Genomic DNA, 72,089 nt, shown 5'->3' with positions numbered 1-72,089 from the left:
CATATTGATTTTCACATGATGTCATTGGGTGGGCAACAAGGCTCGGGACAGGCTAGAACAAAAGCCGCCCTTAGACTAAATTGAATGCTTCCCTGTGTAAATCACACACAGAAGTTGTGAAAATGTCCAGCGTGACGCTAATGTCAGCGCTGTAAGGAAAATCATCTGTAATTGTCCTCGTTAGAGATCTTTCAGGACAGCCTCAGCAAATAAAAGTCACCCCTGACTGAGGAGGCCGCCTTCGTGGAGGAATTCATTTGAGCCATAAGGACCAGGTCATAAAGAGTGCCGTGTCTGCACAACACTGGGGAGTAGAACGAGTTCTTATCAGGCATCAGCATTGTGATTTTTTATTAAAGAACAATGCCTTGGCTTGCAAAAATTTCAGCTGCTTATCTCACGTTTTATCCTTCTGTTTCCTTTTTTCTCCCCTGAACAGTAAAAGTCCTGCAGCACCGTCAGACTGAAGGATGATTAATCATTTAACAGAAACACATTTTTTCTAACTTAGCAGCTAGCTGTTGACAGTAGGTGTTAAAGGCATTCCAGATAACACAGTATTAAGCAAAGATTCTTCTTCTGTTTAGCATTTTTTTTTTCCGACTCATAGTTCTCAAACTATGCTTGTATAGCCACTTGTAGTACTTTGTACTTTAGTACTGTCACTCTCCTGACATATCAACAGCAATTTGAACAGCAACCGGCTCAACATGATGATGAGTTTGCTGCTTGCCAGTTGCACCTACCATATTTTCACGACTATAAGATGCACTTAAACGTCTTTTTTCCCCCTCAAAATGTGCAGTGCGCCCTATGGTGCGGTGCGACTTTTGAGACCACCCCATTGAGGAGATGATGAAAGAGTGGCTGAATGTAAGGAGACCAGGTGTTTTTTTTTTCCACTCATCACCATCGCTGTTAATATGTAACTCCATGCGTGCCCATCTCACAGCTGATGTGAAAAACATGGGGAAACAAATTAACGCTGTCCTCGCTGTTCAACCGCTCGACATCGGTGTGAACCGGACCCAGCAGGTGCAGCAGAAGCAGCGAGTTTACATGCAAAGTCAATGGTTGACGCGCGTATAGGCGCAGCAAAAGGTCCTGCAGCGCGTTTTGAGCAGCAGGAGCGTTTAAGCATCTGCCAACGCGCTGCTGCTGCTCGAGATGGAAAAATTGAAGTTTTGCTGCTGGACGCGCCGCATCAACCAATCAGAGAAGCTGATCCGGGAGCTGACAGCGAGACAGACACAGCGCTCTGATGACATATGATATTAACGCAAATGGAAAAGGCTGGATGGATGAGGAGATGATGAAAGCGTGGCTGAGGCAGGTGTATGTGAGGAGACCAGGTGGTTCATCACCATCGCTGCGTGCCCATCTCACAGCCGATGTGAAAAAAAGGTGAATCAAATGGACGCTGTGCTCACCGTTATCCCGGGGGTCTGACAAAGGAACTTCAACCGCTCGACATCGGTGTGAAGCGGCCGTTCAAAGTAAGGCTGCGAGCGGCGTGGGAGCGATGGATGACAGACGGAGACCACAGTTTCAGGATAAGTGGAAGGCAGCGCCGGGCAAGTTACGCCACCGTTTGCGGATGGATTGTAGATGGACTAACGTGTCTGCTGGCTCTGTTGTTCAAGCTTTTGCAAAAGCCGGAATTATTTCTGAGGAGCTGCGCTGCACGGAAATGACTGACAGCGAAGAAGGGGAAATTGGCATGTCTGATTTAGCGCAGCTGTTTTATTCAGAAACAGAGGATGATGACTTTGATGGGTTTGATTAATACTTTGTAATAAATGCATGAATAAAGCACAATCATACTCAGTTTTGCTCCCGCTCTATTTTTCTACCTGAAAACTTAATTCAACAGCAGCCTCTGGGCGGGTCTCCTCCTCTTCACCGCGGTGGCTGGCAGGTGTTTTTCCATCTAAATAATCTAAATCTTGCAGCTATATTTGCTGTGATCAGTGGGAATTAAGTAGTTTTATTATGTTTTTAAGTGAGAAAGTCCACCTGAAAACTTAATAATTGCAGTCAGTTCATCCAGATTATCTATTTCTGTCGGAGGCGCTCAGACCCCCACATACCAGCGGTGCGCTGACAGCAGAAATCTCTTCATCAGCAGCCTCTAGGCTGGGCAGGGTTCACGCGGTGGATGGCAGGTGTTTTTCATCTAAATAATTTAAACTGCAGGCACCCATAAAAGCGAACATATTCCGTCGGCAGGTTTCAGGATTTTAAGTTAATTTAGGAGTGATCACAGCGCTGTGTCATCTGCGATGTGTCTGTCTCACGGCCAGCTGCCAGGTTTGATTAATACTTTGTAATAAATACATGAATAAAGCACAGTCATACTCAGTTTTGCCCCCGCTGTATTTTTAAATACACAGTAGAGGTATTTAAAGGTAGTAGAGGACATGTACCTGTATATAAAAAACGCGCCCTATAGTCCGGTGCGCCTTATGTGTGTGTTAAATACAGAAATGGGACACATAACTGAGACTGCGCCTTTTAGTACGGTGCGCCTTATGGTCGTGAAAATACGGTATATATACGGATATACGGGATATAGCTGGATATACGGAGAGAGTCGCTGTGCTTTATTTACTTTGGAAAGCTGACCAAAGCTAATGACATTGACACCCGTTGGCTCAACAAATAGATGGTACTTCCGCTTTTCAGCGAAACTTACATCTGACCAGGACCCAAAATTAACCCACTTCGCTGAAGAATCGGCAGAACAACAAAGGTGAGGCTGTGTTCTGGTGCAAGAAAGGAGCAGTGGGAGATCATTGTAAGAACCTCGTCAAAGACTGTCTGAGAACAGGGAAGAAGCAGCCAGCCAAGCCTGACCAAGTGCTGCTCGCAGAAATCCGTTGGGCAGGGAGAGCTAATACTGGGGAGAGGTTGAAGAAGGCTAGCCTCGTGAGACCATCCTGATCTCGCGAGCTTTCAAGGTTTCACTCGCTAATCAGTCTGGAGACTCTCCGTTGAAGAAAATTTGGAGCCGTTCACCAAACGAACGTCCAATCAGCGTTGGCTTTGAGGCGGGTTGAGGTGTGATGCAACGAGAAGCGCGACAGTTCAGTCTAAAGAACATGGCGGCTTAAGCCGATGAAACTAGCGTTAGTGTGGCTATCGAGCAAGTTTTATCGGAATTACAGAGTATTTCTTCACTGAAAGAAGAGCAAAACACTGCTCTGGAGGCTTTTCTCAGAGGAAAAGATGTTTTTGCTCTTCTCCCGACTGGTTTCGGCAAGAGTAGCCTGGCTTGTGGTTGTGTTTTCGTCGTCGCTCTGTTAGTACGTCATATGCTTCATTGATCTGATTGGTTTATTTGGCCCGTCTATCACCAACATAGGCCAATCAGCTAACCAGTATTTTTTTGCCCCTTCCCAAAATTACTTCAACAGAAGGTTTCCAGATAGATATGCGGAGCAAATCCATCTGGCAGAGTCAGGTTAGAAGAAGGCTGGGTTTAGCTCTGGAGACCAACAGCTGGAGATATGTCTGTCATGATCTTGGCACTGATGGCTGGATTTGGCTCCTTTCTCCCATCTGTTTAGCTCTGCCCTACCCATTGCCACTCATCAGATCCACCTGTTCCTGCTTTCTATTTAAGCTGCCTGTTCATATCCTTCGGTGGCAGCTCATTCAAGCCTAGTGTAAGAGTTTTCTAGCCCTACTGTGAGTTTCTGCGGACTCCTGTCTTTGTGGTTTGTGTTTTTGTGTTTGTCACCCTTCCTCCGCCAGGAGGCGCCTGGTTCTGGTCCACCTCCTCACACACCTGCGGAAGGTTACCTCCTTAACGGAGTGCTCTTAAGCTGCTGACTGCCACTACCTCAACGCCAGAGTGTTTGCCAGTTTTGGGTACTCTAGCCAAGCTGAGTTTTGCTGAGTCAAACTGAGTTTTTGTCAACCTTGTCTTAACCTTGTTATTTTGTCTTTGCCTCTCGGCAGGAAGTCATCCTGCAAACTGGATGTTCTGGACCTTCTCTCCCTGGAAGGATAATCTGAGCTTCAAACTGAGTTGAGGATTCAAACTGGAGGTTAAGATCTACTTTCCTCCAAGAGGTCGCTTGAGCTTTACACTGAGCAAGGGATTCATTTCGACAACAACCCGTTCAAGTACCGCAGGAAATCTAAGTGGCAGTCAGTTTCTCCGTTCACCTACAAACAACTGCATTCTGGGTAAACCCTGTCCGCCCTCCATCGAATGAGACAAACACTGGAACACCCCACTCTGACTGGAGTCAAAGAGTCAACCACTTTTCTGGAAATATGAGTCTGCAATCTATTTCTCCTCTTCAAGTTCGAGAATCAAGTTTCCCACTGAGCCTGAACTAACCGCAGTGTCTTCCCCTCACTTTCCAGTTCCGGTTGAGCAGTGTTCAGAGCAACACTGGATTCTTCACAATCTCCTCAATAAACCTGTTAAAACTTTCCCCTGGTCTCTCTCTGTATTGTTTTTCTGAAACTAAAGTTAATTCATACTCGGGCATTAACGACTTATTTTTCCACGTCAACTAGCTGACAGTAAAAGGCGCAGTCAATTCTGTGCTCATTCTATGATGATGTCACATTAAGTTGGGGCGTGTGCTTTTGGGGTGTGGCCGAAAATTACTTGCAATAAGTAATACTTACGCAAGAAAATCCAAAAGACATGCAGCAGATCATAAGGGTGAGAAGATTAAACTCAAAAACATTCCCATCCCATATGTTGCTAAAGTCTCAGAAAAACTCAAGAGGATTTTCTCCGAACACAGAATCCCAGTGCATTTCATACCAAACAAGACCCTTAAACAGAGACTAGTGCATCCTAAAGACAAAACCCCCAGACCAAATATATGAGGAATGCTGTGATCTTTATATTGCAGAAACCAAACAACCTCTCCACAGATGCATGACTCGAAACAGACGGGCTACCTTCTGCGGACAAGACTCAGCTGCCCACCTACACCTTAAGGACAAAGGACATTTGTTTGATGACCAGAATGTTCACATTTTGGACAAAGAAGACAGGTGGTTTAAAAGAGGCGTGAAGGAAGTTGTTATGTTAAGAGAAAAAAAACAACCTTAATCAGAGGGGATGGACACAGGTTCCAGCTCTCAAAAATATACAACGCAGCAATAGTTAATTATTTCCGCTATCTTCTCAACCCCCATCGCTATGCAAGGGAACCAAAACACCCTCCCTGGTCAGCCAGGCCAACAATGACCTTAATGACACCCTTTTCAGAGGCATAGGCCAGTATTGGGTATTGCAGGCCAACAACAACTTTATTACGTTACTTCGGGGTGGACCTGTTTTTTCCGTTCAATTTGCATGTTTTCTAAGCCGTAACAGGGCTTTGTTGAGCTACTCTATAAAGCTTGGAATTCAACTCTAACGCGTACATTTTGAATCGAGAAAGCTTTTAGGATGGGAAGCAAAACATTTTTGTCTTGGAAAAGAAAGTCCAGTGGTTTGTTTTCTAAGTTTTCTTAGCTTTTTTGGAATTAATTATAATATAACTTGCTGTCAGTCTTGGTTATATCAGGTAGATATAATCCAGCTTTTACTGTCAACTGTGTGTGGGCCCTACTAAGCCCATAGAGTAAGCTAATGCTGCACGCACACCACCATGCAAGCCCACACCTGCCAAGGGGGAAAACTATCGAGTTGTCCAGACGTGACTCAACTCAGCCTAATTAAGTAGAGTTTTTGGTGAATGCCCTAATTCACACAATACCTCTAGACCAGGGGTTACCAACCATTTTAAGGCTGAGGGCTACCTCATGGCTATCGAATCATAGGAAGGGCTACCAATACTGACCTATGAATCAGAATCAGAATTAGAATTCTTTATTTGTCATTGCTCCACAGGGGTGCAACGAAATTTCTCAAAAAAGAAAAAAAAAACAGTTCAGGCAATTAGTGCAAATTTAAAAGAAAAATAAATACGAAAACGTTTTTTAAAAAAGGGATACTGCGGGCTCTCCTGAGGTAGCGGGTACAGGTTATTGCACGTGAGGTAGCATATTGCATTTAGTGTTACTGTCATTATTGATAGTTACAGTTGTTACAGTGTACGTGAGGCGTTCAGGGCAACAACAGCTCTAGGGGTCAGCGTTCACCTAAACTTCATCCAAATTAAACACATTTTTATTGTAAAATTTTAATTCTAATTTAATTTTTAAACTCTTTCTAGCTGCCTCCTCTGTGTATTTCTTTATGAATAGGGTTACAGGAACCAGGCTTTCTATTTTCCTATTATAGCAGTGTTTTGGTTGAATAGTTAACTTTTGATCCCAGATGAGTTTTTGAGTTTCAAAACAAAGTAAAACAAATGAAATTGGCTTGTTTTTTGTTTTTCTATTTTTTTTTTTCTTTGTTATATTTGGAAATCAGGAAACTGTTTTCTAATTTTGTATTTCCCATTACAAAACCTAAATCAAATTGCCAGCATTTATACAGACACTCCCTTAATCTTGGTGTTTTTTTCTCTCACAACTGCCCAGCAGTGTTACTCATTTTTAAGCCAGAGGTGGACGGTTCATTTCAGGCAGTGGCTCCGAGGCTTTGCCTCCTTCTTTAGGCTGTATGAAGTCGGTTGATTCTTTTATAAAGCAACCGAAGACACTGCTATTTAAGCAGGATTTTATTTAGACGTGTGGTTTTTATGGCTTTGTTTGTATGTTTCCATTTGTTTTTAAAATATTGATAGACATTGTATTCTACGTTGTTTTATTATATAACTTTTTTCTTGAAGCACTTTGGGATTTTTAACTGTAAAAAGTGCTATACAAGTAAATTTTAATTACTTACTTACTCGCTCACCTCCATTGCTTCCAATTGGAAAAAGATTTTTTAGACTGAGAAGATAAAAGTGTAACTTTGTAGAGAGCCTTTATCACTGTTTAAGATTAACACAGAATTTCAGAAAAAGCAGATAACTAGACCTCTGCCTAGTAGCTTATTTACATTTTGTGAGTTCCACCTTAAGTTAATACCTGTTTTCACAGAATTCTTTTGAAAAATTCCTGGATCCAGATGGGGATCTGGATCATCACCCAATTTTACCTTCTCTGAAATTTTTAGCAAAATACAACCATAAATCTTTTAGTTATTTTGAAAACAGACAAATAGACAAACACTGTAAAAACTAAAAAGTTAGTTCAACTCAAAATTTCAAGGCAACCGACTGCATAGAATTTTTGAGTTGAAGGCATCAACTTAATTTTTTAAGTTTTGTAGAACTACACTTATTAAGTTGTGTCAGCTACGTTTTTCAAGTTCTGCCAACTTGTTTAAAACGTTTTTTTTAATTAAGTAACTGGAACTTTCAAGTCTGTGAAAACTTATTATTTTAAATTCAGATTACCATCCCCAGTAATAACTTAAATTTTTTAGTTTAACCCCCCCCCCCCCCATTAAATCATCCACTGACAGTAAACCAGTTAAATTTTGCATGTTTATTTGAACCACTTTGACTTAAACAAGTAATCTTATGCTTAAAGCAAATCAGGTTTCAGCATATATTTTTTTTACTTTCTAACTCCTGTTAAAACCTTACAAATAATGCAATATTGCCAGAGATGACAGGAAACCAGTGCCTAAGTATTTACAATAGGGGGTTTTCAGTGACGTCACTGGCCAGCTTCCGGTCCGCCATCTTGGGTGGCATATTATCGTATATCATATATATCATGTCGCGAATGGATAAGTACGCCAGCACGCTAGAGCCACCAGATCATGGAACATATCTGAGGAAATGTTCCGTGATCGACCATATGGACCCCTATGCCCTCCACGGTGTCTTGTTTAGCACTAATCCAGATGATTGGCCAAATGTAGAGCACGGTGACATAGTTCATTACCCGGTGTTCAGTGAAAACCCTCTGCACACTCTGGAGGAAATGAGAGCGTACAAGGGTCTAGAGGCTCACAACCAGTTCACATCTGGTTGGGTACGAGATGTCGAAGTGATGTACATGAAGGAAATCGCCATCATACGTGGACAGGTTTGTTTAAATAAGATGGTAAAAATGTAAACAATGCGACGCAGGGCTCGCTATGCTAGGTGGCTAACGGCCGGCGGTGCGCGAACAGTTCCAAAGCTGCAACTCCTTGGAGTCTCATGTGCAGTTTACGAATGGATGGGTTCAGGAGCTGCAGCTCATAAAGCCAGCAAACAGTGCTAACCGTTAGTGCTAAAAACCACTCAGGCATGTAATGTACTTTTAACTAGCTGCTATGTGTTTCAAAGGTTTGGTTAGTAACGTTAACTGCCAAACCTCCCTAAACCCTCCGGGTTTCTCAAATATTTGAGCCTTTTCCCGCTGGTTGAAATCAAGTTAAGGTGAAATTAATCAAATTAAAACACGGCTGAGATTACGATTACGGCTGTTATGCGATAGAAAGAGCGTTGATCTCCACCTCCACGGGCCGTGCAACCAACAATTACACACGTTTTCACCATTTTTCACTGTCAATACTGCCTAAGGCTGCCACCCAATATGGCGGACGCGCTGAGTAGTCACGTGAGCGTGACGTCACCTGAAAACCCCCTATTGTGTAAATCTGCAGCTGAAAATGGTTACCGCCAGCAGAGCGACCAGATGGCTGATGCAAACTTTAGAAGGGTCCTGGAAAAATCGATGGAAACCCCGTAGCAGCCGGTTGCCATGACAAATTTGAAATGAGCATGCGCAGATAAGTTGACCTCGCTCGGACTGGGTGTCAACTACAACTTCAAAGTAAACTCAACTTAATTAATAGAATAAGATGAACTTTTCATCAGAAACTTATGAAAGTGAGTTCAACTGGCTCACAACAGACAGTTCAAGTTCCAACTGGCAATTTTATTGTCAGTGAATGCAAAAATCTTAGTAAGGTGAACAATTTTGAGTTGTCGTTTTACAGTGAACCAAAGCTGATGAAAACATATCCTCCGTGGGGGAAGGTAATAAATAAGGACCTTCATGCAGAATCTACAGCTGCCAGTCCATGAGGTTCAAATCAAACTGTCATCATCTGCCATTCTGGAGTTTTTGGTTCCGTGTTCGTTTTTATTTTGGGCTCTCGTTTATTCTTTATTTTACATTATTCTGTATTGTCAAGATTTATATCATTTTTGAATTCTTAGTTTTACTCTTCCTTGTTAACTCTTTTCTGCAGTTTAGCTTTTATTTATTCCTTGGTCTAATTTTAGTTAGTTATTCTTTGGCTTATTCATGGCTTCAGTTATCTCCAGTTCTTTCTAGTTTTCCCTTAGTTATTCCTTATTTTATAGTCCTTACTTTTATTCCCCTTTAGCCTTATTTAAGTTATTTTCTAGTTACAGTTAAATCCTGTTTTTCTTGGTTACTCTTTGTTGCCCTCTAGTGCCCCTTTCCTTTCCCCTTCCTCCTTTCTAGCTGCTTCTGTCCACACCTGCTCCCAATTAACTGATTACTTCACTCTTTGTTCTGTCTCCCTTATATACTCCTCCTCTGCACTTCCTCAGTGCTGGTTTCTGTTTATTTCTGCCTGTATGATTCTCCTGAGTTACTCTAGTGTTTGGTTCCTGAGTTCCCGGCCTGTTATTTCTGAATTTATGCTTTTGCACTATTTACTTCACTATTAAAACTAAAAGAACCGTCTCTGCCTCCTGTACTCTGCATTTGGGCCCACAACATCCTCCCCCAACCCTGACATGGCCAAGCTAGTCTGGAATTAGATCAGAATGAGATGTTGAGATGTGACCTAAACTAGACCGTTTAAGTTTAAATACTCATATCACAGTGTGACTAAGTTAAAAGAGAACTGAAGGCCAAAGCTCCTCTGCTGGTTTGTCCAACATCCACAAACACTCTATGGGATTCATTGTTGATTTAATCACTGTGGTAATTAAGGCTTTTTTAATAAAACTTTTCTTTTATTACTTATTATTTTTGTATCAAGCAGGTATATACAGTCTACTGAAAATCAAGTTCTTCAGCACAACAGATAAAGAAAAGTAAAAGGGTTACAGTGGTGTGTTTGTGGTGTGTTTTATAGGGCATCCAGCGCCATAAAATATTTTATTGCTACTATCTCTATAGGAGTGTATTGTGATGTTTCCAGGATGTTGAGTGAGACTTTAGGTCTCAACACCCTGAACTCTACAACACTGATCATAGCGAAGAACAATTAGAACCATTTCAGTCATCTAGAGATTTAACAGGCCAGTACAGGTGCTGGTCATAAAATTAGAATATCATGAAAAAGTAGATTGATTTCAGTAATTCCATTTAAAAAGTGAAACTTGTATATTATATTCATACATTACATACAAACTCATATATTTCAGATGTTTATTTTGTTTAATTTTGATGATTACAAATGACAACAAATGAAAATCTCAAATTCATCATATCAGAAAATTAGAATATTACTGAAGACCAATAAAAACAAAGGATTTATAGAAATGTTGGCCAACTGAAAAGTATGAACATGAAAAGTATGAGCATGTACAGCACTCAGTATTTAGTTGGGCCTCCTTTGGCCTGTATTACTGCAGCAATGCGGCGTGGCATGGAGTCGATCAGTCTGTGGCACTGCTCAGGTGTTATGATAGCCCAGGTTGCTCTAATAGTGGCTTTTAGCTCTTCTGAATTGTTGGGTCTGGTGTATTGCATCTTCTTCTTCACAATACCCCATAGATTTTCTATGGGGTTAAGGTCAGGAGAGTTTGCTGGCCAATTAAGAACAGGGATACCATGGTCCTTCAACCAGGTACTGGTAGCTTTGGCACTGTGTGCAGGTGCCAAGTCCTGTTGGAAAATGAAATCTGCATCTCCAAAAAGTTGGTCAGCTGCAGGAAGCATGAAGTGCTCTAAAACTTCCTGGTATGTGGCTGCGTTGACCCTGGACCTCAGAAAACACAATGGACCAACACCAGCAGATGACATGGCACCCCAAACCATCACTGACTGTGGAAACTTTACACTGGACTTCAAGCAACGTGGATGAAGTGCCTCTCTTCTTTTCCTCCAGACTCTGGGACCTTGATTTCCAAAGGAAATGCAAAATTTACTTTCATCAGAGAACATGACTTTGGACCACTCACCAGCAGTCCAGTCCTGTTTCTCTTTAGCCCAGGCAAGACGCTTCTGACGCTGTCTGTGGTTCAAGAGTGGCTTGACACAAGGAATGCGACAGCAGAAACCCATGTCTTTCATACGTCTGTGTGTGGTGGTTCTTGAAGCACTCACTCCAGCTGCAGTCCACTCTTTGTGAATCTCCCCCACATTTTTGAATGGGTTTTGTTTCACAATCCTCTCCAGGGTGCGGTTATCTCTCTTGCTTGTACACTTTTTTCGACCACATCTTTTCCTTCCCTTCGCCTCTCTATTAATGTGCTTGGACACTGAGCTCTGTGAACAGCCAGCCTCTTTAGCGATGACCTTTTGTGTCTTGCCCTCCTTGTGCAAGGTGTCGATGGTCGTCTTTTGGACAACTGTCAAGTCAGCAGTCTTCCCCATGATTGTGTAGCCTATAGAACTAGACTGAAAGACCATTTAAAGGCTTTTGCAGGTGGTTTGAGTTAATTAGCTGATTAGAGTGTGGCACCAGGGGCCATCAATTTTGAACCTTTTCACAATATTCTAATTTTCTGATATGATGAATTTGAGATTTTCATTTGTTGTCATTTGTAATCATCAAAATTAAACAAAATAAACATCTGAAATATATGAGTTTGTATGTAATGTATGAATATAATATACAAGTTTCACTTTTTAAATGGAATTACTGAAATCAATCTACTTTTTCATGATATTCTAATTTTATGACCAGCACCTGTAATCAGGACAACAGCCCACCGGCAGTCTTTTTGTTAGTGAAGCAATGGTTGATCGCTTCTGAAGTGTGAGGACATTTTGGCAAGGGTTAATTAATTGTAATAAGTCTTCCTGGCACACAAGTTGTCAGTGAGGATGCTTGGATGAGAGGCGTGGGCTCGTCTTGCCTACGAAAGCCAGTGTAGGAGTCTGAGCTGTCAGGCCGCTGCGCTCCAGAGACTCGGTCTGGCACTCACCTAGATACACATCTGCTCTGATTAATCACCACCTCCGCTCCCGGTGCATACATTTCATTATCGGCTTTAAGTGGCCGAAAACAGCGAGGATCAGGGTGAGGAGAACTGGAGGGAGGAGGCATTTGAAACAGAGGAATTCACACTCAGCAGATGATACTTTGCTGCAATGAGTTCAGCAACATCTAATGCCAACTTCCTGCAACTGCAGTGCAATATTCTGCTCAGACACCCATCTAACTTTAAACACTGCTATATGTTGCATCTCTATTGCCTTCCAGAATCAATGCAAGAAACTAAAAACAGAAAGAGTGCATTAACAAGTTAGCAAATGCGAAAGCATATTAAGATATATAAAAACACTTTTAGAATTTAACCCCCAACAAACTGGTGAAACACAATATGTTAGAAATATTCCTTATATAAAAATTAAAAAACAGGTGCAGGTTATAAAATCCTATAATTTCACAGTGTTAAAGATATGCTCTGTCTATGCACCTTCAAGCTCTATTTAAATAACACTTCATAACTTACCAACCGGGCTCACCTCTCAGGAAGTGGCCCCAATTAACAATTAAAAAGGCATTTTATACAAAATCATAGATAATTATCCTAACAACAGGTTTAACTTCAACCAATTCTTTAATGCATCTACTTTACTCAATTATATTCTATCTGGTTTAATTGTATTTCTTAAAGTCACCGGCCACTTTATTAGGTACACCTGTCCAACTGCTCGTTAACACTTAATTTCTAAGCAGCCAATCACATGGCGGCAACTCAGTGCATTTAGGCATGTAGACATGGTCAAGACAATCTCCTGCAGTTCAAAGCGAGCATCAGTATGGGGAAGAAAGGTGATTTGAGTGACTTTGAACGTGGCATGATTGTTGGTGCCAGAAGGGCTGGTCTGAGTATTTCAGAAACTGCTGATCTACTGGGATTTTCACGCACAACCATCTCTAGGGTTTACAGAGAATGGTCCGAAAAAGAAAAAACATCCAGTGAGCGGCAGTTCTGTGGGCAGAAATGCCTTGTTGATGCCAGAGGTCAGAGGAGAATGGCCAGACTGGTTGGAGCTCATAGAAGGGCAACAGAGACTCAAATAACCACCCGTTACAACCAAGGTGGGCAGAAGAGCATCTCTGAACGCACAGTACGTGGAACTTTGAGGCAGATGGGCTACAGCAGCAGAAGACCACACCGGGTGCCACTCCTTTCAGCTAAGAACAGGAAACTGAGGCTACAATTTGCACAAGCTCATGGAAATTGGACAATAGAAGATTGGAAAAACGTTGCCTGGTCTGATGAGTCTCGATTTCTGCTGCGACATTCGGATGGTAGGGTCAGAATTTGGCGTCTACAACATGAAAGCATGGATCCATCCTGCCTTGTATCAACGGTTCAGGCTGGTGGTGGTGGTGTCATGGTGTGGGGAATATTTTCTTGGCACTCTTTGGGCCCCTTGGTACCAATTGAGCATCGTTGCAACGCCACAGCCTACCTGAGTATTGTTGCTGACCATGTCCATCCCTTTATGACCTCAATGTACCCAACTTCTGATGGCTACTTTCAGCAGGATAATGCGCCATGTCATAAAGCTGGAATCATCTCAGACTGGTTTCTTGAACATGACAATGAGTTCACTGTACTCAAATGGCCTCCACAGTCACCAGATCTCAATCCAATAGAGCATCTTTGGGATGTGGTGGAACGGGAGATTCGCATCATGGATGTGGAGCCGACAAATCTGCGGCAACTGTGTGATGCCATCATGTCAATATGGACAAAACTCCCTGAGGAATGCTTCCAGCACCTTGTTGAATCTATGCCACGAAGAATTGAGGCAGTTCTGAAGGCAAAAGGGGGTCCAACCCGTTACTAGCATGTAGTAAGTGCTTTCTGCATGCAGTTTTTATGTTCTCCCCACATGCTCCCCACATGCTGGAAAATTCTCTAGGTACTCCTTCCTCTCAAAGTCCAAAAATCATGTCTATTAGCTTAATTGGAGACTCTAAACTGCCCTTAGGTGTGAGTGTATGACTGGCGCACTGTTCAGGGCAAACCCCGCCTCTCACCCATAAACTACAGGCACCAGCCCCCCTGTGACCTTGATGGATACGAGGCAGAAGATGGATGAATTTTGCTCATCCAGTTTATTCTTCCATGCAAAACAAAAAAGCATGTTTGTCATTAAACATTTCATGCAGAAAATAGCCTCAGGAAAGCCTTTTCTTGCATCTTGTGCTCATCGATGGTGTACAGTCATTGATGTAAGCCGTTACGCTGGACTTTAATGTGCCAGTTCATATCCTTCAACCTTCTGGGCAGCTTGTATTTGTGTATGTTTGCCAAAATGAGGTCAAGTTACTGCAGAAACACAATATTGTCACATAAGTGAGCAAGTAAGGAGTTGAATAAGTTGAGATATTTAGAAGAAATAATTCCATGTTTGGAGGAATTTTCATTTTATCACTTGTCTGTTACAGGAAAGTTTGACCAGTGCTGGGTCCATTTGCTTCTTGAAATTACCTCCCAAATCTGCAGAGGAAATAAGCATCATTATTAGACTTTAAAATGGAAGTTATCACAATTATTAAAACAATATTTTTGCAGGTAAGAATAGCTGCATGAGTTAAAAGAGTGTCTTTTTTATTTTCTAAAAGAGTTTAGACTTAAAGTTAGCTAAGTGCAGCTAATATCCAAGTGAAATGAGTATGAGCCTATAGGGATGCCTAAGGCAAATGAATGTATAAGGGAGTAGAAAGGATTTTAGATGAACTGGATGTTGGGATGTAGCAAAGGATGCTGAAGTAGCTAAACAAGCTGAGATGGATGGGGATTTGCTACCTGACAGCCTTCAAGGACAAAATGATGCAGGTAAATCCTTTCAGAGGCTGGCAGGTGAAAAAACTGTTCATAGATGACCTAACATCCTCCTTTATACAGCAATGGTTATTAAAATGCAACGTTTTTAATAAAGAGAAAAAGATTTTCAAGGAAGATTAATTACAATCTACCATTTATATGATACTCCCCACATTATTATATAGAATTAGTCATTATTTGGCAAATGCACATTTCTACCTGAGGGGTGACATGCAAAACGAGCCAATTAAAATGTTTCTTTTCTTTTTAAAGGATAATAGAAACATACAGGAAAACAATGTGTGTGACGTTGAAACCAAATCTGAGGGAAAGTCCAGTTGCCTCCAATTAAAGCTTGACCCAGATGTCTGAGAATCTAGAAAGGTTCATTTTAAATTAAAACTAGATTTGTAAATAAATCATAAAGCTACTCTACCTTTAAGAAAGTTAATCACTCATTCAAATTAAACTATAAATCAGCCTGACTTTTCTGCTGAACCCTACAGTACACTGCAAAACAAATCCAAATCTAAATAAGTAATTTTTTCTTGAAATAAATGCATTTGTTCTTGGATTGAGGAGGTAAAAGATACATTTTGCCAATGGAACAAGACAATTTACACTTAAAATAAGAAAACACAATTGTATTGTCTTATTTCAAGAGCATTTTATCTAATTTCCTTATTTTAAGAATAAAAATGCACATTTATTGGCAACCTGTCTTATTTACATACTCAAATTAATTTAGGGATTTATTTTTTACTTATTTCTAGACCGTTTTTCCAGTGTACCGGTAAATGCACTGCAAAAACGATCTGGAAACGAGTAAAAATGTCTTAAAATTAGTGTATTTAGCATAAGTCAAGCAAGTAAATAATAAGATTTGCCAATGGAATGAGTATTTTTACTCTTAAAATAAGATAATAAGATAATATCCACTTGGAATAAGACAACACAATTGTTTTTTTTCTTATTTTAGATGTAAATTGCCTTATTCAAAGTGTATCACTTAACTGCTTAATTCAAGAAATAAATGCTCTTTTTTAAAGAAAAATAAACTTACTTAGATTTCTGTTTTTTGCAGTGTGAAAATAGTCAACGATGAACTGAACTAATCCAATGTAAAAAAAAAAAAAAAAAAAGAAATAAAATTTCAATGCTTTTAATGCCTGAAATGAAATATCCTCCAAAGTGGCAGTTTATAGTGCAGGTTGCTCTTTGTGCCTACATGCTCTGTATGATCAGACCCACTTTAAAGCCTCCACAGATGTATTCACTGCAGCACCTTGCCGTTAAGAGCCTTGCTCAGGGGCAGCTTTACAAGCTGTTTTAGAAGGTGATAAATGATACATATATTTCCAGTCTTCAAAAGGAGGGAAAACTGCGTTCAGAGTGCGGGTAAGATGAGGGGGCTTTACCCACCAACACATATTCCAGCAAAGGATGATCGCTTACTCGGCCTACAGCCAAAGGCAATTCGCAGAGATTTACTTGTCTGTGAGATTTTTCATAGATCCTATGATTGTTCTTGTCCTTGCCTTTCAAAATGAAAAAGTTTGATTTGGGAATGTTAGAAATACTCATGAGCGTGATGCAGACCATCCTTATTCCCTTAATCTGGTGGGAGATTTCTAACAGAGCAACACTGCCATCCACTGTGGGTCTCTGCTCATGACACCGAGCGGCAGATGGCTCCGACGCACCCTGCACAGATGAGTGAAGGAGATTTAAACCCTGTTTTCCAAGATTATGGAGTAATGAAAAATTCTTTTCTCATATTAGCTTGTGGATATTTAAGGGGATTTCTTGTGCAGCACAAAGCCAGCAATTGCTTTTAAAACCATCTTTAACATTCAGCTCAGTTCTTAAGTTATTTCTTTTTCCAATACTAGTGGCCAGTGGCAGAGCCGGACTTTTTTGGCTCCCAGGGCCACTGGGGGGCAAGGTTATTTCAGGAGGGGGGGGTCCATAGACTATTAGAATGTTTTTGGAGCTTCTAAACATTGAACATTTAAGCACAAAGGGAATAAGAGTTGCGTCTTTGTTCTGCAATCTATAAACAATGTAATAAAAAATTGAAATCTGAAACACAACTTCTTATGTCAGCGTGTCAATAAGTTACTGAATGGGTCTCTGAATATTTTATACATTTTAACATGTACACTGCAAAAAAAAGTGAAATCTAAATGAGTCATATTTTCTAAAAATAAGTGCATTTTTTCTTGGTTTTTCTGCGGTAAGTGAAACATGTTGCCATTGGAATAAGACACTTTTGTCATGATTTAACAAAAGATCTGACCCAAATTCAGAAAACCAAACAGAGAGACCACGGAAAAGTTTATATAGAATAATGAGGAGTCCAGTGCTGCTCTGAACACTGTCAAACCGGAACTGGAAAGTGAGGGGAAGACACTGCGGTTAGTTCAGGCTCAGTGGGAAATTAGATTCTTTGACTTGAAGAGGAGGAATAGGTTGCTGACTCACGTTTCCAGAAGAAGGTGTCCTTTATTGAATCCAGCCTGTGTGAGATGTTTCAGTGATTATCTTGTTTGATGGAGGGCGGACAGGGTTTACCCAGATTGCGATTGTTTGTAGGTGAACGGAGAAGCTGACTGCCACTGAGATTTCCTGCGGTACTTGAACGGGTTATTGTGGAGATGAATCCTCTGCTCGGAGAGAAGCCCCAGACGATCCTTGGAGGAAAAGGTTGATCCAAACCACAAACTTGAATCCTCAGCTCAGTTTAGTTCTCAGAAGATCCTTCCAGGGAAGAGAAGGTCCCAAACATCCAGTTTGCAGGATGACTTCCTGCCGAGAGGCAAAGCAAAAACAGCAAGAATAAAACTCAGGTAAACAAGAAACTCAGTTTCACTCAGCAAACTCAGCTTGGCTAGAGTACCCAGAACTGGCAAACACTCTGGCGTTGAGGTAGTGGCAGTCAGCAGCTTAAGAATCCTCCACAGGTAATGAGGCAACGAGCTGCAGGTGTGCAGGGAGGCCCGATGAGGACGGGGCACCACCTGGTGGAGGAGGAAAGGAAACACAAAAACAGACTACACAAACTGGATTCCTGACAAATTTAATTAAGAAAAAGAAAGTCTATTTTTTAAGTGCATATTATCTAATTATTTTATTTTAAGAGTATATATACTCATTCCTTTGGCAAATCTCTAATTTACTTACTTAAAGTAAGGGTAAATACACTAAATGTAAGAAATGTTTTCTTATTTATAGATAATTTTTGCCGTGTAAACATCAAATGGTAGAAAATGCATTTATTGTTGTTTTATTTCTCCTTATTAATTGCAACTGTTTATCAACAGCTCAAGATCAATATCTCCTCTTTTCCTTTTTCAATTTCATTGATAACTTTACTTTTATTTGAATTAAATATTTATCTAAGTTGCCGTACTTTTACCTGAGAAATGTATTTTTTATTTTTCGCTGCATATCACCAGATACTATACAGCAGGGATCCAGGGATGATACATGCACTGCAAAAAATAGAAATCTAAGTCAGTCAATTTTCTGAAAAAAAGTGCATTTTCTCTTGAATTGAACAGATAAGCGAGACAGTTTGCTAATGGAATAAGAGAATTTCGATTTACAATTGGAAAAAAACACTGCAGCTTCTTATTTCAACTTCATGATATCAAATTATCTTATTTTAAGGGTAAAAAAAATACTCATTCCATTGGCAGATCATCTAATTTATTTACTGAAATTAAGGTTAAATAGTCTTATTTTTAAGAAATGTTGACTAATTCTTAGATCATTTTTGCAGTGTGTCAATCATCAGAGGGGGGCAATCACATTCAGTGCCCTCCTTGCTCTCCTTCAAACTTTCATTTTTGTAATTTTCAAAAGTGAACAGACAGGAAATGGTGCTAAGACAGAGATTGGTTCCATGAAAGCTTTTTTGTAAAATGTGAAACCAAAACATAGATGTTAATATGTTTTTGTTGGGTATCAACCACCAAGTTTTTATGAAATTTGTTGTAAGAAACTTGATATATTTCTGGTACTTTTAAAGGTATACTATGCAACCGGTGTTGATTTTCCAGCGAGGCTCCCCCCAGAGGGCGAAAGTAAAAGTGCACTGTTGTAAATATGCTCATCTGTTCTCCTGGTTTCTCCGTCAAGCCAGGCGCGGTTGTTTTGAGCTTAGCAGACAGGCGAACGCAACGAATGACTAACACAGTGAAAGTATGAACATGCACACAGAGAGAGAGAAACCATGTCAATGTTACTTACAATCGCATCAGCAGAAACGCGAGGTCTGCGTCAGCCTTGCAGGCTTCTTTTTTATTTTAGCTCTAGCCATTCGGAAAAAGCTTGCCCGATGTTCACCCGTGTACGACTCCTCTCTCTGTCCGGAGCCCTTTTCGTCTTTCTTGCCTGCTCCGACATGGGCTTTCGCTGTTTTTACGCTGGTTCCGCCATGATAACTGCACAAAGATCGCCACTGTGCTAGCAACGAGCATGCTTTTAACTGGGGGCGTGTAGCAGTTCTCGCCGTAAAGCAAAACCGACTCTCGCGAGACTTCTGAGCCTGTGGGTGCGGGCCGAGGGCTCCTGCAATTGCAAGTGCGGTATTTCCCCCAAAGACCACCAGGGCGGCCGAGAATACCTTTGTTCAACCTGAAATGACTCATTTAATCATCCAAAACGTTATGGAACACATTAATTAACGGAAAAATGTTGCATAGTATGCCTTTAACTAAACTGTGAGTTATTGGAGGGATTGGACAGGAATCTCTGGCTTCCCTTTGTTATTAATCTTTGCCAGCGGATATGGACAATTTTTTCGTCTTTATTAACTTGGTTATTCATTTTCATATTTTTAATGGCCGTGTGGCGCAGTGGTTACATGCATGACCCATCTATGAAAGCCTTACACTGGAAAAAATCCAAATCTAGATAAGTCGTTTTTTCTTAAAACAAGTGCATTTGTTCTTGGATTAAGGAGGAAAAGGAGACATTTTGTCAATGGAACAAGACAATTTACACTTAAAATTAAAAAACACGATTGCATTGTCTTATTTCAAGTGCATATTATCTAAATATCTTATTTTAAGAGTAAAATTGCTCATTCCGTTGGCAAACCATCTCATTTACCTGCTCGAATTAGGGTAAATACACTTAATTTTAGACATTTCTTTACTAATTTTTAGATCGTTTTTGCAGTGTAGTCCTCGACGCGGGCGACCTTGGGTTCCGGCCTGTGGTCCTTTCCCGCATGTCTCTCCCCCTTTTCTCATACACCCTTTCCTGCACTTGAAAAAATCGAAATCTAGATAAGTCATTTTTTCTTAAAATAAGTGCATTTGTTCTTGAATCGAGGAGGTAAAAGAGACATTTTGCCATTGGAACAAGACTATTTACACTTAAAATAAGAAAACACAATTCCATTGACTTATTTCAAGCGCCTTTTATCTAAATATCTAATTTTAAGACTAAAAATACTCATTCCATTGGCAAATTATCTCATTTACCTACTCAAATTAAGGGTAAATACACTTAATTTAAGAACTTTTTACTTATTTCTAGGTCGTTTTTCCAGTGTGTCAGCCTACTGTTGAAAAAACAAGTCACTAGTGCCGTAAAAAAACAAAAAAAAATGTTTTTTGTTTTTTTTATGACATAACAGATTAAATTAACAATATCCTGTAATTTCCTGTAATTAACAGTACTTAGAAGGTTCGTTTTAGAAAAGGTTTTAAAAGAACACTGCTAAAAATGTTATTTCATTCAGTGGGCTGCATATTATTCATATAAACATTACAGACATAAAATACTGTACCCCATTATGTATCAATTAGACTCATTTATCAAACTAAATTTGAATGAATATCCCTCCATATAAACTTATTAACAGGAAAAGAAGTTTAGAGGAAATCCAACCTTAAAGCAGCAGTTAAAAAAATTACAAAAAGTAAACAGATGGATTTTAAAACTAAAAAAAAAACAATCCTCTTTTTACATTTATGACAAAACTAAATTCAAAAGGCACACCTGTTTTATTACAATACATTATAAGATATTTATATTGCAACAAATGTTTTTAGGGTCAAAGTAGTGATTAAGCTTCTGTCGCAATGATGCGGTCTTATTTGTCTTCTCTTCTATTCAGTTGCTTTGGAAACCTGTAAACATTCAAAATAAACTCAGAGGCAATTTAAAGATGAGGATCAAACATAATTAAATAAAAAAGTTTATTTGTACCTGTCACTGTTTTAGCTCTACTGGGCTCCTCTCAGTATTTTGTCATTAATCATTTCATATTACTGACTTCAGCATTTAGTTTATACTCTGTCGCTTTAAATTAAATTGATTTAAATAGATTTTAAGAGGTTATCCTAGACCTTTACTGTAAAAGTCACTTCTGATATCCTTATAATTAGCTTATCTTCAAAAATTCAGCAAACATATTTGGATCATCAAAAGCTTGGAGCTAAACAGTCTTCATGCAAAACCGCAAAACTTACTTTTCCAAATCAATACAGGTCTAAATTGATTAGGATCCATTGCTTGGACTTCCTGAGAACCTCCAGGCAAATACTCGTTTATCTTATTGGAGAAGCTTTTTTGGAAGCAGAGTTTTATTTTACGGTTAAGTTTTAAATGAATTTCCTTTTGTGTTTTCATCTGCCACCTATGCCGTACTTCTAAACCTCTTAAAAATAAACATTTTGATGGTCAAGTGAATAACTAAAAAATTTTATATCCGTATGTGTGCATTAGTTGACCAATCACATTGCTGTAACGATCTTGGTTCTGTTGTTTTTCTCTAAGTTTTCAGTTTCAAGTTCATCCAGGTTTTTCATTGTTCTCTAGCTTTTTTGGTGTGTCTGGATTCATTTAAGTTGCTTAGGTTTTTCTGTCTGTCCTCTGCTGCCCCCTTGTGTTCTTTTCCCTTGGCTTCCTTGTCAGCTCTAATCACACCTGCTCCCTATCAGCTCATTAGCTCTACCTTTGTTCAGTCAGCCATAAATACACTCCCTCTGCAGTCCCTCTTGGCTGGATCCTACTGTCAGAGACTTGGTCTGTTTGTTCCTGTTTTTCTTGGTTTTACATTTGTTGTCCTCTGCTGCCCTCTTGTCTCCTCCCTTGCTCTGTTTTTCTGTTCTGCCTTCACCTGTTTTCAATCCCCTCGTTAGCTCTCTCTTTGTCTCTGTCCCCTTTAAAAGCCCTCCCTCTTCACTTCCTGTTTGCTGGATCCTCGTCTAACTTCTGTCTGTGTTCCTCGTCTCTCCCTGGCTCCTAGTTTTGGTTAACCCCTGATGTCTCCTTGGTTCAGGTGCGTTTGTAGTTTTCTGTTGGACTTTGATTCCTGCCCCTGGACCTGTGAACTTAAATAAACCGACTTTAATTCACCTCTGCCAACTGGTCTCTGCATTTGGGTCTTCCTTACAAACACCTTTTCATGACAGAAGGATCCAGCCAAGAGGGACTGCAGAGGGAGTGTATTTATGGCTGACTGAACAAAGGTAGGACTAATGAGCTGATTAGGAGTAGGTGTGATTAGAGCTGATGAGGAAGCCAAGGGAAAAGAACACAAGGAGGCAGCAGAGGACAGAGAAAAACCTAAGCAACTTAAATGAATCCAGACACACCAAAAAAGCTAGAAAACAATGAAAAACCTGGCTAAACTTGAAACAGAAGACTTAAAGAAAGTCCATTGGTTAAGGCACTATGGATATAGTGACCATAAGTCTAACTACCTCCAGCAATCTTGAAAGTCTTGAGAAAAATCAAGAAAATAGCAAAAATAAACGACCACAATTTCTTGAACTTTGAACAAACTTCCAAGATCTTTATCAGATGCAAGAAAACATGAACATCCTGAAGGGAAATGAGTTTTTGAAACAACACACATGATTAAGATCAGTCCGGAGCTCCAAGGAAAGAGGCTTCATGTTGAGGATGTGGGATCTAACAACACTTTAAAATCCAACAGCTAGATGAACAAAGAAACATTTTTTGACTCAGTGTTCTCCTGTTTTTAACTACAAGGATACATTTTCAGTGGTGCCACTGAAAATACCGTGTTAACTCTTGTTTTTCAAACATGTATCGACCAGCTAACAAACGGCATTTGGCTCCCTACCCACTTGCAAAAAAAGCTGGGTCTAACCCCTCGCCGTGATGCTGCGTGGCCTCTGTCTACCACAGCAGTGTGTCTGGTGAAACCATCCCCCTGGGTTAGCTTTGATGATGTCACCAGTGCGTCACAAATCAGGAAAGTAAACAATGGAGAGCAACATGGAAGGAAGCCAGGGCGTAGTGAGCGTGCTTTATTGTTTCACTCCTTTATCTGACTGAAACCCTCTTAACTCTACTGTGCCATTTACATTGAATGGAAACAGAGTCGTTTCGGCTTGTTAGATCAGACGCGGCTGGCGCGGTGTTGACGGCCGAGTAGACATGTGTCAGTTAGCTCCTCCCACTATCACTAAAAACCAATTGTTCCCAGGTTTAAACAGGTTTTTTGGGGAGTGGGAAAGGGGTATTACATTCCTAGACCTGCACATTTTGTCTGGGATGAAAAATAATTGACCCTCTAAAGCCGGCCATACACTGCATGCAGCTACAGCTCACAGTGTACGACAAAACCGCGGGGTTTCATCGTACAGTGTGAGTTCACATCTCACGATGTATGTTCTCACACTGTGCGACCCGACGCTCTGATGCGATCTACCTGCTCACACTGCACATCTAAAACTCAGACATACTCCCAGCTCCGCAGTGAGATGGTGCTACTGGGACTCATCTATCCGGAAGCCAAACCAGTAGAAGAGGAATATGAAGCTCACTAGAGTGAAACGCGCTGCCTTGGCTATTTGTGCAATTTGTGCTGAAATCCTTAAAACGAAAAAGCCGACAACATTATTGGACAAAGATATGGCTTAAAAAAACTTAAAACCATGCTTCTGTGTTTTCATCTGAGATGAAGAAGAAGAAGAAGAAGAGTCCTTGTTTGCGCACTGAGCAACTTGCCCGCGATTGAAAATCAATCATTTTTGATTTTCTCCCGGCCTCACAATTGCTGGTTGTGAGAGACTGATCGTCCCTCGTTACTCCCTGTACGCCTCGCGACGCATGATGAGGCTTAAAGTCGGTACAATTGAAAAATTCTCGCTCGACTGGAAAGTCGGTCCCTAAAGGGCAAAAAATGGCAGAGAGTAAGCCTGGCTTAAAGTCTACTTGTAGTGGTGAATAAGGCACTATGTACAATACATACTGAGAATATACCAAAAAGTTTAACCTACCATAACTCAACATTGCATAAGTTGAAGACAGTTATAGATACCATGGGATTATAGGAAATTGTCAGCCTTAATCAGGCCTACAAGGAACTCTAAAATCAAGCACCTACCACAGGTAAGCAGTGTTGCCAACTCAGCGACTTTGTCGCTATATTTAGCAACTTTTCAGACCCCTCCAGCGACTATTTTTCAAAAAAGCGACTAGCGACCAATCTGGCAACTTTTACGGTGTCACTGGCAGCTTTTGAAGACTCTTACGTGAAAGCATGTATCGTTCCTACTCTTGTCCTCCAGCGGCAGCTGCTGCCGTGGGGTGCCTCCCCCATCCCAACCCCGTTCTCCCGCTCCCGCAGGAGTCCCTCTTAGCGCTGCAGTCAGAGCCGCAGGATGTTTACCCTCAGCGTCCAGACTGCAAATGAAGCGCGAATGCGCCGCGATTGACGCCGCAACCTTGTCCGTTGTGTTTTCCTCTCTAAGATTAACATTGATCTGCTGGTGAGAATCATTATGTCTCAGTCTAAACTATACAGTCAAAAATACAGAAAAGAGCGGGAATCAAACCCTGAAAAAAAGTAGCTCTATATATTGTTTAGTAAAGTGAGTCAAAACACAATTATATCGTGTTTTTACTCACTTTTTGTCTTTCTGTAACAACATTATTTCTACCGCAGTATCAATAACATGCACATCACTTCCTGTGGCAGATTATGCAAATTAGGCGATTACGTCATTTAGCGACTTCTAGCAGCTTTTAGCACAGCCAACAGCTACTTTCCTTACTGAGGAGTTGGCAACACTGCAGGTAAGGCAGGTCCCAAGAAATCAAAAAGTATCAAGGATTAAGACACACTGCAGGAAAATCCCAGCAGATGGGGGGAAGGTAGGATGTTAAAACCACTATCCTGTATTAACATTTTGTGCCCCATTAAGATCAAAACCTCTAACAAAGCAGACCTGGTGGTTTGTGCTGATAAAGTTTATTTACTTTATCAGCACACGATAAAGTAAATAAACCCTTGGAATCAAGAAATGCAGTGAAATTGTAATTAAGCCTTTTATTTTAATAAGCTTTCCAGGATTTGATCAATAAGTATTAAGTGTAAAAGAGACATGCGATACTCAGTGTTGCTGTTATAGCTGTTGATGGTTTGCTGAGGTAAAGTTCTAAGATGCTCCGATCAACCAGATGTATTCTGAGAGGAACTAATCCTGCATCAGAGGTTTTGGTCTGATGGGAAGGCAGCCTGCTTCTAAAGAGAAAAAAAATACTAATATTTCCTTTTCATTTGAGATGTTAGATCCAATAGCTGGTGATCCTAATTTCTTCAGCTTACAAAACAAAAATACAAAAGAATCATATCACATACAACTACAGTAAGCCACTTTATGAAATGTATTGTTCTAAACAGAAAAATATGTAATCTACAATAACCTAAACAGCAGCAGACAGAGCAGATTGCAGCCAATCATCATCTCACAGAAACAGTTGATATGCTGCCATCTTTCTTTGTCTTTAACAGTGGAAGAAGGAAATCACTGACCTGAGGTGCAGAATTCAATTAAATTCAATTTATTTCTATAGTGCCAAATTCACAACACATGTCATCTCAAGGCACTTTACAGTTCAACCAGATCATACAGTCAAATTGATACAAAGTTTTCTATCTAAGGAAAACCAGTTGATTGCATCGACTCATTGAATCAAATACAATCCCTCACACTAAGCATGCTTGTAGCGACAGTGGAGAGGAAAAACTCCCTTTGAACAGGAAGAAACCTCCAGCAGAACCAGGCTCAGTGTGAGCGGCCATCTGCTGAGGCCGACTGGGGTTCAAGGAGACAGAAGCAGACATAGAAAAAGAAGCATAGATACAAAAGGCAACTGTCAACCAGCTCCACAGGCGGCCCCGTCCAGGAAACACACAGCCAGGCAGACGAGCTCCGAGCCAGCTCCCATGTCAGAGGATGAAGAGAGCACATCCAGTTAGTCACAGTCAGAGAAACAGGACTACACTGGAAAACAGGCCAAACTCCAATATCATGTATGTATTAAAGAATGTATTAAAGTCGTAGGGAAAATTATATCTAAATGTCAAATCATTCTGGCTTAAACATGTATATAAATGTTCTCTTTATCCGACCATATTGTCCCAAAATTCAGCAAATTTCTATTTTAAAAAATCTGTCTTAAAATATGTGGGTTTCTTCCCATATTTTATGCAGGCCAGTTAGTTCTACGTCAGTCTGAACACCTAAATTCGGCCGATTTATATTAACGGTCATCTGTCAATCAAATTTTTTTTTTTTTGTGTGTGTACTAGGTTTTTATTTATTTGTATTTATCCATATTATTTTATCAATTTCTTTCTACATATCTTAAGAAAGACAGTCTCTATTTTTTTTCCTCATTTGAAGCACTCTAAATCTTTTTTTTTTTTTACAGTGTCCTGTCTGGCAATGTGGCAATAAAAATTATTGTCTTGATGCCAAAAAAGAGCCCAACTGATTTTACTTTCACAAGTGTAGCAGTATGGCAATTACCATATTGCTACACTTGTTTTATGCATAGAAATTGCTTTATTATAATTATGCAGGGAGTTTTACAGTTTATATGGACACTGCAATGTAAGTAGAGCAGAAAAACAGAAGAAGAAAAAGGAAAAAGAAAAAGAAAAAAAGAGAAAAGGTGAAAGAAAGAAGAGATAGAAAGGAGACAATGACAAAACATTTTCAGTCTGCTTCATCACCTGTAACGACATGAAAAAAGAACAGCACAACCGAAAGACACGGTACGAGATATACAATAAAGCAACACCTTGAAACTATCGCTAAAGTAATATTATTAAGTCTGACATGTACTCTGTGTTACCTGAAGATATGAATGTGGGGTTTCTGTTTGGAAGTGAATCTCTAAGTACCTGGAGCCAAATCAAATTTTTTTTAGGTCATAGCATCTTGATTCATATGTCGCAGCGATGGATTCATTATTCTAGTTTTCTTATTTAACGATAGATATGTGATACCCACTTGCATCATTGTGGATCAGATAAAAAGCTTCTCCAAACCAAGCTCACCTTATGTGGCGATAGATTCCCCCACCTGAGCTGCGGATCTGTGCAATCTCTCCACGGTTACCATGGAAGTCATAGTCTCTTTCATTATTAATGCTCTTCTGATGGTTTGCAGCTTTAGTTTACCTCTTTCATTTTGTTTTTTCTACATTTAATCAATGCAACCAATGCATTAAATAACTAAGAAACATTGAAATAGCATTTTTATTGTTTTATATTTTAAAGTAAAATCCAAATTAAACAGATAGGACCCACCTCACCCCAAAAGCTGCAGCACAAGCACAGACATGGATCAAAGGAGAAAGGAGCAAACATTTGGCAGGTAAGCAGGCTGCAGTTTTAAAGGAGAATGATTGGCTGTTACTCTGTTCAGTAAGCAGTGGGATGAAAAACCCAGCTCAGCTTGTGTTTGTGACACCATGCCACAGCGAGTGAGAAAGGCCATTAAGACAAACCTGATTGTTATTTAAAGGGAAAGCGTTAACTCGAACCGTTAAGCAGAGTCGTTTTTCACCGCGGCTGTTATTACCGTTTGGTTATACGACTCTTGGCTGGAAAAATGGGACTGAATTATTTCTCACTTTATAACACTGATACATTTCACATTTGAAAATGATGGTATGCATGCACAGAAAGCCGCATTAATACAATTTTTTCTATATTCTAACAGTGCAAGTCCGTCCACATTACTATGGGGCTTCAAAAACTGTCCGATGAAGGATCTTCATCTTAGAGTGAATGAAATATGCTGCAACCTTTTGTAGATCTAGTGTCTCCAACAGTTCACTGGTGTCATTTCTACACCGCCTGCACAGCCAAATGCCTCCACCCACTGCAGCCACTGCCTCCAGAGCAAATTGTCTTTATTCTCTACCCGCTCCTGAGTCAACTGGCTCAGAGCCTTGGACAAAAGGATGCCAGCAGTTATCCTCCTTTTCTCTGAAATCACGGAGCTGGAGCTCATCCCGTTACACCTCATAAGGGACTGTTTGCACATATGCGCTAAGGTGGGCCTAGAGAGCAGGCTGTCGAAGCCATTAGCTCAAAGTGGGCTCACCATTTTAACAAGGTATTGCAATGTATTGTTGGGTGAAGGCCCACTGTCAGCGAGCAGGAATGTTTCCTTCAGATGTGGGGATCATAACTCAGCCATCTGGGCACCGCCATCGCAGCCTGCTTCCTCGGGCTGTGGGGATAGAGTTTTGGAAAATTTGAAGCTCTTATTGCCTTCTGTAACCTGCAGCAAAGTGATATTCAATTACTGCAACAGAGTGACTGCGGGAGGTATTGCTTTAGAAGAAATACTTACACATAGAAATCCCAAATGTGGATCTTTTGATATTACTTACAGGAGTATAAATGATTACCCTAGCAAGCTTAGCCTAAATTATTGATCGTCTTGCTTTCACACACAGTTAAGCAAAACTCTAGCTGTTCTTAGAAAGTTAATTTTCAAGTTCTAAAAGTTACCATCTCTCTGCTGCATAAAATATGCAGAAGGTAATGAGCTGACAAGACAGCTAATGCTGCACTGAGCCACTAGCTGCACTGTGAGAATCTCTGAAGACGAATTCACTTCTGGGAAAAGGCAGCAGGTTAAATCAGCTGAAGAAGTAAAGACCTTGCATTACCTTACATACATATTGGTATTAACCAAGGATGTCAAAGTAAAATACACAGAATGCCAAAAAAAACTAATTTGCTACAAGCCGGACTAGTTAAATGTTTATTAAAACATAGTCGAATGAACATAGCCTATTGACCCAAGACCTAACACATTGTTTTAAAAACAAAATACTAATATCAATATTATTAATAAGCTTTTTTTAATATAAATGGATGGAAGGAGAGATGAGCTGATCCTGCAGGTGATAAGAGACGAACACGCTGTCGAGCGAGGGGCAGGTGGGATCCCCTAGCCTCGTGAAACCATCCTGATCTCGCGAGCTTTCAAGGTTTCACTCGCTAATCAGTCTGGAGACTCTCCGTTGAAGAAAATTTGGAGCCGTTCGCCAAACGAACGTCCAATCAGCGTTGGCTTTGAGGCGGGTTGAGGTGTGACGCAACGAGAAGCGCGACAGTTCAGTCTAAAGAACATGGCGGCTTCAGCCGATGAAACTAGCGTTAGCGTGGCTATCGAGCAAGTTTTATCGGAATTACAGAGTATTTTTTCACTGAAAGAAGAGCAAAACACTGCTCTGGAGGCTTTTCTCAGAGGAAAAGATGTTTTTGCTCTTCTCCCGACTGGTTTCGGCAAGAGTAGCCTGGCTTGTGGTTGTGTTTTCGTCTTCGCTCTGTTAGTACGTCATATGCTTCATTGATCTGATTGGTTTATTTGGCCCGTCTATCACCAACATAGGCCAATCAGCTAACCAGTATTTTCGCCCCTTCCCAAAATTACTTCAACGGAAGGTTTCCAGATGGATATGCGGAGCAAATCCATCTGGCGGAGTCAGGTTAGGATCCACAAGCCAGGCACAGAATACCAGGAGGTGAACAGACGGCACAGTCAGGGCAGAGGTCCACGCCTGTAAGTAGTTTCCTGCGGATCCCACCTGCCCCTCGCTCTGCAGCGTGTCCGTCTTTATCACCTGCAGGATGATAGAGACGATCAGGCTCCTTTTAGGCGGACTGAAGGCGGGTGGAAGCATACCGTCACCGGCTGGGGTTCGGACGCTCCGGGTTCCCGGTCTGGTCCAGTCAGAGGCCCCAGCAGAGTTTTTCTTCTCCCCTGTTGCTACATAAATTCTAGATGTGAGGAATTTCTGAGGAGTCAACAGCTAAAGGCAGGTGAAAATCATTGCTTCAAGCTCAGAAGGAATATTTCTTGCAAGTCATATACTTCATGCAATCAAATTGTTTTCCTTGATAGAAACATTTAATCAATCTGACTGTATTTTGCCGAGAATCGAACCCGGCCCGGGGTCTTTCTGCATTGAGTTAGCATGTTCTCCCTGAGCATGTGTGGGTTCTCTCCAGGTACTCCTCCCAGAGTCCAAAAACGTGACTGCTAGGTTAAGCGGCTTCTCTAAATTCTCCTTAGGTGTGAGTGTGAATGGTTGTTTGTCTCTGCAATGGACTGGAGACATGTCCAGGGCAACAGCAGCCCTTACGACCTCACTTGGAATAAGTTGACAGAAAATGGGTGGATAGATGGAAAGTTAGGCAACAAGACCGATATGACCAAGTAGGTACAGGTCAGGCCAGATGCATTGTTGTTGTAAAGGTGCAGAGTCATGTTATATACCACACAAAAAATACCCAAAAAACATTTCAACATGATATACATTAAGTGTCCATTTTGATATTATTATAATAGTTCTTTTTGAGCAAAAATATCCAAAAGATGTTCTCTGAAAGGGAGGGAGGGTACGATTTAATGGGAAGGGGAAATTTTAAGTCTAATAGATGTAGAACAACAAGAAAAAGATTATGTTTATCAATTTGCGGAGTTAAATTGTGGAACAAACTAAATGAGAACCTAAAGCAATGCCCAAACATATTTCTTTTCAAAAAAATGTACAAAGAAATTATTTTCAAAACGTATAGAGAAGTATTGTAGAAAGTTTTGTTTGTGTTTGTTTGTTTTGTTAATTTGTATATATGTATGACGGTATATGTGTATACATATTTATGTATGTATATGTGTAGGTAGGTATGTATTTATATGGATATATATAGCAACATAATTATAAATATTGTAAATTAAAGAAATACAAGAATTAAAGGGGTAGGAGTGCATAAGTTTTACTTCTTCCTACTCCTTTTCGCACATGTAATAGAGGTATATTAACTCAGGAAAGAAGGGTACGTTGATTGTTGTTTTTCTCTCCAATGTTTTTAAACATTGTTTTTTTGTTTTTCTCTTGCATGTTCAAAATAAAGAACTAAAAAAAGATAAATAAATAAGAAATAAAAATAAAATTCTGCACAAGTTACAAAACTATTGAAAGTCCAGATGGCAACAGTTCAGCCAACTACTTAGAGTGGCTCAGGTTATCCTGATCTATCTCTATAGTTCTGCTGCTATAGGCTTAGACTGCTGGAGGACATAGGGACCCCTTTTTCATCATTCTGCTTCATTCTATCTCTATTCTTCCACTCTGCAGGATTCGTAAATAATACATTCTAGTGAATCCTGCTCATAGAGAAATAAAATTCCTGTTCCTTCCGAACAAAAATAGGGACACAGCTTGATGGTAAGAATCAATCAGTCTATCTATCTGCACTGAAAAAATTATCTAGAAATAAGTAACATTTTCTTAAACTAAGTGTATTTACCCTTAATTTGAGTAGGTAAATAAGATAGATTGGGATAGAGGGATTAGTATTTATACTCTTTAAATAAGATAATTAGGTAATATGCACTGAAAATAATGCAATTGGTTGTTTTTATTTTAAATGTAAATAGTCTCTTTCCATTGACAAAATGTTTCACTTTCCTCCTCAATTCAAGAAAAATGCACTTATGTAGGTTTACAGTAGATTTAATTTTTTTGCAGTGTGTCTGCCTGTCTATCTACAGTATATATCTGTACTCAGACTGTAGAGCAATGCTATAATATCAGTATTTAGCTCTGGCTTCAGTGAACAACAATATTCATACTGTATTCCAAGCACTGTTCCATTCTTTTCAGATTTTTTTCATTTCTCCCACTGGAATGTGCATTTTTCTGTACTAAATCCCCACTTCACTGGGAGATGCTAACCGGCTTAGTTGCAGTAGATTATCTTACTTGTTTACCCCCTGCGCACATGCACAATATCGTACCTCTGTGGTTATTGTAAATATACTCAAAAGGCTTAATTTGCTAACAAACTGAGCGAAAATAAAGCATAAAATACAAAAATAAGAAATACTACATCATTTTGATGTGGTAATCTTTGTATTCTACCAGAGTATGTTAAAACATGTCTAATCATAAGCATCTTATCATCTTTATGTAAAAGTCTGTCTTATTGTGTCAATTTCAAGTGTTTCTTTGTATAAAGAGTCCGTGGATAAATCAAAGCACAACATTGCAAAAAATTACATATAAAGAAGTAATTTTCTTCTTTAAAAAAGTGCAATTTTTCCTGAATTGAGGAGGTAAGTAAGTCAGTTTACCAATAGAACAAGACATTTTAAAGTCAAAATAAGATAAACATAATTACATTGTCTTATTTCAAGTGCAGATTATCTAATTATCTTATTTTAAGAGTAAAAATATGAATTCCATTGCACTGTAAAAAATCTAAATCTAGATAAGTCATTTTTTCTTAAAATAAGTGCATTTGTTCTTGAATTGAGGAGGTAAAAGAAACATTTTGCCAATGGAACAAGACAGTTTACACTTAAAATAAGAAAACACAATTGCATTGTCTTATTTCAAGTGCATATTATCTAATTATCTTATTTTAAGAGTAAAATTACTCATTCCATTGGCAAACTAGCTCATTTACCTACTCAAATTAAGGGTGAATACACTTAATTTAGGAAATTTTAACTTATTTCTAGATCGTTTTTGCAGTGTGGCAGATCATCTTATTTACCTGCTCATATTAAGGGTAAATAAACCAAATTTTGTGCTTATCCCTTTAAAGCCCGATCCAAGAATAAAACAAAAGAGAAAATTACTTTTTTTTGGTTTGAATTCCTTATTTGCCCTTTTAACAAAATATGTAAAAAGAAAATACAGAAATACATTTTTTTATATTAATAATTTATTACTATGCGATAAGTCAAGATTATTTTTTTGTGTAGTCTTCTGCTCTCTGTTATCAGGTATATCTGATTGTGTACAACAGGATTTTGAGCAAAGTTTTTACCATTAAATTATGCAAAAGGTGTCAGACGCAAAACATTTCAGAAACCGTATGTATCAAATATGATACATTTGGCATTACAGGGTTAATTCTAGATCAACTTTGCAGTGAAGGAGAGTTCCAGAACCTCTGAGCCGTCGTCTGAAAAGCTCCATCTCCACGGTTCTTAAAATAAGGAAACGGCAGCATCTGATGAGATTATCTAACAGATAAATAAAAGGAAAGGGGTTGTAACAAGTCTGTTATATATTTCATAGTTAGGCCATGCCGTGTTTTTAATGATAAACCCAAAATCTGTAACTGGATTCTAAAAAGAACAGGCAGGCGGTGCAATGAGGCAGGACAGGGGGAAAAATGGTCCCTCTCTTAAACTCCAGTTGAATCTAAGAAGCCTCTTGCAACCTAGCAGCATAGATGTGTGAATAAATTCTATATTTGCTCACCAGAGCAGAGGCATTTTATCCGAAGGCCAAAGGAAATTCTGACCTAATTAGCCCAAAAATGGAGGAATCCCTGAGTTTTCTATTTCATACACCATTAAAGCCAACAATGACTTGCTGTGTATCAATCTACGTCGTAGGAGGGGGCAATATTGCTCCCATTTTACAGGTGGTGGAGGTCCTACCCTTCTTTATAAAAATTTTAAAAAACTTGCCAGCGCTGTCATTATGTCTCATGACTGTCTGTAAGCCGGGAGAGAGTCTATTCCCTGAGGTGCTGCTGAAATCAACTGAGCAGTAATTTTTTTATCCACATATAATTTCACCATAGGGGACAATGAAGAGGAAAGTAGCTCCCTTGATGACTATTAAAAAGCTGATTACACAGAGGGAAGTATCTTCCACCATGCTGAATTTGAAGGGATTTATGTTTTGGTTTCTCAATTTAGCAAAGAATTACCCTTCCCACCCATCTCGGTGCTCCTAGGGCTTCATGTCTCTCTCAAGGCTCCGTAATATGAGCACCAAAAAACTTGCCTTCCAAATGGCAGCCTTTAAAGCCGCTAAATCCTGAAATTAGCATGTCCTTTACTTAGCAGATGTTCACTGAGGATAACAATTGTTCACACAACAGCATGAATTAATGTGCCTCTTGCTGCTTTTGGGTTTATTTTTGAATCTAACATGTAATATTGTTGTAGACCATGTAAATCTGCAGCGTTTTCAAAATAAGGATATCTGAGGCTAAGCCTGACCGTGTCTTCGTTCCATCAGCAGATGTTCTCACACGTCTAAATTTTGGGTCCTCGCCTTCATGTCAGAGATGGTCAGAGGTTAGTAGCAACAGGTTATATTTAAAGGCATACTATGCAACATTTTTCAGTTAATTAATGTGTTCCATAACGTTTTGGATGATTAAATTAGTCATTTCAGGTTGAACAAAGGTTTTCTCGGCAGCCCTGGTGGTCTGTAGGGGAAATACCGTACTTGCAATTGCAGGAGCCCTCAGCCCGCACCCACAGGCTCAGAAGTCTCGTGCATCACGAGAGTCGATAGAGTTGGTCTTGCTTTACGGCGAGAACTGCTACATGCCCCCAGTGAAAGGCATGCTCGTTGCTAGCGCAGTGACGATATTTGTGCAGTTATCATGGCGGAACCAGCGAGAACACAGCGAAGCCCATGTCGGAAACATGCTACATTTTCAAACTGGAAAATAGGAACAAAATAGTCACTTACCGCAGTAGACATGGTGATTCGTTGTGTTCGCTGTCAAGGAACAGGAGGAGGAGGAGAGTTTAGTGTCGGAGGTCGCGGATGAGTCTCCTCCGTCATCCATTTTTTATTCAGAGGAGGAAAGCGGGGACTAAGATGTTGTGGAAGAGGACGCCAGGGCGGCAGAAGCTTGGTTTGGTGTAGAAGGCTTCCAGCCGTACATGTTTGAGCCCTTGCCTCGCAACGCTGCCAGTTCATTTAGCTCTACGCCTGCCGAAGACACAGACGTCCATCCCCGTGAACACTGGGACGCAACTCAATGGGAAAGGAAAGGATTCTGGTTTCAACCGTTGCGTATATTAGCTGCGACATATGAATCAAGATGCTATGACCGAAAACATTTGATTGACAGATGACCGTTGATATATGATTGGCTGAATTTAGGTGTTCAGGCTGACGTAGAACTAACTGGCCTAGAGATTTTCTAAATTTTAGGACAATATCTGATAAAGAGTAAATTTATATACATGTTTAAGCAGGAATGATTTGACATTTAAATCTGACTTCCCTACGACTTTAAAGGCACATGTGGACTTTGTGACCTGGAGTTGATGCATATGAGTTATTTTAAATGACTCCTCAAGCCAATATACAGTATACAGACACTATCATTGCTACGAGTTGTGCTCCCCTCTTAAAAGACCGCCTATGTAAGTTGGGAGAAGATGCACCGCCGTTGGCCAGGTCATGTGACCTGGAAGAATGTATCGCTTTACAGCCACAGGCTTTTGTCATGGAGTTAAGGCTTTTGCTTCATTATTTTTCCACCTGCTCAACTGGTCATAGCTAAGGCAAGGAAAAAGTTTAAACCTTCTGAGGAGGCTAAAAACTGAAAAAAGGATCACGCACGATGAAAAACAAGAGTTGATTGTAGAATGGAGTTCGTTCGTTGGCCCACGCTGCAAGAGGAACCCGGATGCAAAACTGATTCTCTTTTCTCAACTTTATTATTAGACTGGTAAGTTAACACTTTGCTCCAATTAAACAGTCATATATTTTTGTTATTATTTTCTATGTTTAACAGAAGTAAAAAAAAGCGCTAAATTTAAAGCTAACCGAGACGCCCTGTCTTACCCAGTGACTCTTCACCTGAGTTCTGCCGCTGGTCTGCAGCACCGTGGACTGCACCGTGGCCACTAGGGGCACTAGACGTGAACATTACAGGTATAGAGCCCCTAGTGGGAAAAGGTTACAGGGTTTGCCTTTAAATAGAAAACACACCAGAGTGACGCGCCTAGAAAATTTTATTATAGATGGACTTTTTTTGTACTCAAGCTTCATTGGTTTAATGTTATTTTCTATCTGCGGTTCCCTGTTATCTGGAGGTCAATTTAAAATACCGTAAAGATTTACCCTAAAGTGTCCTATATACATAAAATACTGTAAGTATTGATATGTTGTATGAGACGTATATCTAAAATATTTTTTAATGTCCTACTTGAATGTGTTATTGTCTAATGCTGTATTCTGATTTTGAAACTCTAGAATTTGCATTAAATATTTTTTTTTGCATATTTGCATAATATTCAATTTCAAATAAAAAAAATAATATTACGAGTAAGTAAATTAGTTTTTTAGTAGTCTTTTTACCAAATAGCTTCATTATTAACATCTTTTTGAGTTATTCCTTGGATGGCTTCTTCTTACTTTTACTCAGATATTAAACACGATCAGTGTTCTTCATTCAAGCAGCATTTATTAACCCTTGCCAAGGAGAACAGATTCAGGCTTTGCTAATGTTTTTTCTGTCAAACAAAGGATTGCACTAATTACTTTAGAACCAAAGTAAAAAAGGTTTCTCACACATTCAGTGCAGTTTTCCTAAAACATGATTGTTGCAATAACAATAAACTGAAGGAGTCTAGATCCTTACAAAAACCTCCAACACTATAAAACTGTCATGATCTGGCCTGTTGCTCCTCCTTAATTAGTCATTTCTTTCACCTGTCATTTTTCCCTCCCTGCCTCAATTATAATTTATTCCTCTCACCTGTTTCTTCTGGTTTATATTCAGTTCAGCCTGAGCATTCAGTGCCAGATCATTGCTTGTCTTTCTGTTAGTCTGTTTGTCTGAGTTTTTGCCTTGGTTCGTGTCCTGGATCCTGGCAGCCAGTGGAAAGAGGGTTTTTGTGTTTGTCTCGTCTCCTGATCGTCCACTGTTCCTCCCCCGCGGAGTCCTCTGGGTTTTTGGCTCAATATGTGGGGAGGTTCAGTTTTTATCCAGTAAGCCTGGCTCCAGGGAGGAGACCAGTTTAAAGTCCTGCTTCAAGTTCCGGTTCCTACGTCCTGTCTCGGCTACCCTCTTCCACTGAGCCTGCCTGTCTGCACCTGATCCTGTCTGCTCCTGTGCGTGACCACCTGGTCATGCTTCTGGTCCCAGTCAGACTCTGAACCCTCCTGGGAGCCTGTGGATGCCTGGAAGTCTGGATCCTGTTCCTGTCTGTTCCACAGCTCCGCTTTTGTTTTGTTTATTTAATAAACGTTTTGAACTCTTCTACTGACTGTCTCTCCTTGAATAGTGGGTCCATCTGTCCTCGTTTCTTGACAAAAACAGCTTCTACGACATCAGTAAAATAAGGCTCACATGTATATAGCTTTGTCTAGCAGGTGTTGTTTGAATACATTTGTGTAATTAAGCACAAAAAGAAAAGCTCATATTCAGGTTATTAACTAGAGGCCTAAGAGGATAGAGTTTATAATATTTGTTTTTCATCACAGTAGAATACCCAAAAAGTTACCCTAGTAAGAATAACACTATGCAGCCAGCAACTTGTTACTTCCTACCTTTACTTATGTATTATGAAGTAACATGTCTCTAACTTTAGTTCGAAGGTGAGCTAGAAGCAGGAGCCGCCCTGATGTTTGATCAGAACAGATGAAGAGGAATCCAGGACCAGGTCTGTTAACAGATCCACCATAACGAAGCTTCCAGGACATGCAGAACTTCCTCAGAGTAAAAAAAGGATCAACCAAGGATTTTATGCTATGTTAAAATGAGGAAGTTATGTCCCCTAAAAAGCTGTTGCGCCTCGGACTTCCCCATCGGTTCTTTTCCTGACCCTACCATCCGAATGTCGCAGCAGAAATCGAGACTTATCAGACCAGGCAAAGTTTTTCCAATCTTCTATTGTCCAATTTCGATGAGCTTGTGCAAATTGTAGCCTCAGTTTCCTGTTCTTAGCTGAAAGGAGTGGCACCCGGTGTGGTCTTCTGCTGCTGTAGCCCATCTGCCTCAAAGTTCCACGTACTGTGCGTTCAGAGATGCTCTTCTGCCCACCTTGGTTGTAACGGGTGGTTATTTGAGTCACTGTTGCCCTTCTATCAGCTCCAACCAGTCTGGCCATTCTCCTCTGACCTCTGGCATCAACAAGGCATTTCCGCCTTCTTTCTGAAATACTCAGACCAGCCCTTCTGGCACCAACAATCATGCCACGTTCAAAGTCACTCAAATCACCTTTCTTCCCCATACTGATGCTCGCTTTGAACTGCAGGAGATTGTCTTGACCATGTCTACATGCCTAAATGCACTGAGTTGCCGCCATGTGATTGGCTGCTTAGTTAACCAGCAGTTGGACAGGTGTACCAAATAAAGTGGCCGGTGAGTGTATGTTTAATGTGGCGTCTAAAGACAGTATGGAAAATAATAGCAACCATTTGTTTAGGATTTCAGCCAGAAAATCATGTGAAAACATTGAATGTTAGGAGGGTTTTATGAGAGAACTGGACGTTTTTAGTGTGCGACTCAGTTGTCAAAATCAAGGACCGCCTCTATAAATATTTATTTCGGTACAACAAATGGGTTTTAGTGTAATATTAGTCTTCCACTTGCCTTATTTGGGATGTAAAGTCATAGAGCTGAACTTCCTTCTGTGGAGCTGCTGTTTCTTTAATAACTAATGCTGTAAAGCAGATTGCTAACATAAAGGGAAATTATTAATATCACTTCAGGAAATGTCAGTAAGTCAAATCCTACCATTACATTTTTTATATTAATATTTCAGCATGGCCTCCATTACTGAAAATTGTACTATTGCACTTCATGGACTTTTACCTTCATCATACTTTCTAAAATGTTTAGAAAAAGGCTGGAGGGCAGCAGCAGCTAATATGGCCAGAGTGTGAATTAGCAGGTTCAATTTCTGTCCCAGGAGAAAAGGCGGCGCTGTGTGCTGGCTGCTTTTACATCTACCATCCATACTGCTTACTTATTTAGATTAATATACCTAAATTATACATTAAAAAATGCAGTAGGAGGAAGAAGGTGTGACCTTGAGTAACTGGGAAAGTTCGGCCGACAACTTCATATTGTAAAGGATCAGCAGCGCTCCTACAATCAATGCTTTTCAGTTATATTATACATTTACAGTTGGGGAAATAAGTATTTGACCCCTTGCTGATTTTGCAGGTTTGCCCACTTACAAAGAATGCAACAATCTACAATTTTAATCATATGTACATTCTAACAGTGAAAGACAGAATCCAAAAGAAAATTCCAGAAATTCACATCATATGAATTTATAAAAATTGATAACCATCTGATGAGAAAAACAAGTATATGACCCCCTACCAAACAGCAAGTATTCTGGCTCCTACAAGCCAGTTAGTCTTTATTTAAGACACAGCCCAACCAATTATCTACATCAAATACACCTGCCTCACCTCGTTATCTGTATAAAAGACACCTGTCAACACCCAAACAACCAGCATCCAACATCACACCATGGGCAAGACCAAAGAGCTTTCTACGGACATCAGGGACAAGATTGTTGATCTGCACCAGGCTGGGATGGGCTACAAGAGTACCGGAAGGCAACTTGCAGAGAAAAGATCAACTGTCGGTGCAGTTATCAGGAAATGGAAGAAGAACCACACCACCGCCAACCTCCCTCGGTCTGGGCCTCCACACAAGATCTGGCCTGGTGGGGTGTCCCTGATCATGCCAACGGTGAGGAATCATCCCAAAACCACAAGGGGGGAACTGATTAATCAACTGAAGGCAACTGGGACCACAGTTACAAAAGAAACGGTTGGTAACACACTACGCCGTCATGGATTGAAATCCTGCAGCGCACGCAAGGTCCCCCTGCTCAAGAAGAAACATGTACAGGCCCGTATGAAGTTCGCCATTCACCACCTGGACGACTCAGAAGAGGCCTGGAAGAAGGTGATGTGGTCAGATGAGACCAAAATAGAACTTTTTGGCCTCAACTCAACTTGTCGTGTTTGGAGGGCAAAGAACACCGAGTACAACCCAAACAACACCATCCCCACCGTCAAGCATAGTGGTGGCAACATCATGATTTGGGGGTGCTTTTCAGCCAAGGGGACGGGACAACTCCATGGTACTGAGGGGAGGATGGACGGGGCCATGTATGGTGGAATTCTGGACCAACATCTCCTTCCCTCAGTGAGAGAGCTGAAGATGGGTGGAGGATGGGTGTTTCAGCACGACAACGACTCTAAGCACACCGCCAAAGCAACAAAAGAGTGGCTGAAGAAGAAGCACATCAAGGTTCTGGAGCGGCCTAGCCAGTCTCCACACCTGAATACAATTGAAAATCTTTGGAGGGAGCTTAAAATTCGAGTTGCCAGGCAACAACCTGGGAATCTGAATGATTTGGAGGCTGTCTGCAGGGTGGAGTGGGCCAATATCCCTGCCGAAATGCGCACAAACCTTGTCACCAATTATAAAAACCATTTGACATCTGTGCTGGCCAATAATGGCTTTTCTACAAAACATTAATATGCTGTTTGTCCAGGGGGTCAAACACTTGTTTTCCCTCATCAGATGGTTGTCAATTTTAGCGCTTTATTTAGATTACAAAAATAAATCGTAATAAAAATAATCATATTTATGATGTTTTAAAAATTACCTACAAAAGACTGATTTAAGACATTTTAATACCAATTAAGGCCTTAGTTTTATTTTGAAAAATTCAATGCCTTTTAAGACTTTTTAAGGACCCGCGGGAACCCTGATATATGTATTTAATCAAAATGTTAAATATAATTAACAAAATGTAACATTTTTATTTACGGTACACTAAATAGCAGAAACATTTTTTGTTATTTTGTACATTTGGGACTCCATAGAATTATATGACTTCTTAAGGATGAACAAAGTCCAGACCTTCCACAGCCAATAAGCAGCTTTCCTAGCTTTAACAGTTAGCTAAACAGAGCGGGGCAGCGGTCTCCTCTGCAGATTAGCTGTTAAAACAGCCACTTCGTCTGAACTTTACACCCACACTGTTTACATTTGATCAGAGATGGCAAAAGTACTCACTTTCCGTACTTGAGTAAAAGTACAGATACTTGTGTTAAAAAATACTCTGGTAAAAGTGGAAGTACTGATTAAACGTCTTTACTCCAGTAAAAGTAACAAAGTACAGGCTTGTAAATTTACTTAAAGTATAAAAGTAAAAGTAGAAACCACTTTTTTCATGCCGTTGCCTACATTTTAAATGGATGTCTGCCAATAGGACTAGATCTCCGTTGTGTTCATTTTCAATCATCTCGTCGTCCATGCTACTATGCTAACGCCACCGCCACCAAGCTGCAATGATTTGCCGCCAATGAATACCGCCGAATCTGTCGATTCATCTTGTAGTGGTGCGTCAAATGCAACGTAGATTCCCATCCAGTTAGATTGAATTTGGTATTGATGACGTGAAAAATAATAACGGTAACTCCATTGAAATGATTCAAAACTAAAGTAACGAGACAATTTTTTAAAATGTAAGGAGTAGAAAGTACAGATATTTGTGTAAAAATGTAAGGAGTAGAAGTAAAAATTCGCCATAAAAATAAGTAGTAAAGTAAAGTAAAAATATCAGAAAAATCTACTTGAGTACAGTAACGAAGTATTGGTACTTCGTTACTTCCCATCTCTGCATTTGATCACTGCTAAACTTTAAGAAATGGAACGTCATGAGAGCTGAACAAAACGAAATTTCAATGACATAAAAAGTTGCTCTGCCTCAATCACCTCTCCCTGATCGGAGAAAAACAGGGCGTTTGTTTACAGTGTGGGCACAGCGTGACTGCACTGCAAAAAATGTAAATCTAAATAAGTCATTTGTTCTTAAAATAAGCATTTTTTTCTTGAATTGAGGAGGTAAGTGAGACACTTTGCCAATGGAACAAGACAATTTACATTTGAAATAAGAAAAAACTATTGCATTATCTTATTTCAAGTGCATATTATCTAATAATCTTATTTGAAATGTAAAAATACTCATTCCATTGGCAAACTATCTCATTTACCTGCTCAAATTGAGGGTAAATACACTTGATTTAAGAAATTTTTACTTAATTTCAGATCGTTTTTGCAGTGTGAGGGGCTGCTTCCATTTTCTGCAACCGCTCATTTCATAAAACTTGCATGAATCAAGCAAACTACCACTCTGAATGGTTTTGATGAATAGCATTAAAAGAGTTAAAAGTATAAAAAGGTTTTTTTTGCAGGTTATAGGCCCTTCAAGGCCAGACTAAAGGTTTAGAACCCAAAGCAACACTAGGACCTATTGGATAGAATAAGGTTCTTTAATCATGTGAGTCAAAAAGTGAATCGTTTGGACATCATATCAGAAAACAAGACGTGTTTGAAATTCTCTGCATTCATACGATTGGTCCAGTGAAGGGATTAGTGACAGCGAGGCGAAAAAAAATGCAAAGCTTTGCAATTTCCAATAAGCAGGCTGCAGCGAGCAGAACACGCCTTTTGGAAACATTAAGGACAACAAACGGTTGGACGTCCGATTTTAATGGCACTGACGGAAAAAAACATACGAGCAAAGAAGGCTGGCAGAGAAAACGTTCAATGACTCGTGTTGGATCCATGATTGGATGAACATTTCCTTTCCACTTAGTGATGCTCTTGGTCTTTTTATAAATAACATCTACTGACCATAAAACAGTCCCAGAACAATACTTCAACTTCTAATCAGGTAAACAATGCAAACATGTCCAAAATACAATGTATAAAAAAAACATCCAGAAGACCTTTTGTGTTTGTTTCTACCGATGGATGGAGGCAATATGATCAGATTCAGTAAAACCCTGGTTAGACGATCACAGTTATGGTCAAACCAGACCTGAGGAAACAACGAGTAGCGCTTTAAATAAGCATGTAGGTGTATTCAAACAGATGGATGAAATAAAGTCACATGATGCATAAAACCCAACATTTTCATGTTGTCCTTTAAATGTATTGATACATTCATAAACTAAACATGTGTCACACTAGTTCATCATAGATTGGAGACCATAAAAATGGCCAAAGGACCCATCAGGGAGAACTTAAGGCCAATTTAAGCCCCGTCCACACGAAGTCAAAACGAACACGAAACGCTAATATTTTCCAGAACGTTTGTCGTAAAGACGGAGACGTAAAATAAATGTGATCGTCCACACGAATGCATGAAAACGCTGCAAAATGTATGCCAGGCCTGTAAGTGGCGCTGTGGTGCCCAAGCAAAAATAGGCGAAAACAGGCAACGAAATGTTGGGCATGCGCAGTAATATTTATACATGGTTGCCCTGCGGGGCCATTTTCGTGGTTCAGTCAAATTCAGGTGCTGAACTATGTCGTCTATGCGGTTAGAGCTTAAAGATGGAAACGCGAAAACGGCGTTTCCAAATCTTCCCACTCTGAAGGCTGAATAAAAAAAAGATAGTTTACAGACCCCCGAAACGCCGGCTTCGTATGGATGAGAGGCTGGTTTGGTGAAAAATGTGTGCGTTTAGCCAAGGGTTTGACTTCGTGTCAAGTCTCTGCAACCGTCAAATCTGTCTCCGTGCGTGACCACGCCCTCCGGGCAGAGGTTCTGACTACTGAAAAAATCCTGACTGTGCGTCGGACGGTCGCAAACCCGTGTAGACAAAAAGCAGCTGTGATTGGTCCTTGGTATGCCTTCCCGGCTGTCTGCGTGGTCGTGCTTCTCGATTCGATACCGGGGCGTGCCATTTTTAAAAACCGAGGAACAATGGAAAACTACGACGAAGGGTTAATCGGCCTTTTTGCCAACTCCATTAACAGAACCTGTTCCTCTTCGATGTCTACCAACTCTAGATCTATCTCCGTGACTGTGATATCTTGCAGTCGCGCCATTGTTGTTTTGGAAGATGAACAAAGAAGTTCTCGTGACCATCCGCCGGAGTTCTCGCAAGTTCCCGGATAGGCTCCCCTTGCACATTGGCGGGAAAATCCTGTGCGTCCTTAGAAATTCCAAACGGTACAGAAGCGTACCAGCAAAACTGGTTTGCGACCAGACCAAAGCGACATTTCATGTGTGCGGTTGCAGAAGTCTAATCCGCCCTTCAATCTCTTGAATAAGGACAGCTGAGAGGTCGCCAGACAAGCTCTAGACCTGCTTCTCTAACCTCTTACACCCTCAGGGGGTATAAATAAATTTCTGCCTGACAAAAACACACAAAAGTAAATCACTTATAGCATCACAGCTATTAGATTTAAGAAGAAACTTTTGGTACGTCTGTAAAGGTAAGATGTCATAGAATGGTTTTCTGGTGTCAGCACCATTGTAGCTTTGACCCTGCCTGAAATATTAGGGACAAAATACAAAATATTTTGTTTTTTTTTAACCTGGCCAAAATTTTCTTTAAACATTGCAAAACACTACCAAAATATTATTTATAGCACAAAAAAGTAGTACAGACTTTTAAATCTAAATGTTGTGTAAAAATATACCAAATTTGGACTCAATCAGATGAATCATATTTATTTTAGAATGGTATTAGTGAGAAATTTCTTAGGCGGAGAGGCCATTTTGGCACATTTACCAAAAATGTCACCAAACTGTGCCAAATGTGTTTTGTAAATCAATACTGGGGGTTTGTTAAAATTAAATAGCTTATTACCATCTAATGACACTTTCTACATATAATATAACCATTGGTCATGACATTTACCCCAATTTATATGCAAAATGTACCATTGTGCACAGTAAAATATGTATAATAATGATGAACTGAAAGCTCTTTCTTTGACTCCAAATAGAAAACTTTTATTGAAACAAGGTAAAACAGTCAAAAATACTTTTTGAAGTAATTTCCAAGAACAAATAAACAATTTTGAAAATCCACCACCACCACCACCAAAAAAAAAAAAAAAAAGTTCAAAAATAAAAAAAAACTACACAACTACACTACCACAAACTACAACTTTATATCTCATCAGCTGTTTTTAAATAGCTCTAAAATCTTAACATTTTGGGCAAAACCTTTATGCAGAATAGTTTTTGAAAGATTAAAGTCTCTTTTAGCGGATAAAAAAAAATTTAAAAATTAAAGGCACGTGGAGCCTTTGTTTACAGAGCGAGCCGAGGTCACGTGGCAGCTGGACCCACCGGTGGGTCCGTCGGGTTCTAGGGGCTAAGACCCACATCAGCAGCTTTAACAAGTCCTGATAAAAAAAGATTAAATATTAGATCAATAACAGATTTCAGGTTTTCTTTTAACAAAAAATAGAAAAATAAAGACTAACAGAAATATTATTTATCAACCCAAATACCTCCGTACCTTAGATCTAAAAGCAGCCGTTCAGACAAGTTCTGAATCTTCATCCATTTATGACGTGTTTCTGCGTTGTGGCATGAAATGACATAGCCTAGAGTGTGCTATAAAACGTCCTCTCCTGAGGAACCAACTACCAGTTTTAGTCCGTGAGGCAGACACCTTGTCTACTTTTAAGGCTAGGCTTAAAACTTTCGTTTTTAAAAAGCTTCTAGTTAGAGTGGCTCAGGTTATCCTGAGCTATCTCTATAGTTCTGCTGCTATAGGCTTAGACTGCTGGAGGACATAGGGACCCCTTTTTCATCATTCTGCTTCATTCTATCTCTATTCTCCCACTCTGCAGAATCTGTTAGTTCAATCTCTAACGTTCTGCTCTCTCTGCTTTTTCTTATAGTAGCTTCATCTGGTCTTTTCCTTTTTGGCTGTGACTCCATCCTGGAGAGAAACATCAGCTGTGCTGCTGCCATCAACACCTTTGTTTCTAGATGTTGGAGCTTGGCCTGTTTTCCAGTGTAGTCCTGATTCTCTGACTGTGACTAACTGGATGTGCTCTCTTCATCCTCTGACATGGGAGCTGGCTCGGAGCTCATCTGCCTGGCTGTGTGTTTCCTGGACAGGGCCGCTTTGAGTTTTTCCTCTCCACTGTCGCTCCAAGCATGCTTAGTGTGAGGGATTGCTGAAGAGTCAATGAGTCGATGCAATCAGCTGGTTTTCCTTAGACAGAAAACTTTGAATAAATCTGACTGGTTGATCTGGTGAACTGGAAAGTGACCTGAGATGACATGATGGGAATTGGAGCTATAGAAATAAACTGGATTGAAATACATTTAATTCTACTGCACTGGAAAAAATCTAAATCTAGAGAAGTAATTTTGTCTTAAAATGACTGCATTTCTTCTTAAATTAAGGAGATAAAAGAGACAGTTTGCCAATGGAACAAGACGACTTACATTTAAAATAAGAAAAACCAATTGCATTGTCTTATTTGAAGTGCATATTATCTCATTATCTTATTGTAAGAGTAAAAATACCCATTCCATTGGCAAATCATCTCATTTACCAACTCAAATTAAGGGTAAATAAACTTAATTTAAGAATTTTTTCCAGAGTGTAAACTATTGTTATTGATTAACAACTATTTTAAAAACAAAAAAGGAGGAAATATTTTTTTAAAGTGAGTATATCTGTCCTTAATTTAAGAAAATTAATTTCCATAAAAATCCCAAATATTTCAGCTTTTTCCACGTTTTTCCAATGAATCTGAACCTCAGTTGGAAATTTTCTTTTACATTTTTGCCATTTTCACATCTGCATTAAATATTGTAGCGTTTCACTATATTGTTTTCATGTTATTATGTATTACGGAGGATGTAATGGTTAAAGTTAATTTAACAGCTTTGGTTTATCTCCTCCTTCGAGGGCTAATGCTAACGCTAACACTGCTGGATGACAAACCAGTGGAGACGGACCTTAAACTCCTGTTGGGACTGACTTCTGGGTTTCTAAAAGCTTCTTTCAGCACATTTTCACAATATTCCACTTTCAGAAACACTGATTGGAGTTTGATTGACCCGTAAGCAGTAAGAATTAATATTAGAATAAATAAAACTCACTCTATGTGAAACTAATCGATAAAAGTTTCACTTTCTGAAATAAGTGACAAAGGAATACGGAGCTTTTTAATATTGTAATTAGGGCTGCAACAACGAATCAATAAAATCTATAAAAATCTACTTTTAAAAGCGTTTGCAACGAATTTAATCATCGATTAGTTATGTCGCGCGATCAATGCGTCATCCGCCGCCGCCGTCATCACTTCCACTTGACTGAAACGGGGGAAGAAAAAGAAATTACGGCTGAGCGAGCCAGCATCGCAGGTGCAGTGTTGCCAACTTAGCGACTTTGTCGCTATATTTAGCGACTTTTCAGACCCCTCCAGCGACTATTTTTCAAAAAAGCGACTAGCGACAGAAAGGCAGAACTCTTCTAGTCTAAAAAAACCTCATTTGTTGAAATGGGGGGGCCTATTGTTTTAACCCCTTAGGGGCTTTTAAAAACTAAAATGTCTTTTTTTGCGCTTTATGAAATAAAGCAGCCTATATTTTGTGGATGTACAGCTACATTTCTCATGTAAGTTTGCGTAGTTTTAACACAAACATTTATTTTTCATATTGCACCAGTACAGTTAATGAGCAACCTGTACTTGTGTGCTTGTTTGTTCTGTTTAAAATGTTTATTTTGGAATAAAGAGGTTAATATAAAAAATATTTTTTGTCCGATTCATCGATTAATCGAAAAAATAATCGGCCGATTCATCGATTTTTAATTGTAATGTTTTTAAGGTTTACCTGTTTTGGAAAAACACTGTTTTTTTTTTAGCAAATTTAAAGATTAAATTAGAATAAAGTTTGTCCTGTTTGCAGACTGAGGTCGATGATTTCTCTGTCAGTTTCCTCTTTTATTTTATTAGATTTGGCATTTTGCTGAAGGAGGATTGAAAAATAAAATCCAACTTATTCAGATGTGATTAACTTCAGCTGCTGTTCTCCCGGATTGGGATGTTTCTCTGAAACCGACCGTCTAACAACCCAAAGACTCTGAAACAAAGTTTAACTTTTTTTTTATATATATATTAGTGATTCTTTTACTCTTAATGGCTAAAAATAAATTTTTTTTTTTTTTTCGTGATCTCCTCACTAAAAAACATATTTTTTCAAATATCCCTGAAGACACCATAAAAAAACGAAAAGATTAAAAAAATAAATGACTTATAGTCGTTACATTCCTTGTTTTTTTCATAAAATAATTTCATTAGACTCATTTTTTTCTCTAGGTTGTGCTTCTGTGGTTTAAATTCGGCCCCCTGCATATGAAAGCTTTCCTCACAGGGGATGGGGAGCGATGGAGGGGAGGTGAAAGCTGAGCTCCTCCATCACTGCGACTGCAGGCTTCCTTTCAGCTCCTGCAGGATCTCGGTTCCGCTGCTCCACCCGATCACTTCAGCTCCAACAGAGCTGGAACCTTCCTGATCTTTCTGCGCGGCCAGCAGTTTCTCCAGGGTGAACCCCTTCCTGGGCATCACGGCGTCATGGCTCCTCAGACAGGAAGTGGGGCAGAGGTCGTTCCTGCCATCTCCCACGTAGAAGACCCGCCCGTATCCTGGCTTCTGGGACAGGTACGTCTCCAGGATCTTCTTCTTGCACATGTTGACGGGGCATCTCTCACAGTCGTGCGAATGGTAGTGCTTCACCTCCATGTAGCCCGACTCATTGATTTCGGCCGGGTTGGAGAACACCTGGTCCACGGCCGCCTGGAGCCCCGCCCCCTTCAGGATCCAGTCTATGAACATGGTGTTGGAGTCGGAGATGATGATGCAGTCCACCGAGCTTTTGTTCTGCGATATGAAGGTGAGCAGGTCCACCATTCCAGGCGTGAAGGGGATAGTCTCCATCACACTGCGGATCGTATCAGGGACGACCCCCTGCTCTCCTGTAAATGGATTACCGGGAGATTATTCTAGAAAGAAGACCACTGGAAAGAGATCTACATCCATCAGAGCAACTTTACTTCCAAGAGTTAAATAAACAAACCAAGTTTAAAATACTTTACTACTTTAACTTTACTTGTTTTGCACTGGAAAAACAATCTAAATTTAGTGTATTTATCCTTAATTTGAGTAGCTAAATGAGAAAGTTTGCCAAGGGAATGAGTGTTTTTACTCTTAAAATATGCTAATTAGATAATATGCACTTGAAATAAGACAATGCAATTAAGTTTTCTTGTTTTAAGTGTAAATTGTCTCGTTCCATTAGCAAAATGTCTCTTTTACCTTCTTAATCCAAGAACAAATGCACTTATTTTAAGAAAAAATTACTTATCTAGATTTTGTTTTTTTCCAGTGTGTCAGTTTGTTTATGCTTATATGAAAATAAGGCAAATAGCAAAAATAAATAACTTTATTATCTAACGTGTTTTCTGCTAGAGGTCAGTTATCAGAGGGTTCCATTGAAGGACGCTGAGGTTGTTTAAGCGGGGCCGTTTCTCATTCTGTGTCCTCGTGAAACGCCATCAGCCTCAGCCCTAAAACTGCTCCAATTCACAAGAACAGCCAAGAACGGACAAAGTCCCCGGATTTACCCAGCATGCATCAGGGCAGACCTGTACATTCTTCAGACTGACAGCTGTCCCAGCATGCACTGCTGCAGCAGCAGCTTTCAGTGAAGCGCTCAGAGAGCTCAGAGTATTAAAGGAGTCATAATGCAAAACAGAGTTAACCTTGCACTGTAGTCGACCAAAATCCTGGACAATTTTGAAATTCCCCCCTGGACATTTTTTTAAGTATGAAAAGTAGGACATGTCCGGGAAAAAGAGGCCGTCTGGTCCCCCTACCATATCAACTATTTGATGTTTCAGTGAGTGAGTGCTTGTTGCTATGATGCATCTTTGCTCAGCAGCTTGGCTCGTTGTAAACCATCCAATCAGAGCACAGCTCATCTAAATATTCATGATCAAACCATAAAAGGAAGAAAACCTGTGGTTTCATTCTAGGGCTTTTAACCAGGCTGCATTAGGGCTCATAGAACAGCTAATATGCCATTTTCAGCCCAACCAATGTTACACGCCCTATTAGAGACCTGAAGGACCAGATACCCTATAGAATCATTCTATCACCCTATTAGAGACCTGAAGGACCAGATACCCTATAGAATCATTCTATCACCCTATTAGAGACGTGAAGGACCAGATACCCTATAGAATAATTCTATCACCCTATTAGAGACCTGAAGGACCAGATACCCTATAGAATCATTCTATCACCCTATTAGAGACCTGAAGGACCAGATACCCTATAGAATCATTCTATCACCCTATTAACCTGAAGGACCAGATACCCTATAGAATCATTCTATCACCCTATTAACCTGAAGGACCAGATACCCTATAGAATCATTCTATCACCCTATTAGAGACCTGAAGGACCAGATACCCTATAGAATCATTATACCACCCTATCAGAGACCTGAAGGACCAGATACCCTATAGAATCATTCTATCACCCTATTAGAGACCTGAAGGACCAGATACCCTATAGAATCATTCTATCACCCTATTAACCTGAAGGACCAGATACCCTATAGAATCATTCTATCACCCTATTAGAGACCCGAAGGACCAGATACCCTATAGAATCATTCTATCACCCTATCAGAGACCTGAAGGACCAGATACCCTATAGAATCATTCTATCACCCTATTAGAGACCCGAAGGACCAGATACCCTATAGAATCATTCTATCACCCTATTAGAGACCTGAAGGACCAGATACCCTATAGAATCATTCTATCACCCTATTAGAGACGTGAAGGACCAGATACCCTATAGAATCATTCTATCACCCTATTAGAGACCTGAAGGACCAGATACCCTATAGAATCATTCTATCACCCTATTAGAGACCTGAAGGACCAGATACCCTATAGAATCATTCTATCACCCTATTAGAGACCTGAAAGACCAGATACCCTATAGAATCATTATATCACCCTATTAGAGACCTGAAGGACCAGATACCCTATAGAATCATTCTATCACCCTATTAGAGACCTGAAGGACCAGATACCCTATAGAATCATTCTATCACCCTATTAGAGACCTGAAGGACCAGATACCCTATAGAATCATTCTATCACCCTATTAGAGACCTGAAGGACCAGATACCCTATAGAATCATTCTATCACCCTATTAGAGACGTGAAGGACCAGATACCCTATAGAATCATTCTATCACCCTATTAGAGACCTGAAGGACCAGATACCCTATAGAATCATTCTATCACCCTATTAGAGACCTGAAGGACCAGATACCCTATAGAATCATTCTATCACCCTATTAGAGACCTGAAAGACCAGATACCCTATAGAATCATTCTATCACCCTATTAGAGACCTGAAGGACCAGATACCCTATAGAATCATTCTATCACCCTATTAGAGACCTGAAGGACCAGATACCCTATAGAATCATTCTATCACCCTATTAGAGACCTGAAGGACCAGATACCCAATAGAATCATTCTATCACTCTATTAGAGACCTGAAGGACCAGATACCCTATAGAATCATTCTATCACCCTATTAACCTGAAGGACCAGATACCCTATAGAATCATTCTATCACCCTATTAGAGACCTGAAGGACCAGATACCCTATAGAATCATTATACCACCCTATTAGAGACCTGAAGGACCAGATACCCTATAGAATCATTCTATCACCCTATTAGAGACCTGAAGGACCAGATACCCTATAGAATCATTCTATCACCCTATTAGAGACGTGAAGGACCAGATACCCTATAGAATCATTCTATCACCCTATTAGAGACCTGAAGGACCAGATACCCTATAGAATCATTCTATCACCCTATTAGAGACGTGAAGGACCAGATACCCTATAGAATCATTCTATCACCCTATTAGAGACCTGAAGGACCAGATACCCAATAGAATCATTCTATCACTCTATTAGAGACCTGAAGGACCAGATACCCTATAGAATCATTCTATCACCCTATTAGAGACCTGAAGGACCAGATACCCTATAGAATCATTCTATCACCCTATTAAAGACCTGAAGGACCAGATACCCTATAGAATCATTCTATCACCCTATTAGAGACCGGAAGGACCAGATACCCTATAGAATCATTCTATCACCCTATTAACCTGAAGGACCAGATACCCTATAGAATCATTCTATCACCCTATTAGAGACCTGAAGGACCAGATGCCCTATAGAATCATTCTATCACCCTATCAGAGACCTGAAGGACCAGATACCCTATAGAATCATTCTATCACCCTATTAGAGACCTGAAGGACCAGATACCCTATAGAATCATTATATCACCCTATTAGAGACCTGAAGGACCAGATACCCTATAGAATCATTCTATCACCCTATTAGAGACCTGAAGGACCAGATACCCTATAGAATCATTCTATCACCCTATTAGAGACCTGAAGGACCAGATACCCTATAGAATCATTCTATCACCCTATTAGAGACCTGAAGGACCAGATACCCTATAGAATCATTCTATCACCCTATTAACCTGAAGGACCAGATACCCTATAGAATCATTCTATCACCCTATTAGAGACCTGAAGGACCAGATACCCTATAGAATCATTCTATCACCCTATTAGAGACCTGAAGGACCAGATACCCTATAGAATAATTCTATCACCCTATTAACCTGAAGGACCAGATACCCTATAGAATCATTCTATCACCCTATTAGAGACCTGAAGGACCAGATACCCTATAGAATCATTATACCACCCTATTAGAGACCTGAAGGACCAGATACCCTATAGAATCATTCTATCACCCTATTAGAGACCTGAAGGACCAGATACCCTATAGAATCATTCTATCACCCTATTAGAGACGTGAAGGACCAGAAACCCTATAGAATCATTCTATCACCCTATTAGAGACCTGAAGGACCAGATACCCTATAGAATCATTCTATCACCCTATTAGAGACGTGAAGGACCAGATACCCTATAGAATCATTCTATCACCCTATTAGAGACCTGAAGGACCAGATACCCTATAGAATCATTCTATCAACCCTTTAAGTTCAAAGTTCTCTTTTCTGTTGCTGCTGTTCAATAAAAGTAGGTTTTAAGATCATATGAGGTGAGAACATTATACTTTAAAGTAGGGATGCACGATATAATCGGCCCCCTATCGGTATCGGCCTTAAAACTGAATATCGGACATCGGCCACCCCACCGATATTTAACCCGATATTTGATCAGCTTCTGAGATTCTAAAGTCTAAAAAAAAAACATAAATACTTCTTCTTCTTCCTCAAAAACTTCTTTTTTACAGACTTAAAAACTTCTAAAGACGAGGGAAAAAATATTGATACATTAAAATATCCCAATATCTTCATATGCTGATATATTGCCATTTAAAAACACCATATCAATCTCTTTTACTAATGAAATATTGCTATATGTCATCGTTATGCTACGAAATCCCCCGAAAATTCACCAAATGTTGCCATATTTTTATATGTTTGTATATTGACGCGGTATCGATCTATTTTACTAACAAAATCTCACAAGAATTTGCAAAATATCACGAGAGTTTGTAACAGAACGATGAAATTTCATGAGATTTTGAAAGTAAAATAGATCGATACCGCGTTTTTAAAAATCTATTTGATATCAGCATATGAAAATATATTTGAGTTTATTATTTTTCGAAGTGTCAGAAATGGATAACAAAACTGCTATTTTCAATGACTACTTATTTTTGTCCAGCTTTAACATCGGTATCGATATCGGTTATCGGCTACATGAGTTTTAAAATATCGGCATATCGGATATCGACCAAAATCCCAATATTGTGCATCCCTAATTAAAAGCGTCCCTATATGGCCCATTTACTGATTTAATGAAGAATTAAAAAATAAAATTCCGAAGTTGATAGGACTGCAGCAACCAGCGGACCTCCAAGGGTAATGGCAGCAAGGGCTAACATTAGCCCGTCTGCAGCAGCCAGGGATAACATTAGCCCGTCTGCAGCAGCCAGGGCTAACATTAGCCCGTCTGCAGCGGCCAGGGCTAACGTTAGCCCGTCCGCAGCGGCCAGGGCTAACGTTAGCCCGTCCGCAGCGGCCAGGGCTAACGTTAGCCCGTCTGCAGCGGCCACGGCTAACGTTACACTGAAAAAAAATCGACATTTAGATAACTCATTTTTTCATAAAATAAGTGTATTTGTTTTTGGATTGAAAAGAGACATTTTGTCAGTGGAACAAAACAATTTACACTTTAAATAAGAAAACATAATTGTATTGTCTTATTTCAAGTGCATATTATACAATTAATTTTTTCTTAAAAAGTCATTTTTTCTTAAAAAAGGGGATTTTTTTCTTGAATTTAGGAGGTAAGACCATTTAAAATAAGAAAAAAACAATTGAATTGTCTTTTTTGAAGTGCATATTTTCCAATTATCTTATTTTAAGAGTAAAAATACAAATTCGATTACCAAACTATCTCATTTACCTCCTTAAATTAAGGATAACTACACTTAATTTAAGACATTTTTGCTTATTTAAGCAAAAATCCGGGAGATTGTTTTTCCAGTGTAGCCTGCCTGCAGCAGCCCTCTCTGCATAGCCGTGTGTGAAGGACCGCTGGCTCTGATGGCGAGTTTTTTGTTTTATTTCACAAAATGGCTCATTTGATTTGTATTTATCTGACTGTGTTCATTACTATTCCCCCAATAAATGAAGAAAGTCAGAATTTATTATTATCTAGAGACTATTAATAACAGGAGGTGAAATGCAGCTCCAGACGAGCTGAGCGTGTGGTGATGTCATCAGTACGCTTCTCTTCCATATTATGCTGCGTGCTCCCATTCTCCCACATTCCAGGTTTTCCTGTGTTCTTCTCCAGAACGTGCTGGGCGAGGACACGAGTCCGTACTCGTGTTCTTGTGAACTGGGAAATGGCCCATGTCTCTGTAAGCTCAAATAAAACAGTGCATCATTCTAACCTATGTAGGCCATCACTCTGCCCATGTACTCGGTCCAATGACCCCTCCTGTAGGAACGCTTCACAGAATCCGGAAGAGTCTGACCTGGAAGGCACCTAAAATCCAGGCAAAATGAATAATGAAAAAAAGTTCATAAACTTCCCCATGTTCTGATGACATATAATTAAACTTTTATGACTTACCTGATGACCCAGATGTCACTGTTGTCATCCACCACAGTGTGATCAAAGTCAAACACCATCAGAATCTTCATTTTTACTTTTTATCAGCACTTTTCAAACAACCTGCTTCCAAAAAACAAAAATATTTCATTCGGAGGACAGAAACATTTATGACCTGCTCTTTACTGAACTGAATTATTATGTCAAAACAAATCGAAACAGAAAGAAACTCGATAAAACGACTTAAATCACTGAATCTTTAAGGCCGATCAGAAAACTTCATTTTTATTAATCATTCTCATATTTTATTTTTTTTGAATTTGTCCATAAAAACTCACTTTAACTGTTTTGACAATAAAATGACAAATTTTTAAACAGAAGTCTGGTTCAACAGGGTTCCGTGGCAAATAAACCCGGTAAATTCATGTGTCGGTAATTTAAATTGGTAACATTAAATAGTTTACAGTAATGGATAGACCAGATATTTGTATGATGATATAATTTAACAATATAAAAGAAATGAAAACAAGGGAAATGACAGCGAAACCAACCCTTATCTGTCAGTCATCAAGCCGCCGGCTGAGAAAGCTTTCATCTTCCTCGCGCTGTGGATGGTCATCTGTTTTCTGCTAATTACCGCCCCCTGTTGGGTAAAAACAGATTTTATACCGTTTCTTTTTTTATTTCTTTATTTTTTGACAGAAATTTTGTTTAATCAGAGGTGGGCAGAGTACACAAACATTTTACTTGAGTATAAGTAGGACTATACTATATTGTCACATTTTTACCCAAGTAAAAAGTAGCCTTTAAAGAAAGTATTTTATTACTCAAGTACTGTAACTGATCTTGATACGACAACTGATTCAATATTTTGCAAACTAATGTAAAAATGAAAAAAATCCTACGTGTTAGGACACTTTTGATCTTTGAAAGAATAAAATAAAAACCTCTAACCTATAATACTTACCCATTAAAGATGTTAATGGAATATAAACTCTTCAAAATATTTTTTTTAAGATGTAGAACTCCCAAATAGTCAATCATTAGTTACCGTATTTAAGAATATTTTTAATATTCTTAATATTAAATAATAATTATTATTATTATTATTATTATTATTATTATTATTATTATTATTATTATTATTATTATTATTATTATTATTATTATTATTATTATGGTATAATGATAACAATAGTATAATAATAATTACTATTATTATTATTATTTTCTGATTTATTAGGTTGCAGTAATAAGGAAGTAAACAAATCTCATTACCGTCTTGTGACCACTGGGCGGCAGTAGCGAGCCACCGCCACACATTCCACAGAGAAGAAGAACTCTGATGACGCACCTCTTCCTGGTTGCATCAAAACCATTTTTTTTTTTGGTGCTGTTTGAGTTCGTAGCCAGCGTCCCTTTTGTGATATTTGTTTGTTCTCCTGGTTTGTTGTTTTATCGGAGCAGGATGTTTAAAGGGTTCGGGACGTGGCTGGGTTTGGAGAAAACGTCAGAGGAGCAGGAGGAGAAGGAGGAGAAGGAGGTGGTTGAAGCCCAGAATGAGGTAAACAAACAGCAAGCAGCTGAGCGCGATGATGAGCCAGAAGAGACGATCGGAGGAGCTCCAGACCACAGTAAAGGACTCGGTGGTGAGGAAAAAACTGTTATTGTTATAAATGTAGCTTTTGGTTAAAGTTAGGAAGCAGCTGAGGTTTACTTCCACTCTGCTGGTTATGAAAGATGGAGGACTTGTTTATTTCTGGCTTTCAGCTTTTTGTTTGAACTGTTTTTCCTCATTAAACATTTTATTTGGATCTTTGTGAAACAGCAATCATGTGTCCCAGCAGATCCCAGGGAAATCTAGCTTTTAAATCAACTGAAAGTTGAAGAGTCAGTTTTTAAAGATGTATTCAGTCCAAGATGGTCGATCAAAACAATCCTAAATAAGTATTAAATATTAACAGACCTCAGCTGTCAGTCACCTCAGAGCTCCACTGAAGCCACTGCTGGAAGGCTGGCTTCACTAAACCGGCCTGACGGTCAAACTTCAAAGCTTCTCCTGGACAAAAGATGTATGATCAAAGGTTGAACTATTTGTCTAAAAGGCAGAAAAAAGTTCCAGTGAGTCAAGAACAGGTTCTAAAACGTTCCCTGCTTTCCTTGATGGGTTCTTAGCTGGCCCCTGACTGGTCCTTAGCTGGTCCTTAGCTGGCCCCTGACTGGTCCTTGGCTGGTCCTTAGCTGGCCCCTGACTGGTCCTTGGCTGGTCCTTAGCTGGCCCCTGACTGGTCCTTGGCTGGTTCTTGGCTGGTCCTTAGCTGGTCCTTGGCTGGTCCTTGGCTGGTCCTTGGCTGGTCCTTGGCTGGTTCTTGGCTGGTCCTTAGCTGGTCCTTGGCTGGTTCTTGGCTGGTCCTTAGCTGGTCCTTGGCTGGTCCTTAGCTGGCCCCTGACTGGTCCTTGGCTGGTTCTTGGCTGGTCCTTAGCTGGTCCTTGGCTGGTCCTTGGCTGGTCCTTGGCTGGTCCTTGGCTGGTTCTTGGCTGGTCCTTGGCTGGTCCTTGGCTGGTTCTTGGCTGGTCCTTAGCTGGTCCTTGGCTGGTCCTTAGCTGGTCCTTGGCTGGTCCTTAGCTGGTCCTTGGCTGGTCCTTGGCTGGTCCTTGGCTGGTCCTTGGCTGGTCCTTAGCTGGTCCTTGGCTGGTCCTTGGCTGGTCCTTGGCTGGTTCTTGGCTGGTCCTTAGCTGGTCCTTGGCTGGTCCTTGGCTGGTCCTTAGCTGGTCCTTGGCTGGTCCTTGGCTGGTCCTTAGCTGGTCCTTGGCTGGTCCTTGGCTGGTCCTTGGCTGGTCCTTAGCTGGTCCTTGGCTGGTCCTTAGCTGGTCCTTGGCTGGTCCTTAGCTGGTCCTTGGCTGGTCCTTGGCTGGTCCTTAGCTGGTCCTTGGCTGGTCCTTGGCTGGTCCTTGGCTGGTCCTTGGCTGGTCCTTAGCTGGTCCTTAGCTGGTCCTTGGCTGGTCCTTGGCTGGTCCTTAGCTGGTCCTTGGCTGGTCCTTGGCTGGTCCTTAGCTGGTCCTTGGCTGGTCCTTAGCTGGTCCTTGGCTGGTCCTTGGCTGGTCCTTAGCTGGTCCTTAGCTGGTCCCTGACTGGTCCTTAGCTGGTCCTTAGCTGGTCCCTGGCTGGTCCTTGGCTGGTCCTTAGCTGGTCCTTAGCTGGTCCTTGGCTGGTCCTTAGCTGGTCCTTGGCTGGTCCTTGGCTGGTCCTTAGCTGGTCCTTAGCTGGTCCCTGACTGGTCCTTAGCTGGTCCTTAGCTGGCCCCTGACTGGTCCTTGGCTGGTCCTTAGCTGGTCCTTGGCTGGTCCTTGGCTGGTCCTTGGCTGGTCCTTAGCTGGCCCCTGACTGGTCCTTAGCTGGTCCTTAGCTGGTCCTTGGCTGGTCCTTGGCTGGTCCTTAGCTGGTCCTTGGCTGGTCCTTGGCTGGTCCTTGGCTGGTCCTTAGCTGGTCCTTGGCTGGTCCTTGGCTGGTCCTTGGCTGGTCCTTGGCTGGTCCTTGGCTGGTCCTTGGCTGGTTCTTGGCTGGTCCTTGGCCGGTCCTTGGCTGGTCCTTGGCTGGTCCTTGGCTGGTCCTTAGCTGGCCCCTGACTGGTCCTTAGCTGGTCCTTAGCTGGTCCTTGGCTGGTCCTTAGCTGGTCCTTGGCTGGTCCTTGGCTGGTCCTTGGCTGGTCCTTAGCTGGTCCTTGGCTGGTCCTTGGCTGGTCCTTGGCTGGTCCTTGGCTGGTCCTTGGCTGGTCCTTGGCTGGTTCTTGGCTGGTCCTTGGCCGGTCCTTGGCCGGTCCTTGGCTGGTCCTTGGTCCTTTTAAAGGGGTAACATGGGCAGGAGGAAAAACCTAAAGGATGATGATGATACGATGATGATGGTGATGATGATGATGGTGATGATGATGATGATGGTGATGCTGATGATGATGATGGTGATGATGATGATGGTGATGATGATGATGATGGTGATGATGATGGTGATGATGATGATGGTGATGATGATGATTATGGTGATGCTGATGATGGTGATGGTGATGGTGAGGATGATGATGGTGATGATGATGATGATGATATGTACTGAAAGAGAAGCACAAGAAGAACGGCTTACTTCCAAGCTATTGGACGTTAATTTTCTGATTTCTGTGGTTTTACTTTAGTGTTTCTTTACTGTGGTCTCTACTAGAACAAACTGGGTCACAGGAGAAGTTGCTGGTTCTATTCTGGTCGGCTCTTTGTTCCCATGGTGCGTATTAACACTCTGCTTCTCTTCTGCTTCCTCCGTCTGAAGGCTTCATCTTCAGTTTTGCGTCCAGCGCCACCAAGAAGTTGTCGGAGTCGGTGGTTGGGACGGCTCAGACCATCAGGAAGACGGTGGAGGAAGGGAAGATCGACGGCATCATAGATAAGGCACTTTACCCTCCTCTGCTTTATGGGATGTTGTTTCTACACAGATGAGTTTGTGTGGTTTTGTGTGAGGGCGCCGATCGCCTCATCGTCTGACAGGCGGGTGAATGACGGCGTCTCTGCTGTTGGTGTATTTGCAGACCATCCTGGGAGACTTCCAGAAGGAGCAGGAGAAGTTTGTCCAAGAGAAGAAGTCCAGACGATCAGGTAGGAACAGCTCAGAGGGACGTCATCAGTGCATCGTTTGCTGTTTGATTACAGATAACTTTTCAAAACTTGCTTAAACACACAGATAAGTAGGTTTAATTTTCCCTTTGTTGGTATAAAAACATAAAATATACTGAATCCTCTTTTTTTTTTGTCTTAAGACATTTTAGACAAGATAATACAGATTGAACTGATTACAAGTCTTTCATAAATAGTTAAATATCCTTAGCTCTCTGGTATTTACAGCATTTAAGCTGCAAACAGCATCCATATTGAAATAATTAACATGTTATTTTAAAGTCTAAATAAGGAGAATGTCTGTGTTTGCAGCCTCCTGTCTGCATCTGTGATGCCATCAGTGGTTTGCGATACTCAAAGTGGGCTCCAGTTGGACAGATTCTCCTCTTGATTTTCTCTATTCTGTTGCTACATCACGTCTTTATCGGCGTGTATAGAAATAATCGGCCAGTTTGGACGAAGGAAGGAGTAGAAAGTACAGATATTTGTGTTCAAACTTGCAGTAACTAATTATTTAAACCTACTTACTTGACACCTCTGGTGGCGATGTTCCCGATTCGCAGCGGCAGTGATGCATGCGAGTAGAAGCCAGCACCTTCCTACGGAAGACGATTAGGGCCACTGAAAAAAAAAAAAAGTTAACTGATTTTTTTATTTTTTTTTGAGAATAGAACGGGAAAAGTTTTTCTCAGAATTTTGACTTTTTTATTGTCACAATTCTGAGATGAAAGTCGGAATTCTGAGAAAAAAGTCGGAATTCTGAGAAAAAAGTCGGAATTCTGACTTTTTTCTCAGAATTCTGACTTTAATCTCCGAATTCTGACTTTTTCTCCGAATTTTGACTTTTTTCTCCGAATTTTGACTTTAATCTCCGAATTCTGACTTTTTTCTCAGAATTTTGACTTTTTTCTCAGAATTTTGACTTTTTTTCTCAGAATTCTGACTTTAATCTCAGAATTCTGACTTTTTCTCAGAATTTTGACTTTTTTTCTCAGAATTTTGACTTTTTTTCTCAGAATTCTGACTTTTTCTCAGAATTTTGACTTTTTTTCTCAGAATTTTGACTTTTTTTTCTCAGAATTTTGACTTTTTTCTCAGAATTTTGACTTTTTTCTCAGAATTTTGACTTTTTTTATTGTCACATTTCTGAGATTAAAGTCGGGATTCTGAGAAAAAAGTCGGAATTCTGAGAAAAAAGTCGGAATTCTGAGAAAAAAGTCGGAATTCTGAGAAAAAAGTCAGAATTCTGAGAAAAAAGTCAGAATTCTGAGAAAAAAAGTCAGAATTCTGACTGTAGGTTTGGTTTAGTTTATTTTTATTAGGATCCCCATTAGCTGCCAAATAAATGGCCACTAATCTTCCTGGGGTCCTCACATAAAGAAATTACATTACTTTATGAACAAACCATTAAAAACACATTAGGAAATAATAGGAACATGAAAAAGAGTAAAATATACAATATACACAGGTCAGTTCGTTCTGAAGCATCTTTTTGAAGCTTGTTGTGTTCTGGACTCTTGGCGTGTTTATTGGCCGTTGGTTTTCAGGGACACACTTGAAAAATGATGTAGAAACAAGTAAAAATGTCTTAAATTAAGTGTATTTAACTTTAATTTGAGGAGATAAATGAGCTATTTTGCCAATTGAATGAGTATTTTTACTTTTAAAATAAGATAATTAGATAATATGTACTTGAAAGAAGACATTTCAATTGTCTTTTCTTATTTTAAGTGTAAATTGTCTTGTTCCATTGGCAAAATGGCTCCTTTGCCTCCTAAATCCAAGAGCAAATGCACTTATTTTAAGGAAAAAATAAACTTATCTAGATTTAGATTTTTTTTCTGTGCATATGGCTCAATAATACACTGTGGATTTTAGATAGTTTGTGCCCGCCTTGTTAAATAATTATGACTTTTTTCAAGAAGGACTAAATGTTCGGCAAAAAGTTAAGGCTGTTTTTGAAAGAAAACATTCCATATAAATAGGAGAATTCTTAATTTAAGTTTATAAGTAACTTTTAACCATTAAAAAGCCGTCTATGCATTGAAGCCACATTTGTTCTTTGTGAGCTCTGAACTCTGGTGATATTAGTTAGAAAGCAGGTTCCTCCGTTAACATAAGGCACCAGAACTAATTTGAAGCTACTTAATATATAGATCTGTGAATCATTAAGGAATCCCACCTGAGCAGGTGTGTTTTTCAGCGATCAGACTGTGTGACTCACTGTGTCCCTGTGTGCTGATGTCTGTGTAGAAGCAGCAGTGCCTCCCTGGGTGGGCTACAACGAGGAAGAGACCATCCAGCAGCAGATCCTGGCTCTTTCCGCCGTGAGCAGCAGTCACACCCCCCTCTGATGCGTCACCGTGTCATCCTAAATGCCTTATATCCCATCTCTGGGTTCTCTGGTTCTAGGACAAGCGGAACTTCCTGCGCGACCCTCCGGCCGGCGTCCAGTTCCACTTCGACATGGAGCAGATGTACCCGCTGGCTGCCGTCATGCTGGAGGAGGACCAGCTTCTCAACCGCATGCGCTTCGACCTAGTTCCCAAACAGTAAGGCTTTACAGCTGCGAAGGGTCAGAACTTCCAGAACCAGTCAGGGGTTTGCTTTGGGATGCTGAATGGGAGAACATCCAGGCTGCTCTGCTGCTTAAATAACAAATTAATGAATCAGTTTAAACAGCAGTCGTCGTCTTTAAAGTGTTCCAGTAAATTAGATTTGACTGAGAATCATCTGATGGGATATTAATCCTGATCAAAGCCAAAAAAAAGGTCAGAAACCAGCGGAGGAGCTGAAATGACCAGGATCTCCATTGGTTCTCCTTGGACAGGGTGAAGGAGGAGGTGTTTTGGAGGAATTACTTCTACAGGGTGTCTCTGATCAAACAGTCGGCTCAGCTCACCGCGCTGGCCGCCCACCAGCAGCAGAAGGAGGGCGGAGACGGCGTTTCACCTGATGACATCGTCTTAAAAGGTTTGAGTCGTTACATTCCATCCAATGGCTTCATGACCGGTAATGTGCTTTAGGGGAGTTTAAAGCTTTCCTTTAGGTGATGGAAACGTCCAGGTCTGGATAGGACTGGAAAATCAGAGAAATATTGGCTTTGTTTGGATTTACAACAGCCTGGTTAAAGAAAACTCAGTAATAATCGGATTCAGTGTGTTTCTGGCCTTTACAATAAAGACCGTCTGGATTGAGCTCAGCAGTCTGGAGCTCCCTTTCTACCCTGGATAGAGTTTGTTGCTATCGACCCTGTGAAAGGTGAAGGGTAGCAGTTAGCAACAGGAGCTACAGTCTGAGGTACACAGATTGAGCCTTAAGGCTGATTTATGCTCAGAAACTAGATTGTCTGCGTGTGTCGCAGTGAAGTCAGATATGCCCCGCCCCTACCGCAGACACTCTCCTGCACCTCTCCAATATTGTAGGTGACCGCAGACAGGAGGCCTCTGATTGGTCAGATCTGCATCCGCTCTACTCTATGCGTATTTCCTGTTTGGTTCCTTACCGGCTTGTTTTGTTTGTCTGACCGCCATTTTGGAAAACGACTGAAGATGGAGCAGCTAGTAGGGGTGTAAATAATAATCGTTTCGTATCGATGCATCGATCCAACAGCCGACGATCCGATGCATCGACATGTCCGAAAGAGAATCGATTCATTTTTTTTTTTCCTCCGGTCTATTTTTATCCATTTGCTCCTGGGCGTAATTCTCCCTCCCGTGCTGCGGTGGCGCTAAACCTATTTTGCCCTCCTACCTCGCTTCCTGGTTATACTCTTACAGCAGTGTGTTGCAGTGAGCTTGATGCAGACATTTTTGATTTATGCTCAATATTGAAGCGTGGTCTGTGCTACACGCTGTGAGTCTAGATACGGCCGAGGCGGCGAGGAAGTGGGGGCGAGTTTAGTCAGACGACGGAGGGACATGAGGGCCAAAAAGAGCGGAGATCCAGGTGGAAAAAGGGTCCCAGTGTTCTCGCGCACCTCGCTCTTCTAGCGGGTCAAACTTCACGAGTTGTTTTACGCAATTTCGGTCATAAAAACAAAGCAAGCCGGCCTCCTGTCTGCGGTCAGCTACAATTAGAGGAGCAGCGGAGCGTCTGTGGAGGGGGCGGGGCGTCTAGAGCCGAGGTATTGAAGCAGAATCTATAACGCAGGGGTATTATTATTTATCAGTGAATGAGGATTTAATAGGAAAAGGTGGAGTACAACTTTTCTACTTCTGTTATTTGCTGTTGTTTCTCAAAAAAAAAAAAAAAAAAAGCATAACGATGTTACAGCTTTCATTGATTTATTTCAAATTTGAAACATTTGCACCTGTAAGGTGTAAAAAAAAAAAAAAAAAAAAAAAAAAAGAACCAATTAATCGAATCGTATCGTGGTGTGTTCTTCAATATTGAAAATAATCACATCGTCAAGAAATCGATACTGAATCGAATCGCCATGATGGATGTGATTTACACCCCTACCAGCTAGCAGAGCGAGGTGCGCGAGAACGCTGGGACCCTTTTCCCACCTGGATCTCCGCTCTTTTTGGCCCTCATGTCCCTCCGTTGTCGCACAAACTTGCCTCCACTTCCTCTCCGCCTCGGCCGTATCTAGACCCACAGCTAGTTCCTGATTGGCCCTCTGGCGTTGTGGCGTGGAATAACATAGTGCAGAAATCAAAAATATCTGCAACTAGCTCACTGCGACACACTGCTGCGGAGGAGAACCAGACCTTAAGGGTGCCAGGATCACACTGGAAAAACAATCTAGAAATAAGTTAAAAAAAATTTAAATTAAGTGTATTTACCATTGATCTGAGTAGGTAAATGAGATAGTTTGCCGGTGGAATGAATCATTTTACACTTAAAGTAAGATCGATTCTTATTTTAAATCTAAATTGTCTTGTTCCATCGGCAAAATGTCTCTTTTATCTCCTCAATTCAAGAACAAAAACACTTATCAAGATTTAGATTTTTTGCAGCGTAGCAGCTGTTGTTCTGGTTTGAACCACTAGGTGTCATTATTCCTTAAAGGAGAATTCCGGTTTTTAACACTTTTAGCCCATTTTCTGTAGTGTCCAGGATGAAATCGAATGATCGACACCAAAATTTTGACAATTGGTCCTGTCTCTGCTATTTGGCTCATGCAGAATCCCCCCCTGGCTGCTTCAGAATGGCTTCCATAGTGCATGTCCGATAATGTCCTTAAAACAACCTTAAACGTTCTTTTTTTAAAATATGCTACTCACCGGGTCGTCAGCGCTGTTCAATGACGTTCCAAAAAAAGTTTCGTAAAGAAAAAACGTTCCTGTAGTGTTTTATTTAGCATTTTGTAAATCCCATTGAGTTCTGTTGGAATAGTCAATATTCCCCTGCCACCAGAAATGGAAATGGAGCCTGTTTACACAGTTGTAGTCTTTTCGCTTCACTCTGTGTACTCCGACGTCGAGAATCAAGAATCCACCTTTCGTATTCCATTTTCAGAGTTTTTTAAAGTGTTTAACAGAGACGTTAGCACCTCGACGTCGGAGTACACAGAGTGAAGCAGAAAAGATTACAACTGTGTAAACAGGCTCCATTTCCATTTCTGGTGGCAGGGGAATATTGACTATTCCAACAGAACTCAATGGGATTTACAAAATGCTAAATAAAACACTACAGGGACGGTTTTTCTTCACGAAACTTTTTTTGGAACGTCATTGAACAGCGCTGATGACCCGGTGAGTAGCATATTTTAAAAAAAGAACGTTTAAGGTTGTTTTAAGGACATTATCGGACATGCACTATGGAAGCCATTCTGAAGCAGCCAGGGGGGGATTCTGCATGAGCCAAATAGCAGAGACAGGACCAATTGTCAAAATTTTGGTGTCGATCATTCGATTTAATCCTGGACACTACAGAAAATGGGCTAAAAGTGTTAAAAACCGGAATTCTCCTTTAATGCTCTTTTTATGTACAGTTTTGCAAAGATGTTTCTCATCCAGACTTAGAGCTCTTTAACTTTAGTGTGGATAAGGAATAACTTGACATTAAAAAACAGTTTAGGATCTTTGGAGACTTTTTTCAGTCAGCCAGTCAGTCAGATGCACCATTATTAGAGCTGTATTTTAACTGACATCACCCACCTGTGCACCACGTTATAAAACAGAACAGGTGAAGGACATTTTTCCCAATGGAGACCGAGTTCAAAGTCAGAAAATAGACTTTAGAGTGTTTTTCTAACTGAGGCCTTAAAAGGCCATTCTTTTTGTAAGGTTAGCAGCTCTTTTTGTTTTCATACTGAAAGCAGTTCAACGTAAAGCAACTCTATAAAAGTGATTCGCACAAGAAACGCCTGTTTTTTCCTGTTTTTTGTTTTTGTTTTTTTTACTTCAAGTTAAAAGAGGATCATTATTTTACCTCATCTGTTTTCTGTTGCTCCTACCGCCGGTTAAATATACTGTTCTTTTTTTTAATTGCGTATTTTATCTACCCTAAATGCTGCAAACACACCAAAGTTTCCCAACAGGTGAACCTGCCTGGTTTATATTGTGATTCAGAGATTTTATTTTGCATTTTCCCCAAAGCTGATGAGTTTTAATTTGCCGCCGCATCTCTTCCTGTCTGAATCGTGACATTGAGGTCGGCCTCAATCAGAGCCACGCATGCTAACCAGGCCTTTTAAATTAGATCTATGTGCCATGACTTCATACGTACCAATTTTTCCGGTTCAGGTGACAAAGAAGCAGCTGAGATACAGAATTAAAAATGTGTTTAATTTACCGCCTAGGAATGCGGCTATCTTTCTATTGATTTAAATGATCAGCAGCTGGTTTAAGATCTGAACCCTTAAACATGGTTGTGCTGCTTTGCAGACAACGTCAGACCAAAAACTCCACCGGTTTCCATCAGCGACATTCAGAAGGTAATATCGCTAAACGATCGAGAATTTTATAGATGAACAAAGAGAAGATCGGTGGTTTAACTTTTCCTGAACTGTCTGCTTGAACCCTAGGCCCCTCATGAGGAGGAGGAAGAGATTTCAACAAGTCCTGGAGTTTCCGAGTTTGTCAGCGACGCTTTTGACTCGACAGCGATCAACCATGAGGACCTGAGGAAAGAGATGGAGCAGCTGGTGCTGGACAAGAAGGACAGCGTCCCTTCTGCTGATGGTCAGCCCCGTCGTCACGATCTGTTTTTTTTTTAAAGCTGCAAATGTAAAATGGTTTGGATTATTGGAAGGGATGCACGATATAATCGGCCCCCTATCGGTATCGGCCTTAAAACTGAATATCGGACATCGGCCACCCCACCGATATTTAACCCGATATTTGATCAGCTTCTGAGTTTCTAAAGTCTAAAAAAAAATAAATAAATAAATACTACTTCTTCATCAAAAACTTCTTTTTTACAGACTTAAAAACTTCTAAAGACGAGGGAAAAAATATTTATCCATTAAAATATCCCAATATCTTCCTATGCTGATATATTGCCATTTAAAAACACCATATCAATCTCTTTTACTAATGAAATATTGCTATATGTCATCGTTATGCTACGAAATTCCCCGAAAATTCACCAAATGTTGCCATATTTTTATATGTTGATATATTGACGCGGTATCGATCTATTTTACTAACAAAATCTCACAAGAATTTGCAAAATATCACGAGAGTTTGTAACAGAACGATGAAATTTCACCAGATTTTGAAAGTAAAATAGATCGATTCCGCGTTTTTAAAAATCTATTTGATATCAGCATATGAAAATATATTTGAGTTTATTATTTTTCAAAGGTGTCAGAAATGGATAACAAAACTGCTATTTTCAATGACTACTTATTGTTGTCCAGCTTTAACATCGGTATCGATATCGGTTATTGGCTACATGAGTTTTAAAATATCGGCATATCGGATATCGGCCAAAATCCCAATATCGTGCATCTCTATTTATTGGATTAGGCTTCGTTTGAGGAAGTGGGATTAATCAGAGCAGGTGAACCAATCAGCTGACATAACTTTGAGCAGAGTGAGTTTAGGTTGATGTTGGGCCTAATAAGGCCTCATCAATGGAACAAAGTAAAAATTATCCACCAATGGGAGGAAATGAGACGTCTCAAAGTGCTCATTCTGGTTGGTGGAACCACATATGGAGATTATAAAAACATGTTTTATGCAAAAATTCTATTCAGTTTATTTCTATAGCTCCAATTCACATCATGTCATCTCAGGTCACTTTCCAGTTCAACCAGATCATTCAGTCAAAGCGATTCAAAGTTTTCTATCTAAGGAAAACCAGCTGATTGCATCGACTCGTTGACTCTTCAGCAATCCCCCACACTAAGCATGCTTGTAGCGACAGTGGAGAGGAAAAACTCCCTTTGAACAGGAAGAAACCTCCAGCAGAACCAGGCTCAGTGTGAGCGGCCATCTGCTGAGGCCCACTGGGGTTCAAGGAGACAGAAGCAGACATAGAAAAAGAAGCATAGATACAAAAGGCAACTGTCAACCAGCTCCACAGGCGGCCCCGTCCAGGAAACACACAGCCAGGCAGACGAGCTCCGAGCCAGCTCCCATGTCAGAGGATGAAGAGAGCACATCCAGTTAGTCACAGTCAGAGAAACAGGACTACACTGGAAAACAGGCCGATCTCCAGCATCTAGGAACAAAGGTGTTGATGGCAGCAGCACAGCTGATATTTCTCTCCAGGATGGAGTCACAGCCAAACAGGAACAGACCAGATGAAGCTACTATGAGAAAAAGCAGAGAGAGCAGAACGTTAGAGATTGAACTAACAGATTCTGCAGAGTGGGAGAATAGAGATAGAATGAAGCAGAATGATGAAAAAGGGGTCCCTATGTCCTCCAGCAGTCTAAGCCTATAGCAGCAGAACTATAGAGATAGATCAGGATAACCTGAGCCACTCTAACTAGAAGCTTTATCAAAAAGGAAAGTTTTAAGCCTAGCCTTAAAAGTAGACAGGGTGTCTGCCTCACGGACTAAAACTGGTAGTTGGTTCCACAGGAGAGGAGCCTGATAACTAAAAGATCTGCCTCCCATTCTACTTTTAGAAATTCTAGGAACCACTAGTAAACCTGCGGATTGAGAGCGAAGTGCTCTGTTAGGAACATAAGGAACAATCAGATCTCTGATATCAGATGGAGCTTGGCCATTTAAGGTTTGGTTAAACCAGATGAAACTCAAACTTTTCCACTTAGGCAGTTCTGGATAGAGATTATTGACACACAAAAACTTTTTTAACTTAAATGCAAAATGATCTTATACATTTTTTGTACAATTTTGACATAATTACTGCTTTATGCGTATCGCTCTGTCAGCTAAAGGCATGTTTTAGTCTCTACTCACCAGTTTACCATTAATCGATTACTAAATTAGTTGTGGATTATTTCAATAATTATTTCACAATTAATCCAATTAATTGTTTCAGCCCTAGTTGCATCATATGGGTGATTTAGGGCTGAAGTTTTATTGATATCAAGTTTTTAGTCTGGTGAAAACTGATGCTAAAATAAAATCTTTATTAAAGGAATAGTACACCCAAAACATGATTAGCCTTCATTTTCTACTCACCCCCATGCTGAACAACACTCTGGAGTACTTTTTTGATATCTCAAATGCATCTGGAGATCTGGGAGGCTTCTTGCTGTCTGCTGACATTCAAATAATGGAGGTCTATGGCGCCCGAGACAGAAAGGTCCATAAAAGTCCACAAAACACGTGTCAATATTCCTCCATACTGCTCGTCCAATGTATTCCAAGTGTCCTGAGTGGGTAGCGTCCAGAATTTACTCGAAACGAAGTCATTTAGAATGTTTTTAGAGCATAAACAGTAGTGTATAGGATTTCCTAAAAGCGCGAGCCTGCGAGTTCACGACTCTACGGAAACCGCGGCAGACCAAACCAGATGAAAGTGCGCATTCAGCGTCTGCTCTGCCGATAATGCAAGCGTAGAAGAAGAAATGTGCCGTTTACCTGTGCAAAGAAAGAAACAACGAAAGAAAAATGTCTGCGGACTTCAGTGTTGAGGAAGAGCATGAGTTCTTTGCCGAGCTGAATGCGCACTTTCATCTGGTTTGGTCTGCCGCGGTTTCCGTAGACTCGTGAACGCGCTTTTAGGAAATCCTATACACTACTGTTTATGCTCTAAAAACATTCTAAATGACTTCGTTTCGAGTAAATTATGGACGCTACCCACTCAGGACACTTGGAATACATTGGACGAGCAGTGTGGAGGAATATTGACACGTTTTTTGTGGACTTTTATGGACCTTTCTGCCTCGGGCGCCATAGACCTCCATTATTTGAATGTCAGCAGACAGCAAGAAGCCTCCCAGATCTCCAGATGCATTTGAGATATCAAAAAAGTACTCCAGAGTGTTGTTCAGCATGGGGGTGAGTAGAAAATGAAAGCTAATCATGTTTTGGGTGTACTATTCCTTTAAACGCATCTTGTGAGTATTTGCACAACACCTGTTCACCATTTCTGATGCCTTCCTAATGTCTGATCTCAGCTTAAATGTGCAATAGAAGAAGGATAAATGAATGAAATCCTGCTACAAACCAAAGACGGTTCGCAGAGTAACTTTTAGGATTAATTTGTCTCAGGATAGCGACTATCTGCCTTCCTGAAACTAAACCTTCTGGTTATGCTGGGATCCAGCTCCAGGCTTATTCTGAGTCCTCCCGCTCTCTACTTTGACGTTCATAAGTCTTCCTCATTCCCCATCCAGATGAGACGCCAGACTGGGAGAAAGAGCTGCAGCAGGAACTCCAGGAGTACGAAGTCGTGACCGAGTCGGACAACAAAGACGACCAGTGGGATCAGGAGATCGAGAAGATGCTGCAGGCTGAGGACAGCTAGGAACCAGAACTCTGCCTACATTCTGGCTCAGAAGGAAAGCCCAGAATCCCTCACACAGTCGGGTTGATCCAGCTGTAGCAAAACAGCTTCTGTTCCGGGCAGAGCGAGTATTTTAATGAAGTACTGCTTAGTTTTATCTCCTCCTTTCCTTCCTTCCTGGCTACATCCTCTAGGGGGAGCTCTGGTGCAACTAATTACTTCCCCAGCAGGCATTTAGACTGCTGTCTGTAGAGGTGCACCAATCGGGGCTTCCTTCCACTTCCAGGAAGCGTTGCAGCTGTGCAGCATCTCAGCTTTGCACAGAGACAGAACTCAGCCTTCATCTTCAGACCTGAACTCCTTCAACTGTTTCAGCCTTTTGCTCTGAAATCATCTCTTAAGTTCAGCTGCCGCTCTCTGCTGGATGCATAGCGAGGAAGTTTAAATGTAAAATGAAAGAGTATGTAAATAAAAACAGCTGTAACACTATAATAGAAGTTAAATTTCCTTCATTATTAGATATATGATCTCGTACTAAATGATTCTTTAGCTGAAAACTGAACTTCTGCTGTGATTTTCTTTGCTTTCTTTAATAAATGTTGCCTGGTTTAATTAGAAACAATAATTTCCAATATTTGGTTGGATCCCATGAAGCCTTGAACTCCTAGATATCATCAGATGCTGCGTTTCCTCCTGTTTAAAGCTCTGCCAGCTCTTCACTGCTGCAGCCTTTAGCTGCTCTTTGTTTTGGGCCTTTTTTATTTTTATTTTCAACAAGTCAACAAAATGGACAGATGCACTGGAAAAACGACCTAGAAATAAGTAAAAGTTTCTTAAATTAAGTGTATTTACCCTTAATTTGAGCAGGTAAATGAGATAATTTGCCAATAAAATGAGTATTTTTACTCTTAAAATAAGATAATTAGATAAAATGCACTTGAAATAAGACAATGCAATTGTGTTTTCTTATTTTAAGTGTAAATTGTCTCGTTCCATTGGCAAAATGTCTTTTGTACCTCCTCAATTCAAGAACAAATGCACTTATTTTAGGAAAAAATGACTTATCTAGATTTAGATTTTTCCCAGTGTGGGATTTAAGCTTCATTTCAACACACAATACATTTCTGAACACCTCGATCTTCTGTTATCACCAATAAACTGTCAGACCATCACTCTGCCTCCGCCGTGCTTTGCTTTGGATCATGAGCTTTTCCATTTTGATTTAAACAGTTTTGTTTTTCTCTTGCCACACTGGAAAAACGATCTAGAAATAAGTAAAACATTTCTTAAATTAAGTGTATTTCCCTTAATTTGAGCAGGTAAATGAGATAGTTTGCCAATAAAATGCGTATTTTTACTCGTAAAATAAGATCATTAGATAAAATGCACTTGAAATAAGACAATGTAATTGTGCTTTCTTATTTTAAATGTAAATCGTCTTGTTCCATTAGAGAAACCTCCCTTCTACCTTCTCGATTCAAGAACAAATGCACTTATTTTAAGAAAAAATAGCTAATAGCTATACTGCAAAAAAAAAAGTAATCCAATTACATTTTGTCTTGAATTGAGGAGGTAAGT

General features: G+C 40.2%; 2 protein-coding genes across 3 annotated transcripts; one reads left to right on the top strand and one right to left on the bottom strand.

Moving 5' to 3' along the window:
* Window positions 1–48,020: 48,020 nt before the first annotated feature.
* phospho2 (phosphatase, orphan 2) lies at window positions 48,021–55,651 on the bottom strand. 2 transcript variants are annotated; one of them, XM_038288354.1, is made up of 4 exons: window positions 55,589–55,651; window positions 55,059–55,159; window positions 54,877–54,971; window positions 48,021–48,788 (listed from the first exon to the last, which is right to left on the bottom strand). In XM_038288354.1, exons 2-4 carry the CDS (start codon window positions 55,127–55,129, stop codon window positions 48,232–48,234), a joined length of 723 nt encoding a protein of 240 aa, XP_038144282.1. In that variant the 5' UTR covers window positions 55,130–55,159; window positions 55,589–55,651; the 3' UTR covers window positions 48,021–48,231. The 2 variants fall into 2 exon arrangements, with proteins under 2 accessions (XP_038144282.1, XP_038144281.1); XM_038288353.1 differs by having other exon boundaries at window positions 55,059–55,163; window positions 55,588–55,650.
* A 724-nt stretch (window positions 55,652–56,375) lies between these two features.
* syap1 (synapse associated protein 1) lies at window positions 56,376–70,937 on the top strand. The gene is made up of 9 exons (XM_038288360.1): window positions 56,376–56,686; window positions 59,350–59,468; window positions 59,606–59,672; window positions 61,944–62,017; window positions 62,103–62,242; window positions 62,521–62,663; window positions 66,527–66,576; window positions 66,667–66,823; window positions 70,402–70,937. The coding sequence occupies exons 1-9, from the start codon at window positions 56,383–56,385 to the stop codon at window positions 70,530–70,532; spliced, it is 1,185 nt and encodes a 394-aa protein (XP_038144288.1). The 5' UTR covers window positions 56,376–56,382; the 3' UTR covers window positions 70,533–70,937.
* Window positions 70,938–72,089: the final 1,152 nt, after the last annotated feature.

The sequence above is a fragment of the Cyprinodon tularosa genome, unplaced genomic scaffold, assembly GCF_016077235.1.
Source record: "Cyprinodon tularosa strain WSP-4 unplaced genomic scaffold, ASM1607723v1 ctg252, whole genome shotgun sequence".
In the NCBI taxonomy this organism is placed as follows: domain Eukaryota; kingdom Metazoa; phylum Chordata; class Actinopteri; order Cyprinodontiformes; family Cyprinodontidae; genus Cyprinodon; species Cyprinodon tularosa.
This window is presented reverse-complemented; position numbering and strand designations above follow the sequence as displayed.

Coding starts and splice junctions, on each gene's coding strand:
- phospho2 (XM_038288354.1), bottom strand. CDS start 55,129: ATGAAGATTCTGATGGTGTTTGACTTTGATCACACTGTGGTGGATGAC. Junction 54,972..55,058: donor AGTGACATCTGGGTCATCAG/GTAAGTCATAAA, acceptor CCTGGATTTTAG/GTGCCTTCCAGGTCAGACTC. Junction 48,789..54,876: donor CAGAGTGATGGCCTACATAG/GTTAGAATGATG, acceptor ATCCATTTACAG/GAGAGCAGGGGGTCGTCCCT.
- syap1 (XM_038288360.1), top strand. CDS start 56,383: ATGACGCACCTCTTCCTGGTTGCATCAAAACCATTTTTTTTTTTGGTG. Junction 59,469..59,605: donor TCGACGGCATCATAGATAAG/GCACTTTACCCT, acceptor GTGTATTTGCAG/ACCATCCTGGGAGACTTCCA. Junction 62,664..66,526: donor TGATGACATCGTCTTAAAAG/GTTTGAGTCGTT, acceptor GCTGCTTTGCAG/ACAACGTCAGACCAAAAACT.